The 60,948-nt window shown below is 36.5% G+C and overlaps 6 protein-coding genes and 2 long non-coding RNA genes across 8 annotated transcripts; 6 read left to right on the top strand and 2 right to left on the bottom strand.

Annotated features, from left to right (window-relative positions):
* Positions 1-7,870: 7,870 nt before the first annotated feature.
* On the top strand, positions 7,871-8,446 carry LOC106407919 (uncharacterized mitochondrial protein AtMg00810-like). The gene has a single exon (XM_013848765.2). The coding sequence runs from the start codon at positions 7,871-7,873 to the stop codon at positions 8,444-8,446; it is 576 nt and encodes a 191-aa protein (XP_013704219.2).
* A 1,316-nt stretch (positions 8,447-9,762) lies between these two features.
* On the top strand, positions 9,763-11,521 carry LOC106407918. The gene is made up of 3 exons (XM_013848764.2): positions 9,763-10,924; positions 11,007-11,082; positions 11,293-11,521. The coding sequence occupies exons 1-3, from the start codon at positions 9,763-9,765 to the stop codon at positions 11,519-11,521; spliced, it is 1,467 nt and encodes a 488-aa protein (XP_013704218.2).
* A 15,519-nt stretch (positions 11,522-27,040) lies between these two features.
* On the top strand, positions 27,041-29,636 carry LOC106409963 (polygalacturonase ADPG1-like). The gene is made up of 9 exons (NM_001316252.1): positions 27,041-27,384; positions 27,520-27,651; positions 27,753-27,926; positions 28,054-28,074; positions 28,185-28,392; positions 28,480-28,561; positions 28,700-28,808; positions 28,994-29,107; positions 29,222-29,636. The coding sequence occupies exons 1-9, from the start codon at positions 27,127-27,129 to the stop codon at positions 29,423-29,425; spliced, it is 1,302 nt and encodes a 433-aa protein (NP_001303181.1). The 5' UTR covers positions 27,041-27,126; the 3' UTR covers positions 29,426-29,636.
* LOC106410166 lies at positions 29,401-30,605 on the bottom strand. Its single transcript, XM_013850654.3, has one exon. The coding sequence runs from the start codon at positions 30,348-30,350 to the stop codon at positions 29,970-29,972; it is 381 nt and encodes a 126-aa protein (XP_013706108.1). The 5' UTR covers positions 30,351-30,605; the 3' UTR covers positions 29,401-29,969.
* A 4,064-nt stretch (positions 30,606-34,669) lies between these two features.
* Positions 34,670-35,921, top strand: LOC106410878 (zinc finger AN1 and C2H2 domain-containing stress-associated protein 13). The gene is made up of 2 exons (XM_013851507.3): positions 34,670-34,963; positions 35,148-35,921. The coding sequence occupies exons 1-2, from the start codon at positions 34,865-34,867 to the stop codon at positions 35,775-35,777; spliced, it is 729 nt and encodes a 242-aa protein (XP_013706961.1). The 5' UTR covers positions 34,670-34,864; the 3' UTR covers positions 35,778-35,921.
* Positions 35,922-38,356: 2,435 nt separating this feature from the next.
* Positions 38,357-44,505, top strand: LOC106410876 (insulin-degrading enzyme-like 2). The gene is made up of 26 exons (XM_013851506.3): positions 38,357-38,674; positions 38,756-38,831; positions 38,992-39,059; positions 39,140-39,231; positions 39,305-39,378; positions 39,461-39,504; positions 39,682-39,733; positions 39,855-39,977; positions 40,073-40,185; positions 40,302-40,464; positions 40,678-40,767; positions 40,873-40,958; positions 41,087-41,173; positions 41,263-41,366; positions 41,630-41,732; positions 41,871-41,966; positions 42,052-42,241; positions 42,364-42,425; positions 42,490-42,594; positions 42,665-42,866; positions 42,947-43,155; positions 43,297-43,421; positions 43,506-43,557; positions 43,649-43,735; positions 43,817-43,939; positions 44,030-44,505. The coding sequence occupies exons 1-26, from the start codon at positions 38,459-38,461 to the stop codon at positions 44,255-44,257; spliced, it is 2,970 nt and encodes a 989-aa protein (XP_013706960.1). The 5' UTR covers positions 38,357-38,458; the 3' UTR covers positions 44,258-44,505.
* A 6,056-nt stretch (positions 44,506-50,561) lies between these two features.
* LOC125588927 lies at positions 50,562-53,400 on the top strand. Its single transcript, XR_007325115.1, has 2 exons — positions 50,562-52,602; positions 53,093-53,400. It is a non-coding gene; the product is annotated as an uncharacterized LOC125588927 (long non-coding RNA).
* A 1,031-nt stretch (positions 53,401-54,431) lies between these two features.
* Positions 54,432-55,926, bottom strand: LOC106449842. The gene is made up of 2 exons (XR_001289297.3): positions 54,818-55,926; positions 54,432-54,753 (listed from the first exon to the last, which is right to left on the bottom strand). It is a non-coding gene; the product is annotated as an uncharacterized LOC106449842 (long non-coding RNA).
* Between the last annotated feature and the right edge of the window lie 5,022 nt (positions 55,927-60,948).

Below are 60,948 nucleotides of genomic sequence, written 5' to 3'. Positions count from 1 at the left end.
TGGCAAGGTCTCTAGCAAATCATTGAAGCTCTTGTCAGACCATCCATTCTGAGTCTTCAATCTGAACAACGAAACAATTGCAGATAACTTGCTATGGCTTGAACAGCTCGAATACAATGGTGTTTCAGCGTCAGCTAGCTTTGCCAAGAACTCATCTTCTTTCTTGCCCTCTCCCTCTGCCATATCAAATAGATTCCCCATACCAGCTAACTCTTTATCAAAACACTCAGCAGCTCTGAACAACCCATAGATCTCATCGTTCCACTCACTTCCTTTGCTTTCATCAGCAACCTCTGCGTTCAACTCTCCATGTAGATACCAATCACCCCACATCTTATAACCCTCCTCCATACCCCTAGTAACAAGATGATCAAGTACCACACTTGCTGAATGTTGAACTATGTTACGACAGTCAATACACGGACATACAATAACATCAACCCCTCCCATTGCTGAAGCCACATCCCGGACAAACTTTGAAGCCCCTCTCTCATATCCAGGATCAACTCTGCCATTAACAATCAAAAGAAAAACAAAATTAAACAAGTTAAGTCAGTAATCACCAAATGAAACATGAGATACACGCTTAAGCTCATTACATGTTTAGATGTACCCAAGCTTTGTCCATAATGCTGTGTTCGAATCTAAGTTGAAACCTTTTGTAACAAAACGAACTTATAACATAACACATAAGAGTGAGAGGATGTAATGATATAGCAAAAATATTCACAGCATGAAACGATACCAACCAAATAAAAAGATAACTGGAATAAAACAGGAAATCAAAGCAACCAACATATCAAAGCAACCAAGAAATTAAAGCAAAAAAATAAAACTTCGATTTCAGCTTAACACTGACAGAGATATCGAAATTGTGACTTCCTATACCTAAGAGATGTAGAACAGGAGTTGAATCGGAGCTGGGAGAAGCGGCGATGAAGGAGAGTGATGGAGAATCTAGGGGGAGATGGAGAATCGAGGAGGAGATGGAGAATCAGAGATGGAGAATCGAGGCGGAGATGGAGAACCGGAGATGGAGAATCGAGACAGAGATGGAAATAGAGAGAGAACGATAGAGAAGGAGATGGAGAATCCAGATTGATTTCTCTTAGAGTTTTGTCGAGAAAGGGGGAAAATGAGAGAGAAGAGAGGGAACCCCGATTAGAGAGAGGGAAAACAGAAAATATTAGGTAATTTTTACTAAGTGTTTCGTGGAAAAGCTAATTTTAGCTTCCCGCTTAGCAAAACTCTATCATAGCATTTATATAATGCTAACCTATACTAGAAAAAAAATTCACTCATCAACGACAGCAGTTCAGTGAAACGTGCTATAACAATGTGCTATGAATAGCAACTTTTTTTGTAGTGTCCTCCGAGAATCTCTCAGTGTTAGAAGTTGTGGTCTTTTTGGAGCTTAGAGCACACGCAGTGGTGCAAAAATATGTGAGTATCCTGACAAAATAATATAAGATAAAGAAAAGTAGGAGAGATATGACACAAAAGAAGATCGATTCGTTGGGAAGAATCGTTTTCAAGACCAATTCGTCACTTGTCTTTTTCTTATTAGTCCAATTGGTTTTTTGACATAAAAACTAAAACAAATAATAAAGTTATTTTGATATATCAATATAGTAATCAGTGGCGGAGCCGGACCAACTATTTGACGGAGACACATAATTAAAAATAATACTAAATTAATCTAATTATAAAAAAGAAATTTATTAATAACTATTATAAACTGTTAATAACAACAGATAAACAACTATAAACATTAAAACAACAATAACACTAATTTTATTCAATTCATAATACATTTATATTATTATACTTTTTTTACAAATGTTATTAATTACACATAAAATATATAGAAAAGGGTCTTCAAATTATATATATATAGAGGTGATTGGTTGGGCTGTAGCTGTAAAAAATTTACTTTAGAATTTAGTCCGTAGAATTTTTGGATTTAGCTTTAAGAGATGTAGCTTTAAAATTTCCTACAGCTAAAAAGATGTGGTTTTAGAAAATAAGATTTTTACAACCATTTTTGTGTGTTTTTGCTGTAACTTTAGTTTTTTGGTTGTAGCTTTAAAAACCATGATAAAGTATGAATGATAGTATTTAAGGCCGTAGATGAAAATTAAAGTTAAAGTCACTTCGTACTGTCCAACCATTCACCCCCAATATGTCAGTGTCATACAGAACTTCCCCCAATATGTCAGCGTCATTACCAACCGCTCTACCGAAACTATCAGTTCACACGCTGGTGTTGACCAGGGGCACCTACCTGACACCGTAGATCCGCCCCTGATAGTAATGATTAAAAACATTTTTTTATAGGTACCTCCGCTAATGATGCTCTTGCTCATCTAAGCATCCGCTAAGATTTGCTTGTTGATGGCATGTTATTCTTTTACCATGTGGTAGATAAAATTTTACTAGGAATTTACGAGGAAATATAGTTCGTTAGCCCAAACAAAACTCGTGTCTAAAACTAAAAAGTTTGTGCACTCGAGATTTCGACGCTAAATAGACGTAAAATATTTCGTCGTAAAGTCTTCGTTATATTTACGTCTACTTTACGACAAATCTTTATTTTGACGTAAAAACCACGTTAAGTTGCGTCGATTTTACGATGAAACATTATTGTCGCTAATTTACGACGGTATTATGTTGATCATCAACTTTGTGACACATTTCCATGCTTTTGCACCAACTAATTTAACAGAAATATTATTTTTAACATAAAAAATTTCATGCATTGCATCATCATCATCTCATAAGAATCCATTTTTCATCTATGTTAGATAAACTTAACTATTCACAATAAATGATATGCACATGTGTACATATTATACACAGTAAATCAGTCCACCAAACTTGGAGCAATAAAAAAGAAACCTTACCCAACTTTATTCATATAAAATCATCATAGACAAATTCAATTAGTATGCCGTAACTTATTAAAAAGCTCATTTATCGAAAGACGTATAAACGTTAAAAAGGAGTTTTTTTTTAAAAAGAGTTTCGTGATGGTGTCATCTATAGTGAGAAATGTGTATAAACTTTTATATCATGAGATGATTATTATTTGAGAAAAATAATAGCTCAAGAAAAGCAGCTTGTCGGATTGAGAAACAGAGGATGTGTTATGCACAATATAGGAAGTGTGATTTGCTGTTACAAGTCGGTTTTGAGATGATGACGTGTCAATATCTCATTGGTTCCAAGATGTTACTTTGGCGTGAAGCAAAGAAGATTTGGAAGATTTGGGCTTATCACAATATTTAGGCAACTAGGGTATTGTGTTAAGGGTATATAACCTGATTACTTTGTGGATATCGTGGTTAGCCGTTTATTGATTGAAAAGCTAGAGCAAGAGGTTTGTTCTTGAGAGCTTAAGAAAGTACTTGAAGGTGTAGCTCGTGCTTTCTGTTTTGATAGATTAGGAATTGGTCCGTCTCTAGTCGTGTGTGACTGAGAGTAATTCGGATTAAACAGATCTAGGAAAATTGTTTAACAGATTTCTAATATACAAGAAAGCGTTCTTGGTATCTTGTGTTTTAGTTCTTATATCTGGTAGTCCCTGAACTTTCATTTGGTATCAGAGCGGGAAACCTCTGTGGTATCATACACTACTAACAGGTTGAGATCCTGCGGATTTCATGGACACCATGAAGGAACTATTCGGAATTCATAAACCCATTATGCTGGACAGCTGCAACTTTGGTCATTGGAAGGCAAGGATGCGACAATTGATCAGAGGAATTGACGAGGATGCGTGGACTGCAGTAGAAGAAGGGTGGTCTGTGCCTACGATGATGACTGATGACAAAACTCTTGCTCCAAAACCAAAGAATCAGTGGACTGATCCTGAAAAGGCAGCATCCAAATTCAACTCCAAAGCTCTTACTGCAATCTTCTCTTCAGTAGATCTGGATGAGTTCAAAATAATCCAGGGATGTGAGTCTGCTAAGGAAGCTTGGGATATTTTGACCAACCACTTTGAAGGAAATACTAGCGTGCGAAGAACAAGGATCGATCACTTAGCTTCAAAGTTTGAAAATCTCCGCATGACTGATGATGAACCAATTGATGGATTCATATCCAAGATCAGTGAACTTGCCAGTGAAGCGTCGGTTCTTGGAAAGAAATATGATGAGAAGGATTTGGTGAAAAAACTGTTAAGATGTCTGCCTCCACGGTTTGAAGCTTACAAGGAAGTACTGGATATAGCTGTCAATACAAATGAAATGAAATTTGATCAATTATCTGGTATCTTGAAGGTTCATGACCTGGAGAAATCCAACCGAACTTCAAATTCTCAAAAGAGCATCGCCTTTGTATCTGACTCAAACGAACAGGACCGAGTCACAAAGATAGAAGAAAACTTGGGACTTATGGCTCGAAACTTCAACAAATTCATTAAGCGAATGGATAAAGGAGGGAACAGATCAAACTCACGATTTCAGAGGAACGACTCAGATCGAAGCAACTCTCAAAACACCAGGCAAGACTCGAAGAACTCTAAGAAGAAGGAGTTACAATGTCATGAGTGTGAAGGGTATGGATACTTTCGCAATGAGTGTCCACTAGCTAAACGCAAAGAGCTCAAGTGTATTGACTGCAAGGGATTTGGACACACTCGAAGTGAATGTCCCAATAATCTGAAAAAGGACAAGTCACTTATGTGTTTCAGTGATACAGAGTCGGAGAGTGACAGCGACAGAGATGAGCTTCATCTAAACTTTATGGCACTTGTCAGCAAAGAAGAAGAACCAAAACTAGATTCAGGCGTGGAAGAGGATGAAGATGATCTCAACAACGATCTTGAATCAGAATACAAGTCTCTGTTCGACAAGTTTGCTGAACTCAGTCATGAGAATCTACAACTATTCAAAGATAAGGCAATGCTGAAAGCTCAGGTGAATATTCTGGAATTGGAGAAACCTTCTGAACAAGCTACTGAGTTGTCTATCCTCAAGAACTCAGACCAAGAACTGCTATCGTTGAAACGAGCGATGACTGAACAAGAGAGGGTTCAAAAGCAGATTGAGCTGAAGATGAATTGTCTGAATGAGCTACTAACCAAGGAGATGGACAAGAGCAAATTACTTGAGAATCAACTCGCTGACAATCTCAAGAAAGTAAGAATGCTCACGACTGGTACAACAACTCTAGATCAACTTCTCACCATTGGTCAGTGTCCTAGCAGTAACTGGGGATTAGGTTTTCAAGGAGGCACTTCCAAATCTGCGGAAGAAACAGTGTTCGTGAAAGGGAGTTCGAATGAAAAAGAAATTCAAACCACGACGAAGGTGCAGATTAATAATCAGAAAGGAGAGAACCTAAAGAAGACTGCTACTACACGACGAGGAAACGGATGCCACTTCTGTGGAAAGCGTGGTCATAATGTCAGATTTTGTTTCTTTCAAAAAAGTCAGTATCAACGTGCATGGAGGATGAATCTTTGTTTTATGGAACCATCACTGTATGGTCATGTGTGGATAGCTAAGAAGGATCTTTAGCCAAACTACAAGCAGAGAGCCTTGACTGTTGCACACAGTGAGAAGTCAGAAACACGCACCGATGCAAGGCAACCCATCATCTGCAACTTCGCAACACTATCCACTGAAACTAAGCTGGTAAGCAACGTTGCTTACACAAGTTCTGACTCTAACTCACAGTTTGATACCCCCTGGTACTTCGACAGTGGCTGCTCAAAACATATGACTGGAAATCAGGATTTCTTTGAGAAACTTGAGTTTATCAAAGGAGGCAAAGTGACCTTTGGTGATGGAGGACAAGGAAAGATACGAGGAGTTGGGGAACTGGACAGGTCTGTCTTACCTAAGCTTGTTAATGTCTTCTATGTGGATGGTCTTAAAGCAAATCTCATCAGCGTCAGTCAATTGTGTGATGAGGGGTTAGAAGTAATCTTCAACAGCAAAGAATGTCGAGCTGTTGATGCTAAAGGGAACGTTATTCTATGTGGAGTAAGGTCAGGAAACAACTATTACATGTGGAAGCCGTCACATTTATGCTACTCAGCTAAGGAGTCTAAATTGGATCTGTGGCACAGGAAGCTCGGACATATGAATACTAATGGACTGACCCGACTAATTAACGCTGAAGTTGTTAGGGGAATTCCAGAACTTGAAAAACAAACCGATACAGTGTGTGGAGGGTGCAGTCAAGGTAAACAAGTGAAGGTCCAGCACAAACAAATTTCAGAGATTAGATCCAAGGAAATACTCGAGCTAGTACACATGGATCTTATGGGACCTATTACTCCATACAGCATTGCAGGGAAAAAATACATCTTTGTCCTAGTAGATGATTTTTTCAGATATACATGGGTGGACTTCCTGAGAAATAAGTCTGACGCGTTGGAGAGCTTCCGTATCTTGGCCTTGCAACTTAAACAAGAAAAGGGTGGCATCGTGCAGATCAAGAGTGATCACGGAGGTGAATTTCAGAATGAGGAGTTTGATAAATTCTGTCACAGTCAAGGAATCAAGCATCTATATGCAGCTCCTAGAACCCCACAGCAAAATGGAGTAGTTGAAAGGAAGAACATAACTCTACAGGAGATGGCAAGAGCTATGCTATGTGGAAACAGTGTGCCATCCGGGTTTTGGGCAGAAGCTATAGCCACTGCATGCTATGTCATAAACCGAGTGTATGTCAAACCTAACACAAAGACTACTCCGTATGAAGTTTTCAGAGGGAAGACTCCGAACCTTAGTCATATGCATGTTTTCGGTTGCATGGTCTACATACTCAATGATAAAGACCATCTTGGTAAGTTTGATGCAAAAAGTGATGTAGGTATGTTCCTCGGATATTCAACTAACAGCTCAGCATATAGAGTGTTCAATCAGCGTACCAAATTCATTGGAGACAAAGTAAATGTCATGTTCGACGACAGTATTGGTTTCTATCAAGCTCGAGTCACTCATAAGATTGAGAGAGTTACACCACCAGCTGAAGCTTCCTCTGACGTAAGGGTCAAAGAAGAATCAGAAGAAGAGGATGAACAGTCTAAGGATCAGAAAGTGGATCTGAATCAAACTAAAGTGCATAAGAATCATTCTTCAGCTGATGTGATTGGTGAAGTGTTTGGTGAAAGAGTCACACGCAAGAAACAAATTGATTTTCAGCAAATGGTCAAGCTTGCGTGTTTCACAGCTGAGATGAACGAACTGGAGTGTTTTGTCTCATTGATTGAACCAAAGACGCTTAAAGAAGCTCTGAACGATGAGTTTTGGACAGAATCTATGCACTTGGAGCTTGAACAGTTTGATCGATTACAAGTCTGGGAACTGGTACCACGACCTGATGGTGTGAATATCATTGGCACTAAGTGGATTCACAAGAATAAGACCGATGAGAAAGGAAACGTGATCAGAAACAAATCCAGACTTGTGGGACAAGGTTACACACAAATCGAAGGTGTGGATTTTGACGAGACTTTCGCGCCAGTTGCTCGACTTGAGTCAATCAGACTGGTGTTTGGAATGGCTTGCAATCTGAAGATCAAACTTTATCAGATGGATGTGAAAAGTGCATTTCTGAATGGTGTACTACAAGAAGAAGTCTACGTCACACAGCCTAAAGGTTTCGAGGATCCTCACTTTCCAGATCATGTTTACAAACTCAAGAAGGCATTGTATGGACTGAAACAGCCCCTCGAGCATGGTATGATCGTCTGACAGTGTTCCTTACTCAGGCTGGATTTCAAAGAGGAGGAGTTGATAAAACCCTGTTCATTGGAGAGAATGGGAGATATATCCTCATCATTCAAGTATATGTCGATGATATAATATTTGGAGGAACATCTCAGTGAATGGTTGATGAGTTCGTTAAGACGATGACTTCTGAATTCGAAATGAGCATGGTGGGAGAACTGAGTTACTTTCTTGGACTACAAGTCAAGCAGTTAGACGATGGAATCACAGTCTCACAAAGCACATATGCAAAGAATCTCATCAAAAGATTCGGTATGCAGACGAGCAAGACAACCAATACTCCGATGAGCACAACTACAAAGCTGTCGCGAGATGAGGATGGGAAACCTGTTGATGAGAAACTGTATAGAGCCATGATAGGGAGCTTGCTGTATCTTACCGCGAGTCGACCTGACTTGTGTCTAAGTGTCGGCATTTGTGCTCGATACCAGGCTAATCCAAAAGAGTCACATATGAATGCAGTAAAACGGGTTATCAAATATGTGAAAGGTACATTGGATTTTGGTCTTCATTACACCTTTGAAACTAACGTGAATCTTGCAGGATTTTGTGATGCTGACTGGGCAGGTTGTCTGGATGATCGTCATAGTACTGCTGGCGGATGTTTTTTTCTTGGGAACAACTTGGTGGCATGGCACAGCAAGAAACAAACTGCTGTGTCTCTCTCTCAACTGCTGAAGCTGAGTATATTGCTCTAGGAAGCTGTTGCACTCAATTACTTTGGATGCGCCAAATGCTCGTTGATTATGGTATCATCTCTAACCCTATGCTTGTTCACTGTGATAATATGAGTGCCATAAACTTGTCTAAAAATCCGGTTCAACATTCACGCACCAAAATGTCGACATTCGACATCACTTTGTGAGAGAGTTAGTTGAGATGAAAATCGTGATTTTGGAGCATGTATCTACTGAAAGACAACTGGCTGATCTATTCACCAAACCTCTGGACTACAACATGTTCCTCGGCCTTCGAAAGGCTTTGGGAATTGTGAATCTCTGAATAAGTCATGTCAGAAGAGGAGAGCATGACAGTTGTGTATATGTGTTACTGCTTGTCGATATGCCACCACAATCACAAAACTCTGAGTCAACAAGTTCGATTGTGCAGCTTATTTCACCTGTCTCCTTTACAGTAAAGTCATTTGATTCACTGGTGAAAGACACTCATCTTGGATCAAGATGCTACAACATTTTTGATCTGAGCATTGATCACTGTCTGGATTGAATGAGGAAACACAGCAGAGACTGAGTGAAATTTGGGTAAGAAGAGTGCCCTGGATTACTAAATAGAAAAGAAAAACAAAAGGCCCTGAATGATGGACACTCGTAATGGAGCTGGAGGACACAACTTTCAGACTCTAATTTCGATCACTGTCTGGATGGGGCAGGGTTGATGTCAACTCTGATTGGTAAAATAAAAAAAAAAATGTTTTCTGTGACAGCTACTCGGCTGAGAAATAGCTACAGATCAAGGTTACAATAACTGTCGAGTTGGAGAGACAGACACACAAGAGGTCTACACTGTGTTTCCAGACCATACAAATGGCTATGCTGCAGAAGTTCAGGTGTGAGTGAGCTGCATGATAGGATCATGTCTGTGACAGCTACTCGGCTGAGAAACAGCTACAGATGTGGGTTGGTCTCACTGATTCTTTATCAAAAACCTCTTGGTGGCTGAGTACGAGTGGGAAGCAATCTGTGTCTCTCTCCTCTGGACGCTAAAAGACATTCTGGAGTATGTCTTCTGGCGAGGTGCTTTAGTTGCTGTTTCTTTTGTGTGCTGCATTGCGTGCAAGGACATGATTATCAATCTCACAAATTCTCTTTCTCACAAACTGAGGTGCTGTTGATATTGGGTCTAATGTCTTGGGCCTAGTGCTATTGTTTCTAACGGGCTTGGTGAGTGTGATTAGGGTTATTTTTGAGGATTGTATGATGCAGCTGTCTTCAAGTGTCACATCTCTCTCTATCTATCTCTCTCGCCGGCGCACTCGATCTCTCTCACTAGCAACATGCAACCAATAAGGAGAAGCTCGCGGCTCATGAAACTGAAGAATGTCGAGACTACTCCGATGAACCCACTTGACCTCTCTTCTGGGTCATCCTCGCGCAAGCGGAGCCGCCGTCGTGTCTCAGCTGGTGACACTGCGCCTCTACCCAAGAACGTTGAGCTTGAAGTCGAGTCTCTCTCAGATGGGGAATCCTCAGACGACCACTCCGACGAAGCTCCGATGGCATCAAACACTCCTCCGAATCGCTCCAAAGAACAGATATTTGAGGAGAGTCGGAATGTGTATCAAACTAAAGCTCAGTTCTATCCAGAGCTTATGCGACCTAAAAGGATGCCAATGACTGAATGGTTCTTCTCAATCAAGGCGACTAAGCGCTTCAGAGAGCTCCGAGGGTGGAATTTCATTCCTCAGCAGCCTATCTCCCTCACGGACGAGAATCTCTCTGATGTCAGAAGAATTGTGATCGGGGCAGGCCTGATTCATACCCTCACTGATCTCGACCCTTATCAGCCCAATGTAATCCGCGAATTCCTTGCCAATCTTCCGGAAGCTGAGGAACGAGACGATGGTGGTGTAGCGGTGTATGTTAGAGGATCGCTTGTTGATTTCTCTCCGAGTCTGATTAATTCGATGTATTGCATTCCGGGGTTTGAAGAAGATCCTAACTGGATGGATGAATGTCTTGATGAAGTTTTTGGTTTTCTCACCGATGGACGAATAAGACGAGGTGAGAACATGAGTTCGAAGTATCTCACAGCTACGAATCAGGTTCTGTACAAGCTCGTCTGCTCGAATTGGATTCCCACCAGGAACTACACCTCAATGAACCAAAGGCGACTCAGGTTCATCTACATGCTTCATCATCATGTTGGATTTGACTTCGGGAAACTCGTCTATGATCAGATAATTGCAATGGCAGCGAACACTCAGACAGAGAAGACTCGGTGTATCATGTTCCCTAACTTGATTCAGCAGGTCATCCATTTTCAGCGAACTATAACTCCTGACTTGCTTCATGATGAGTTCACTGGAACACCGAAGCTTGTTGTCAAGGATGTTAAGGCTGGTCGTGGGTCTGGAGCAGACTCAAGTGCTGCCAGCCTTGAGGACGACATCAATCGCGCCATTGCGGGACTCAAAACCATTCGAGTTCGCCTGAGGAGTAAGGGAGATGCACAGTGTTTTGTCTTATTTTCTACTCTATGTCTAACGAATGATTTTTCTCTAAATGTGCACCTATGCAGGGGGAGACTATGAGCAACATGTTGCTCATCCAGGGGTTGAAGAAAACAATGAGCAGGATGAAGATGAGGAAGACGCGTACGCGTAGGATGATCATGTCTTATTTCTTAATGATACTTTAAGTTTTAATCCAGCTTGTACTATTTAAGACTCAGACTATGTGTTTCGACTATGCTTTTATCAATTCCGTGTGCAACTTATTTAAAAAATATGTTCTCAGTTGATGATCACTGGTTGAGTAGTTTCTTTGTCTTGGATATGTGTGCTGCGTGGATGTTTACATTGCAGGTTGCATAGGTTGTCACATTCAGATAAAAAGGGGGAGAATGTAAGCTCAAGAAAAGCAGCTTGTCGGATTGAGAAACAGAGGATGTGTTATGCACAATATAGGAAGTGTGACTTGCTGTTACAAGTCGGTTATGAGATGATGACGTGTCAATATCTCATTGGTTCCAAGATGTTACTTTGGCGTGAAGCAAAGAAGATTTGGAAGATTTGGGCTTACCACAATATTTAGGCAACTAGGGTATTGTGTTAAGGGTATATAACCTGATTACTTTGTGGATATCGTGGTTAGCCGTTTATTGATTGAAAAGCTAGAGCAAGAGGTTTGTTCTTGAGAGCTTAAGAAAGACGAGTACTTGAAGGTGTAGCTCGTGCTTTCTGTTTTGATAGATTAGGAATTGGTCCGTCTCTAGTCGTGTGTGACTGAGAGTAATTCGGATTAAACAGATCTAGGAAGATTGTTTAACAGACTTCTAATATACAAGAAAGCGTTCTTGGTATCTTGTGTTTTAGTTCTTATATCTGGTAGTCCCTGAACTTTCAAGTGTCATCTATAGTGAGAAATGTGTATAAACTTTTATATCATGAGATGATTATTATTTGAGAAAAATAATGAAATGAACTAGTAGAGCACCAACACACATCTTTTTACGATATAAAGTCTCAATCAACTACCTCCTCGGGATTTTACGATATAGGAGTTTTACACACATGTTAAAAAATAATAAATACAATATTTTAGTTGTTACTTTTTGATTATATCAATAAAGTTTCACCACTCATAATTTTACTATGTTTAAATTTTAAAAATAAATGCATTAATTATATCTCAAAACATCATACATTTGTATACAAGATAAAAATATTGAACATCTTACATTTGTATCCAGAAAGAGTATTATTTTAGTTAGCTCTCTCTCTCCTCAATCCTCTCATCTCTCTCCTCTCCCCGTAACTAAAGCGAAGTGTATTTCTCTCCGGCGTCCGGCCACGTGTGCGCGCGCATACCGGCGCCGGAGGAGCCTCTCTCCCTTCCTCTCGTTTGACCTTTGCTGTTCCTCCTCCTCTCACTCCCCCTTCGATATGCTGGCGGTCCTGGGCTGGTTTGTTTCTCCGGTGAGTGCTCCGTGCGCAAGGGGCGTCTCTCTCTGGCGGGTTCAAGCTTCGTCTGGTGCTGTGGCGAGAAGGTCTGGTGGTGAAGCAGTCGGCTTTTAGGGTTTTGGCGGGATCAATTTTCTGGATCGGATCTGTTTTTTAGATCTCGCCGGATTATGCGTCGTTGAAGGACTTTGAAGGTTTGCTCCACCCTTTAGGCTGCGGCGGTGTCGTTGTCGACCGGTGGTGCCAAGCGGTAACGGTGGTGGGTATTTTTGGTTCTTTCCGGTGTCGGTGAGACTCATCCCTCACTTCTTGTTACCAAGAGAGTCTCGGTGGGTTCTTTTGCTGGTGCGCGTCTGTAGTCATGATACGCAGACGGAGATGGTATCCGACTTCGTTCCGGCGTGTGCGGTTGCGGCAAGTAGCTATGGCTTCTAGATGGTTACTTGTTGCTCTGCCTCTCTTCTGATTCTTCCTTCACGGCTCCCTGTCTGGCTCTCCGGTTTGGAAGTGGCCGCTTTCATATCAGAGATGTCTTACTGCTTCTCATCGACAACCGCTTCGCTGACTCCGAAGTTGGTTTTCACGGTCTCGTAAACGGTATGTCAGTTCTTGATAGCCAGAATTGTATAGGCGATTCTCAGGAGTCATTGATCGTCTCGGGTCAACAATTCGTCTACGCTCGCTTCCCGGTGTCGCAATGGTTCATTTGTGCTTTGCGATAGTGTGGCTTGACTTTACTTGCAGGTGGGTTGAGGCTACTCGACGGGGTGTGGCGTTGACATCAACCCGTTTTCTTGCACGTTCCGTGACAGCTTTGGAAGTGGAGTCCTCTTGGTAAGAGTTTCTTTCATCTCTAGGCTCGTCTAGCGCTTCATCGACAGTGACGATTATAAGTTTTAAGGAGTTCATCGGGAACCAACTACTCCGGAAACGACATGGGAGTTTCCGGCATCCGAGGCAACGAGGAGAACCTCACGGTCCCGTGGTCATCGTTAATGGTTGAGAACGGTTACCGATTCCTTAGGATTTTAAAAACGACTTAGCGGAATGTGTCGAGTCTAGTGGGTGGGCGAAGCTAGGTTGAAATACTCTGACTTGGGAAATTTAGTTCAAATGGAACTTGTAACCGAAACTGAATTCCCGTTTTCGGGTTGAAAAAATATTTATTTCTTAAAAAAAAATAATAAAAAAATAATAATATTATTTTAGTTTCGTTGTTAGCTTCCCGGCCACTTTCTTTGGACTAGATTACTGTACCTGAAATACAATAACAAGGTCTTGATGTTAATTTTTGGTAAAAAAAAAAAGTTTTTGTTTATAGTTTCAGATTTGTTCAATTAATAGTATAATTTTTTTTTCTAAAATAGAGCTTATCGGGAGAAAAAAAAAACACAGCTTATTTCTAATGACGATTTATGGACTTACCGTATGCTAATCAAGATCATCACTAGCCCACAACTTTCTTTTTGCGTGTCGAACAAATGATCCATAGTTTTTTAAGAAAATGTTAACAAATTACCCATACTTGGTGTTAATTGACATAATTTCCAAACCATCTATACCTTAATTTATGTTCAAATGAAATCTTCTTCACGTGTTAAAATGTAGTGTTTTAAGGATATTTTAATCAATCAAAAACCCTAGAGGGTTCATATTTTGAAAATATAAGTTGTTTATTTTTTTGATAAGTTCTATATTAATCAGTTGAAGTTTCTATTACTTGCGTTTGATATTTTCTTATATAAGAAAATACATGTTGTACCTTAGATCTTTAAAGCTTGGTGATGATAATGCATATATCAACTAACAGTTTCATTACATACATCAAACTGATAGAGCGCACCAAGTCCCAAAGAATTCATTTTCAAACGTACATCTCTATTCTATTATTTTCAGTTTCTGAGTATTTCTTTCATTGTGTTGTTAAAGATTTTTCTTTCATTGTTCTTTTACCGACACCAAGTAATTGAAATGAAAAAAACGAAAATTTGGCATCCACGAAAACGTTGAGCAAGTTGAATCCTAACCGTTATTTTTTTTTTTTAAACACAAGAAAACAAATTCGAAGAAGAAAGCAATAACTAAGGCGAAGTTGTAACAGCGACAAGATAAATTTCCACAGAACTTTTTTAAAAAAAATTCCAAAGAACTTTCGACCATGCCTTTAGGTTTCGCACGCAAATTTCACGCCATACGTATAACATGTATCTTTTTTGATTAACCTGGGGGTATCCCAGGCCGAGGCCCAGACTAATCCCCAAGGGGAGGTGCAGCCCACGGATGGACCCTCTCTCCGTGGTATCTGTATCTGTATTAATCAATTGGTAATCTTATCACAAAACGTGATTATTTATATGTAACGATAATTACGTGATCTTTTGTGGTTATAAATCGGTAAGAATATATGTATGGGGCAATGGGCTAGTTCTTATCGTTTTCTTTTATGTTCTTTTACCGACATAATTATCACGATAGGATTTGTTATGTGACTTGAAGCCGTATATAGTTGATAAATTTACAGTTAAGGATTTTGTTTAAATGACTACGGTAAAACTAAAGTATTAAACTATATAATCCTCGTATTTAGCTAACTAAAATATTGATACACATTGACGAGATACTTATCGTTCTAGTTAAGTATCCACATTTATGCGATCCAGTAAGCATTTTAAACAATAACGTATTCGGAATATATTACAAGATTCACAACGTGTTAAAATGCATATGTGTTGATTACTGACAACGCCTCTAGTTAGTAAGAATCCACAACTATATGATTTGCACTTAATGTACTAAACTCTAACCTCACTTGTGCTGCCTAACAATTCAGTCCGGTTTAATAGCAGGTCACCTTTGTATTTGCACCTATATATCAAAAGGAAGTAAAATGAAAAAGAACTATACACGATGTTTTTTTTTTTTGTGAACAAAATGATGTTTTTTTTTTGTTTTCTTATATATTTTGTTATATGATTTCTATATGTACGTAATTTAGATATTCATCTTCAAATGGTTGCATATATAATCATGATGTATATATATATATATATGTATATTTTAAACAGAATAGAGAAACCTTAAACTTCTAATGCTAGCAATAAAACTATGAGTTATACAAGCCAAAACAAATATTCGTTTCTAAGCTGAGGCTTTCTCTTGTTTGATTGAAAGTCGTACATATGCAAAGCAGCGAAATATGAAAGTTAACAACATTGCAACAACTATGTGATTAAATACGCCAAACAAAGAAAGATGATGATGCTTGTTTCTACTGGAACTTTTCCTAAAAGATACTACCTCTATTACTAAGTGTAAGATGTTTCAAAGAATTTTTATGTTCCAATATATAAGATGTTTTTATTTTTCTAGGCAATTTTTTACTTTATTAAAAACTGTGCAACCAATTATATTTGATAATCTATTTTGTAATTAGTTGAATAACATTAATTTATAGTTTTAATGATACTTTCTAGACAAAACAATGATTTTCTTAATATGCGTGTTTTTACCTAAACATCTTATATTTAGAAACAGAGGGAGTATATATTACAACGGTAAGAGCATCTCCAATGGTGATACCACATTGGAGTCCTTAGAAAAAATGTTTTTTGATTTTTTTAATTATTCACTACAAGAAAACAACAAGGATACTGAGGGAAAAAATCTTCGGAATTTCGTCGGAATAACGTTATTCCGACGACATACCGACGAAACAAGTCCTCGGAAATAATTCCTCGGAATTTCTTCTTTCCTCGGAAATCCCTCGGAATTTTCCGACGGAATTCCGAGGACACAAATTTCCGAGAAAATTCCGAGGATCACTAGTTTGTCGGAAATCTCCTCGGAATATACCGAGGGAGAACTTCGTCGGGATATTTCCTCGGAAGCTCATCGATCGATGCTTTTTTGGACACATATTCATCGATCGATCGGAATATACCGAGGGAAATCTTCCTCGGAATATTCCGAGGAACATGTCCCTCGGTATATTCCGAGGAAGATGTCCCTCGGTATATTCCGAACGTTTTTTTTATAAACAGATCGATCGATGGATTTATGTTCAATAACGCATCGATCGATCGAGTAAAAAATATAATTAATTTCCTCGGAATGTAAAAAATATTAATTTTTTTAAAAAAATAAAATTTTTGAAATTTAAATTCGAAACTATAAAATTAAAATTAAAATTGAAATCATATTAATTAATATTCAAAGTTTCACAAATAAAAATAAAATATTCCGAGTTTTTGGAAAAAAAAAACTACGGGTCTGGCACGTCCGGGAACACCTCGTTCGGGTACATCCTCTGCATCATCTCCATCATTTGCTGGTTCAGCCTCCTCTGTGCCTCATAGCCCGCCTGTTGAGCCGCCATCTGGATCTCCAACAAAGATATGCGATCATCCTTGTCCTTCAACTGAGCCGTAAGTACTTCTGGATCAACAAAGGGCGGTGGTGCAGAAGAAGGAGGAACCGACCGGGTGCGACGACCCAAACCGACCAAACGCCCCTTCTTCTTTGGAACCGACTGAATAGAAAATAGCCAAATTTACAAATTTAAACCAAGAAATAGGGCGAGATCATCAACCGGCTCGCCATCATTTTCTTCCGCCTTGAAAAAAAACATAAATTAAAAAAATATTAGAAATTAAAAGAAATGCACAGTAAATTAAAATTCTGAAACTCAAATAATTGAAGAAAAAGCGGTTGAACTTACCATGCGATCTCCCAGAGTGGCAATAGATTGAGCACCCAAGTTATGCTTGTAGATGCCCTTCCCTTTACGGTCGCTCCTGCGGTTGGTGGAGTTGGTGGAAGAAGTTTCTTTCGTCTCTTCCTTATCCCAATGCGCACACAACTCCTTCCAGACCGTGTCGTTCATCGACTTTGGGACCTTTTAATAAAAAAAGAAAAGAAATAGTTTAATAAATTAAAAAATAGTTTAATAAATTAAAAATTGTTTAATAAATCGAAATTGAACTTCTTCCACTCGTGATTGTTCCCATAATAAATTGGTCGAGCGACTCTTCTTCCATCGGAACTTTTGATCTGCTGACGAAGTAGGTCCGTTTCGGACGAAGTTAGAATACTGAAACTGACAAAACCACAGAAAATTTATATTAAATTTAGGGATAAAAAAAATTAGATGTACTTAGAGCAAACTGACGAAACCACAGAACCTGCTTGTCGGTAGGGAAGTGAGTGAAAGTCGGATGTCCCCTGTCGAGGGCCGAGTACATCATACGGTTGATCCATGCGCTGATCCCGTTCCCGGATCGGTTGAACCTAATAAAAAGAACAAACGGTTAATAATGAATCCAAATTGAAAGAAAAAAAATGTTTAATTACCATGTTTGACCCCGTCCATGTGGATACGCAGTGAGATACGGAAGATGGTCACGACCGGGCTGTTGAACCAACTCCGTAACACTCATCACTCTCGGAGGACTCGGAGGAGCAGGAGCGGATGCAGCAGCGGGAGCGAGAGGAGCAGGAGCGGGTGCAGCAGAGGGAGATGTATGGTTGGAGCTGTGGGGCGAAGGGGAATCCTGAAAATGGGTGGAATCCCGAGACTGGCTCCCCATACCACCACGACCACGACGCTGTCGAGGCCGGGTCTGATCATCATGAGACCTGTAAATTAAAAAAATATAAAAAATATATTTAATAAATACAGAAATATATAAATTAATTTTTTTTTAAAAAAAATACCAAATAATTTAATCACAAAAAAGATTTATAGATATTAAAAATATTTAATAAATATATAAAAATAGTTCTAATAAACAAAAAATAGTTTTAATAAATAAAAAATAGTTTAATAATTACAAAAAATAGTTTTAATATATATATATATATATATATTATTAAAAATATTTTTAAATCCCAAATAATAGTTTTTAATCACAAAAAAAATTTTATAGATATTAAAAATGTTTTGTAAATTCCAAAATATCGAATTTATATACAAAAAAGATTTTATAAAATCCAAAAAATCGAATTTATATAGAAAAATCATTTTGTAAAATACAAAAATCGATTTTATATACAAAAATCGATTTTATATATACAAAAGAAATAAAAAAATTATAAAAAAAATCTAAATCAATTCAACAAAACAAATTATTCAACCAAATTACAATTCTAAACCTATTATACAACCAAATCACAATCCTAACCAAAATCACCCTAACAAAAATCTATCAAAACTACACAAAAACCTAACAAATAGAACCTAAGAGAGTTGGATAGGGTACTTACATGATTTGTGTAAGAGAAGGGGGAGATCGCCGGAGATATCGCCGGATTTGAGTGGGAAATCGCCGGAGGAGTCGCGCAGAGGAAGAAGAGAGAAATGGGGAAGAAGAAGCGGCTCGTGGTTATAAAACCTAGGGTCCGACGGATACTATCCGTCGGAATTCCGTCAGAATTCTAATTTTAATTTTCGCGAAATATTTGCCCGGTAAAATGAAAATATTCTGAGGAAATTCCGACGGAAAGTAAAATATCCGTCGGACTTTCCTCGGAATATTCCGAGGAAATACCGAGGAACTAGTGTTTGGGGTTTCAAAACATCAATTTTTTTTGCCGTATTTCATTTCTTATACAATTGTAATGCATACCATTGAGGATTCTTTGTATAGATGAGCATAAACCATGAAATAACAAATTTCAAAACTAATTGAAAGTATTCCCTTTACCGTTCATTAAAATGTATAAGTGTTTCTCTTATGTTGTGGGATTTCGTTCATACAATCGGAAAAGTGTTAATTATACGGTAAGGAGCAAATTTTTGACTTCATAATGAACGTAAGACACTTAATAAGGGTTATATAGGTGTTATTCAAACCGCAAAACGTTGTTTTCGGTTTAAAAAAACCTATTTTCTCGGAATTTCCTCGGATTATTCCGAGGGAATTCCGAGGAAACCCTCTTCTTCCTCGGAATTTCGTCGGAATATTCCGAGGAAATTCCGAGGAACTAGTGTTTGGGGTTTCAATACGTCAATTTTTTTTTATAAACGGATCGATCGATGTATATATATCTAAAAACACATCGATCGATCACTAAGATGGACCAAAGAGTAACAATGTGATCGATCGATTAGATTATCCCATCGATCGATCAAGAATCTCAAGCGTTCCTCGGAATGTCCTCGGAAAATCTCGTACGTTTTTTTATAAACGGATCGAACGATGTATATATATCCAAAAACGCATCGATCGATCACTAAGATGGACCAAAGCGTAACAATGTGATCGATCGATTTGACTATCCCATCGATCGATCGAGAATCTCAAACTTTCCTCGGAATGTCTTCGGAAAATCTCGTACGTTTTTTTATAAACGGATCGATCGATGTATATATATCCAAAAACGCATCGATCGATCACTAAGATGGACCAAAGCGTAACAATGTGATCGATCGATTTGACTATCCCATCGATCGATCGAGAATCTCAAACTTTCCTCGGAAAAGCTCGTACGTTTTGTTTATAAACGGATCGATTGATGTATATATATCCAAAAACGCATCGATTGATCACTAAGATGGACCAAAGCGTAACAATGTGATCGATCGATCCGTGTTTGTACAAAAACACATCGATCGATGCGTGTGCGGGAAACAGAATTATAAGGCAAAACCCGAACTTTTTGGATCAAAACCTCAGAACTCTTATCCCCTCCGATTTCCCTATAATTCGACCCCCCCCCCCTTTTCTCTCTCTATAATCATCCGATTTGAACAATTTTGGGCTCTATTCCCCTTGATTTTTCGAGCTCTACCTGATTCCTACACTCATTTTCACCCTAAGACAGGTATACTCCGCGAATCTCCACATTCTGAAATCGTGTTCTTGAGCAATTTTTTTGGATTTTGTGAATTTCTTATTTCCGTGTTGATTCCTTGATCAAATATGCATGAAAAAGATGTTTAAACATGGAATAGAACACAATTGTCTGTGATCAACGAGTTTGGAACAGGATTTGGGATGATTTAGGGATTGAGAATTTTTTTCAATTTGGTTTTTTTTATCACAACTCGATTTCGCCTTTCATTTTCATGTTGATTTGAGTTCTTAATTGATTATAACCATGTTGAGAGCAATGATTCTATTTTGTAGAGAATGAAGCGCACGAAAACATCAACAAAGAAGAACACACAAGAAGAGGGTTCGTCTCAGCGAGAGAAGCAAATGCCAAAGAAGTGGGATAAGTCTGATACCACCCACTACAACAACATGAAGAAGGTAGACGTTCCGGCTACACAACTAGCATGTCCTGAGACGATGACAATATTGGGAATCAAATCAGACATTGAAGGGCTGTTCCAGAACATGGGTCAAGGCAAACTATGCAACCTCAACGAACCCACTTATCCGGAGTTGGTACGCCAGTTCATAGCATCCGCATACGTCAGCCATCCTGATGATAGCCATCAGGAAGGTTTTCTAGCATTCGTAGTGCAGAAAGTATACTTTGAGGTATCTTTCACAGACCTCTGCGGACTATTTGGATTGAGTGCAGGGGAGAGGACATCTGGTCTTTATTGGACTTCAGAGCTGTTGAACTTCTGGGAAACGATTGGCACAGGGGTTTATAGATCTTCTCAGACAAAGGAGTCACTTATCCGGAGCCCAGTACTGAGATATGCCACACGCCTCAATGGCTCATTGCTATACGGGACAACCACCGCCGCATCAGTCACGCAATGGGAGTTGTGCCTCCTGTACCAAGGTGTGAGGCATTTGCTACCGGCATTTGGAAACTCTACATTCCCACCTGCTACTGCCTTCAACATGGGAGCGGTGCTGGCCGCAAACTTAGCAGGATACAAGGGGAAAGTAACCAAATCCAAGAGCAGTGCCTGTGGATTTGGTGCAGTGATTACTCGGATCCTTACACATGTGGGTGTAGACTGCGATAACCATCAGGTAGCACTGGACAGATCGAACAACATTGCTTGGAACTACCTGGATGTCATTTCTCTAGTAAGTAAGGAGTTCATAGCTGGTCCCCACTCGAGGATCGATCGGGATGGTCCTTACGTCTACGTATTCCAGGACCGAGCGAAGAAAACACTCTCTACTGCCACCTGCCTCAGATCGGCCTGACTGCTCTACTTTCAGAGGCTGCAGTTGAGTTCCTACCCCCTGCTACCGCACTAGTAGACAAGCCATCCTTCTTCACGCCAAAATATCAGACCAAAGGCAAGGCCGTGGTTGATGAAGAAGGAGAAGATGAGGCTGCACAAGCCATTCCAGATGATTCACAACCCCATCAGCTACTCCCATCAGACTCCAGCCAGTACAAGCTGCAAGAGCTTCCACCGAACGCCACTTCGCGCCAGCAACAACATTTGAGAGATCAGAGCATAAAGACAAACAACGACATGCTACACAAGATCTGGGCTGCCTTTTCACGTATCAGGCCGTGTCGTTGCCAAAAGGATGATGTAGTTCATCGGGACAACTCTCCATCCAGCTCTGGTTCGGGTTCGAGTGGTACACACAGGGTAAGAAAGAGGTCCAAGAGACCCAAAGATGCAGGAACATCTGGAGCAGGAGACGAGGAGTAGGAGCTATCACCGGCCAGTATTGCCATTTGATTTCCGACCGTGCTATTTTATTTTCTTTTCTATTCTAACGTTTTATGGTCTTATTTTCTGTTAATTTTGAACTTAGTTTTTTTTTTGTTTTTTTTTATTTTTTTTCTTAATTATGAGTTCGTATTTCTTTTACATGGTTTCTTCGTTTTATTTGGTTGTGTTTTGAGTAGTTTTTAATTCGTATTCAGCTTTGCCTTGCTAGATAAACCAAATAACTAATATCCGAGGAAAGATGTTATATCAAGTGTTCCTCGGAATTTCCTCGGTATTTCTTAAAAAAAAAAAAAAAAATCAATGGTAGTCTGTTTCTGAGTCATCATCACCAGATGAATCTGAATCTGGATCTTGGTGAAACTCTCCAATCACTGGTTCATCCTCTACGTGAACGACGGCTTCCTCTCCGAAGTCTGTTAAATCGACTACAAGGCCAACTCCAGCTAAATCTTCTGCTGCACTTAAGTTGCCGGATGTGCTTGGTTGTAGTGGGTCTTCCAGCTCAGAACTTCCCTGAACTCGGCCTCTCGGGTTGAGTCTTGTAACAGTAACCCATGGATCATCTCTGTTCCTTACCCGGGGTACTTGATATAACAAACCTGTAACATTTAGAAAAATTATAAATTAATACACATGATGATGAATCATTCTGAAAAATTAACATTTAATTACCTGATCGGCCTGAGAAGCAAGAATGAAAGGATCATAATATTGCAGCTTTCGCCTCGAATTTACTGATGTAACACCAAATGCATCTGTTCTCACACCTCGATCTGGAGTGTTGTCGTGCCAATCACAATAGAAAACATTATAACGCAATCCAACCATGTCCAAATACTTGATTTCCAAAATCTCATGTATGTGTCCGTAGTATACATCTCTCCTGATGCAGAACAAACGCCAGCATCATAAGTCGTACTCGAACGTCTCCTCTTCTGAGTTGTGAATGCATATCCTCGAGTACAAAATCTCTGATATGACTTCACAACAAAGTTTGGTCCAACGACCATCTCACGTATCCAATCGTCAAATGTTTCACCTCTGGCCAAACCAGCAGACACCTATTAATAGCACATATATATATATTATATCAATAAATGTGAATTAGTATAAATATGTGATAAAATATATTTTAATTTGTTTAAAGCACTCACATAAGTAAACATCCATCCAGTAAATTCTCTCTGCTTCATTTCTTCTAGTTCGTCCTCTGTGGCGTATCTATACTCGAACCGCTTTTCTGCCATGAAAATTCTGTATATGATGACAATAATGTAATTAATTAAGATTTAAATTTCAACTTGTTAAAATAAAAATTTGTAAGCTCATTTATTTACCTCTCATATTGAAGAACGTCTTCGCAGTTGGTGAGCAAATATGTTTGCAAATGACTGCGCTCCTGCTCAGTAAGTCGACGGTCCTTTGGTTTTCCGCTAAGTCGTCCAACGTCTGTGAAAATGTCTGGAACCGTAACATGATATGTTGCCCGTTCGCCTCTATCATCATGCCGAGCAGGTCTTCTGTTTTTGGTCTGAACTTCTGCTGGAAAGTAGTACTCGGCAAAGTTTGAAGTTTCTTCATTGATCATCTGTGCGACTATAGAACCTTCCACCCTACTTAAATTTTTCACCATCTTCTTCAAATGGAACATATACCGCTCATACAGATACATCCATCTATACTGCACAGGACCACCAAGTTCCAATTCTCTTGCCAGGTGAATAACAAGATGCTCCATAACATCAAAAAATGAGGGAGGAAATATCTTCTCAAGGTTGCACTGAATCACGGCTATGTTAGTTTTCAAATTTTCAATACCTTCAAGAGTCACTGATCTCGTGCATAAATCGCGGAAGAAACCACTTATCCCTGCAATTGCTTCATGAACATTTCGTGCTAATAGTTCCTTGAAGGCGAACGGAAGGAGGCGCTGCATCATTACATGGCAATCGTGGCTTTTCAAGCCAGTAAACTTTCTTTCCTTTCTGTCGATACAGTTACGCAAATTTGATGCGTAACCGTCTGGAAATTCCACATCGTTTGAAATCCAATCAAAGAACGCATCTTTTCCCTCTGCATCAAGTCGGTATATGGGAAAAGGAGCCCTACCATTCTCATCAACATGAAGTTCTGAACGAGCACATATATCGACTAAATCCAGTCTTGACTTCAAATTATCCTTTGTTTTACCTTGAACATTAAGGATCGTGTTCATGAGATTGTCAAAAAAGTTCTTCTCAATATGCATGACATCTAAATTATGCCTTAGCAGATGATCCTCCCAGTATGGCAGATCCCAGAAAATACTTTTTTGTGCCAGTTATGTAGTTCTCCAACAGCATCTACCGGAAAACGCTCATGTCCACCGACGTCTGGCGTCCTTTCTGCACCAAAATCTCTTAGTTGTGTCTTCAAATCTTTCCCACAAATTTCCGGAGGTGGACTGTCAAACACCCTCTTGTTCTTCGTAAACAAATTCCTACTCCTACGATATGGATGATCAGGTGGTAGGAATCTCCTGTGACAGTCAAACCAACACGTTTTCCTTCCGTGTTTTAGTTGGAAAGCATCAGTGTTATCTTGACAATATGGACATGATAGCCTTCCATGCGTTGTCCATCCAGACAACATACCATATGCTGGAAAATCACTTATTGTCCACATTAGTACTGCCCGCATTTGAAAGTTTTCTTTACACGAAACATCGTATGTTTCAGCACCTTGAGCCCATAGTTGTTGCAACTCATATATTAGTGGCTGAAGAAACACATCAAGTGATCTCTTAGGATGCTCTGGTCCGGGAACGAGAATCGAGAGAAACAAAAACTCTCGTCGCAAGCACAAGTTTGGGGGTAGGTTGTATGGTGTAAGAATGACGGGCCATAGAGAATAATGTCTTCCACTCTTGCCAAACGGACTGAAACCATCAGTACATAATCCAAGGTAGACATTTCTTCTCTCATACGCAAAGTCGGGATACTTTGATTGGAAATGCTTCCACGCTTTTGCATCTGAAGGATGTCTGATCTCACCATCTGTTGAGTGCTCCGCATGCCATCTCATTGGTTGCGCTGTGCGTTCAGACAGATACAACCTCTGCAACCTTTCCGTCAAAGGTAAATACCACATCCTTTTATATGGCACTGGAACTCTTCCACTCGTATCTTTATAACGAGGCTTTCCACAAAATTTGCATGTAACCCGCTGTTCATCCGCCCTCCAATAAATCATGCAGTTGTCGCTGCATACATCTATTACCTGATACGCCAAGACCAGCTACGAGTTTCTGAACCTCGTAGTATGAACCAGGAGCTACATTATTCTCGGGTAGAATACCTTTTACAAAATCAGCAATCGCATCCACACAGTCTTCAGCCAAATTATAATCTTTTTCAATGCCCATCAATCTTGTAGCAGATGATAAAGCTGAATGACCATCTCTGCAACCTTCGTACAATGGTTGCTTTCCAGCATCCAACATATCATAAAATTTCCTAGCTTGTGCATTGGGTAAATCTTCCCCTCTAAAATGATCATTTACCATCTGCTCAGTACCTACACCATAATCTACATCCGTTCTAATTGGTTCTTCTAATCTAACCGCTGGCTGAGGTTCGCTAGTACTACCATGTTCATAATCAGTTTCCCCATGATGATACCAAATTTTGTAACTTCGTGTAAACCCACTCAAATATAGATGAGTCCAAACATCCCACTCTTTAATAACTTTTCTATTTTTACAATTAGAGCAAGAACATCTTAACATACATGTTTTTGCTTCCGGTTGTCGGTGAACTAACCCCATGAATTCGGTTATACCTCGTTGGTATTCTTCCGTAAGCAATCTCGTGTTCGGATCCAAATGAGGTCGATCGATCCAAGAACGAAAATAATTTGAAGAAGACATATTTTTTATGAATCAAATTCGTGTGTAAATAGAGTAAGAGGGAGGATGAAGATATGGAGTGAATGAAGAGGAAGAGGAGTGCTTGTATTTATAGTTTAAATCCTGCCGACAGACCGAGGAAATTCCGACGGAATTCCGACGGAAAAGGCTAGTTCGTCGGAATTTCCTCGGAATTTTGTAAAATCCCCCAGCGGCTCTCCAACGGCTATAATATTTCCTCGGAATTCATCGGTTTTTTCCGAGGAACACATTTTTCCTCGGAATTTCCTCGGAATATTCCAACGGATTGATATTTCCTCGGAATTCCGTCGGTATATTCCAAGGAAACCCAATTTTGTGTTTCCTCAGAATTTCCTCAGAAATTCCTCGGGATATTCCGAGGATTTCATTTTCCGTCGGAATGTCCATCAGAATACCGCTGTTTTCTTGTAGTGATTATTATTTTTTTTTTCAGATAAAAAAAAAAGAAATATCAACCAATCGCTGACTGTCACATATTGTGGGGGCCCACAAATAGTGCAAGGACTCACTAAGAAAAAGTTTTTATTTTAGAATTTTAGTAATTGAATTCTTAACTTTTGGTGGAGTTCACTGATTATTTAATTATTTTTTTTTAAGAACTCACCCTTAAGAATTGTTGTTGCGGATGTTCTAATATCAGCATCACACACCAAAATAAAAAGCACGAAAGAGTAAAAGGGACCCAACACTACTATCGAACTTTGAAAGACGGTTGACGCCGACGTTTATCACTTTTGCTTATATGTTTTCAACTTTTTATATCTAATGTAGGGATATATACATCACGTAATGTTAGCTCAGTAATTGCACATGATGGAATGTTACTGTGAATGGTATACGATGATGAATATAAACTCTTTTCTAGTAGAAAATAACTAACTAATTAAACTCTCTATCAATCAAGAAAGCAATAAAAATCAATAAAAAGATAAATTAAAATGGAGGGGAGAGGAGATAAAGGTTAGAAGCTAGGGTGTGATGTTTTCGTATCAATCTCAATCTCTCTCCATACCTCCAACGCCATTAATACTTGAATAAACATATAAAATTTCTCCATTGAATTGCCTATAAATACACATACATCCCACTTCTTCAATTTCATATTACAAAAGCCTCCCAAAAACTGCAAAGAGTCTCATATTAGTTCTTACTCTCAAGAATCAAACACACTCTTTCTAAAAAGATTAGCGTTTCAAACCCCGAAATGGCCCGTTGTTTTGGAAGTCTAGCTGTTTTCTTATGCGTTCTTTTGATGCTCGCTTGCTGCCAAGCTTTGAGTAGCAACGTAGATGATGGATATGGTCATGAAGATGGAAGCTTCGAATCCGATAGTTTAATCAAGCTCAACAACGACGACGACGTTCTTACCTTGAAAAGCTCTGATAGACCCACTACCGAATCATCAACTGTTAGTGTTTCGAACTTCGGAGCCAAAGGAGATGGAAAAACCGATGATACTCAGGTATATCATGTTTACGATTATGAATATATAATTATTTTATAAAAAAATAGTTACATGTGTAAATATATAAGATATTTTATTTGGTATATATTGATGATGCATGCATTCATGGGTGTAAAATATATGCTTAATTAGGCTTTCAAGAAAGCATGGAAGAAGGCATGTTCAACAAATGGAGTTACTACTTTCTTAATTCCTAAAGGAAAGACTTATCTCCTTAAGTCTATTAGATTCAGAGGCCCATGCAAATCTTTACGTAGCTTCCAGGTAATATGTGTTTTGTTTTATTTTTGTCACTTTTATCACTAGTATTTTCTTAATTCATAAATTTAATCAACTAGTTGAATTTTATTACCGATTAACCGCAGATCCTAGGCACTTTATCAGCTTCTACAAAACGATCGGATTACAGTAATGACAAGAACCACTGGCTTATTTTGGAAGACGTTAATAATCTATCAATCGATGGCGGCTCGGCGGGGATTGTTGATGGCAACGGAAATATCTGGTGGCAAAACTCATGCAAAATCGACAAATCTAAGGTATATAGTATAGTCCACCAATCACTATGTGTCACACACAAATATATATATACTTATTTATGATATTCGGACTCCTATTTAAATGTCACCATGCTAATATTAATTCGTCTCCTTCTTTTTTATGCAGCCATGCACAAAAGCGCCAACGGTACGTAAATACAAAAGCTCCATATATATGCATGATTAAAAAACAAATCACACTCGAATGATTAAGAACGTTTGATTACAAAAATTGGCATGTATTTTATATTTATGCAGGCTCTTACTCTCTACAACCTAAAGAATTTGAATGTGAAGAATCTGAGAGTGAGAAATGCACAGCAGATTCAGATTTCGATTGAGAAATGCAACAATGTTGGCGTTAAGAATGTTAAGATCACTGCTCCTGGCGATAGTCCCAACACGGATGGTATTCATATCGTTGCTACTAAAAACATTCGAATCTCCAATTCAGACATTGGGACAGGTAATGATCCCCATACATATTATTCAATTTTAGAAATCTAGAAATCTGTATATTTTAGTTATGACATTCATGGTTGCTTTTCTATAGGTGATGATTGTATATCCATTGAGGATGGATCGCAAAATGTTCAAATCAATGATTTAACTTGCGGCCCCGGTCATGGGATCAGGTAAAACAATACCTTTATCATTTCCGAATATTAATCAAAGTGTAGTAAAATTATGTATCTTACCCTAATAGTTTCACATAGTTTAGAGTACATATTTAACATATAGACCTTTGTTTATTTTATTTTTGTATTGAGAAGCATTGGAAGCTTGGGGGATGACAATTCCAAAGCTTATGTATCGGGAATTGATGTGGATGGTGCTACGCTCTCTGAGACTGACAATGGAGTAAGAATCAAGACTTACCAGGTGATTGATGTTGTTTTTCCCCTACAAACACCCCCTCTTTTAGAACTCCCTCGGATGGAGTAGTTTGATTTGACGTTCATAGCAACTAGGAAATTACGACCTTACGTCTAGTTCCATCTGATCGTACCAGTACTGGTAACATTAAAGCAGTGCTCCCTCAATAACAACCCAATTATCGATTTCAGGGAGGGTCAGGAACTGCTAAGAACATTAAATTCCAAAACATTCGTATGGATAATGTCAAGAATCCGATCATAATCGACCAGAACTACTGCGACAAGGACAAATGCGAACAGCAAGTAATTGTTTGATAGATTAATTTGATTTGCCCAATTTTTTATATATTTTTGTTTGTTTGTATTGTTTAATAAAAGTACCCTCACTAGGCTTGAAATGTGAAATATGTTGACTAGGAATCTGCGGTTCAAGTGAACAATGTCGTGTATCAGAACATAAAAGGTACGAGCGCAACAGATGTGGCGATAATGTTTAATTGCAGTGTGAAATATCCATGCCAAGGTATTGTGCTTGAGAATGTGAACATCAAAGGAGGAAAAGCTTCTTGCGAAAATGTCAATGTTAAGGATAAAGGCACTGTTTCTCCTAAATGCCCTTAATTACTAAGCTGATTATGTAATATACATAAATACGTAGTATATGTAATTATAGATGCATGTATATCGTTATCTACGTATTGATTCTTGATATATATAGAAAACTAAAGATATATGGGAATATACATACAATAGTTGAGATAATTGTTGTCTTGTATATGATTCACTGAAGTTGATTGCTTGTCCATGAATAAATGAATAATATCATTTCTCTAATATTTTGTTTTACTATTAAACATGGTGAATATATATACAACTTTAGTGTGGTTTGATTGTTTTGATGTCTTTTTATATATAATTCCATTGGTCTAATTGTCGACAGATATGAAGATAAAAGTTGACAAGAATTTTTGCTTTCTATGTTTTCTTTTTCAAAAATAAATAATCATAAAACATCTGTAAAACGATGTCCGTAGAATAAGTAAAACGATGTCTTCAAAATTACTGAGAATACATAATGTTTTCATTTTTTCGACGATTACATGATAAGGTTAATTAAGAGCTGAACCGAAGAATTTAGGTTCACCCCTTTTTTACTTCACTTTTTTCACTTCTTGCTTTGATCTCCAGCGGCTGTTGGCTTGCTTTGCTCTTCCACTATTTCTGTGGTCGCTGGAGGCGGTGGAAGAGGAGCGGCAGCGACGGTGGGGACTCCAGCATCGATGCAGCTACGGCACGTCCTCTCCACCCAACCTTCGATGTCGTGGTCTCGGCTGTCAGATAAATGGCGTCCACCGCAAAGCCGAGCGAAGATGCCGGCTAAGACGGATAAAATGGTGATGACAGCTAAGATAACGACTAGTGTTTCTATTGAACGGTGGTCTGAGTTGTGGCACGGCTGGTCTAGGGAAGGTGGGTCCATGTATATGGTGCTTGGTGTGGTTGTGGTGCCGAGTTGGTCATCAAGTCTTGCCGTAACTCCGAACATGAGAAAGAGCTTAGAGAGTGAGAGTCTTTCAGGTGTGCTTGTGGGAGCCAAGGTTACACGGAATAAGTGCAATGTGTGGTTAAACTAACAATTATATCGACTTATAATAAGAAAACATATAATAAATTTTTAAAATAAAACCATGACTTTCTAAGACCAACGGTTGAATTGTAATTACGAGAGCATTTAAAAAGGGTTAATTTGCTGAATGACTATATTGGGAGAAATATTAGTTTTGTAGTAAGAGTGTAATAAAAAGAGATAGGAAGAAAAATGAAAAAAAAGAGAGTGAAATGGTTAGTTGGTAAAATATAGTTTTTTTTTTTATAGATCCAAATTTCCCTATGTTTTTTTTCTCTATATATTATTTCTTCTCACTTGGGTTGTAGGCAAATATTCATTGGATTTGAAGGATATTTACATCACTGACTCACTTAAAATTTGAAATATATATATTTTATTTTTTGGTCTACATATATGTATATAGTAATCAATTACTAATTATTTATATTATCAGTTCACTAAAAACTAATAACAAAATCATAGATAAAATTAAATTTAACAATCAGATTGTGTAAATACAAAATCACATTCATATGGGTAAACCAAGAGGGGTTTGTTTTGTTGTCCCCATGACACTTCTCGTCTGCTTGTTGTCTTTCCATCGAGCCCCTTTGACTCAGTTCAAACATTATTATTCTTACAAAATAAAATGTGACCATCATGAACACATATAAATATATCTATAGGTTGATAAAAAAAATATAGAGATATATCTCTAGATTCATTTTATCTTTGTTTTTTTGGTTCAAAAGATTCATTTTATCTATGAAGTCGCTAGTAGCTGATCTAGATTTATGTGGCCTAGCTTGGCTTTTTCACTTATTACTGTAAAGTTTTGGCAGGTGATATCAGTGGTGGGGTTTGTTCATCTTGTCGTATCTCTGCATCTTCTTATTTTGTTATATATCAATGTGTCAGCTCAATAATGTTATTCAGTAAAGAAAAATGTCACTACCCTATATCTATTGATGATCATAAGAAAACCAAGAATTTTCACAGAAGCGAATGTGAACTTTTTTTTTAATATATTTCTAAAGGCGCGTATCAAGAACGCGCCCCCAAATCGGCGAAAACAAAGGCGAAACTCAACATTCACGCTCTAGATTTGTCGACGACCAAGCCTACCGGAGTCGTCGCCGGCGCCGTTTCGTATCCTACTAGACGGACCTCTCTCCCTCTCCTGTGGCCTGCGTCACCCTTTCCTTTTCCATGGATGCTAATAGAGATGAATCGCGTACTGAAGCTGCGCAAAAGTCCTCTGATGTATCTGACCTGCAACATGCTCCTTCTCCGGATCCTCGCTGGCCGTATCTTGGAAGATGGTCAGCCAATCCAAAACCCGTGTCTCCAACGTTACCGATTTCGTCGGTGAAAGAATAAGTAACCGATGTTCCCTCTGCAACCATCGCTCCTCCTCCTGCAATCACAGTTCCACCTCTTGCATCTACAACCAACGACTCTCTTCATGTCTCTGAAATCACAGACCCTCCTACTTCTGTAACCATCGAACTTCCGACTGAATCTCCGCCTCAAACTGATGAACCCATTAATGTTGATGAGGAAGCACCACCAATGGTATCTACTGGTGACGATGACGTTTCTGAAAATGGTGACCTTGATGAGGAGCCCACAAAAGAAACCGTCTTTGTCCATTCCATGGGAGCGTGGTCGAAACCACTCCACTTCACACCTTCACCTACCCCTCCTGTACCTGCTACTCCAAAGCTCGGTGTCTCAGACGCGGTAAAATGCCAAATAGCCTCCTTTTTGCCGTCACTTAATGATTCTATCATCGGTCACAAGCATAAGAAGGAGCAATTGTCGTATCCTCCAATGGATAAAATGCCTCATCCGGCTCTCAAGGATGATGGTAGTCTTCGGTTTTCATGGTCTGCTCGCATGAACCAGTCCTCGAGAAATCTTTTTCGAGCTGCTGAACCTAAATATCGACTTGATGGAACTCCTCAGGTGACAATTCGTTCTAAGGTTCTTAGACTAGGACCTGAGAATAAGGAAGAATACGTTGTTGGACAATTCCACAGGTGTTCTAACCCACCCGGAGGCGTTATTCATGTTGTCTTGAATAGACTATGGGGACGGGAATGTAAGATATCTTGTCGGAAATTAGGAGAATCATCGTTTTTGTTCCATATTCCTCATGAAAATACTCGCAAATGGGTCATCCAACGGGGAGTGTGGCATGTGGATGATTGTCTCCTATTTGTGGCTCCTTGGAGTCCCGTAAACTCTTTCAAAATCCCGGAGATTTCTACATTACCGGCCTGGGTAACCCTCAAGAATATTCCGGATTCATGCTTCTCTAGATTGGGTATCAGCCACATAGCATCAGGTTTGGGAGAGCCAATGCTTACGCATAGGCCTCGTTTAGATCCAACAAATATGAGGGAAGCGGAAATTTTAGTTGAGGTTGAGCTAGACAAACCGTTTCCAAAGCTAATTGCTCTTGATGACAAACAAGGCAATATTTACTTGGTAGGTGTAGAGTATTCTTGGATTCCTAGCGCGTGTGAAAGATATGGAGCACTTGGCCATAGAGAGAAGAGGTGTTTACTTCCTCCAAAGCCACTTGGATCTGCTGTTATTATAAAAGAAACTCCTAGTCCCAATGAAGAGATCCCAATGGTGGATATAGGATTGTTGCAAAACACCCCTAGCTCACATGTCAACCACTTGGAATCAAACTTGCAATCACCTTCTGGCCACCAAGCACATGAGACTCCAAAAAACTTGTCTGTCATTACTCCTTATGAGGATGTAACTTCTGGTCCGATCACACACTCACATGAGGTGCACTCTATCTCTTGTTTAAAGATTGATTGTACTTTACCTATGTTAGCAGCCACAATCGCTGCGCCCTCTCAGACACAAATTATGGAAGAAATTCCATCACAAGTTAACATTTTCGAAGCCGCTCATGCTTCTGAAAATGAGCAACCAGTTGGTCCTCTCTCGCCTCTCACTCCCAACCATCATCATTTCCACATGGAGCCGGAGACTCCTCTTGCTTATGGGAAAGAAACTGGTTTAGACGTGGTTGGAGAAACCTCTAGTTATAACTTAACTAGAGGAGGAAGACCAATAAAACCAACACAAAAAGTTCAAAAAATGGAATGGACAAATGTTAGAGGAAGGGGTAAAAAAAGTCGACGTAGCCGAGGAAACCATTTCCACTAGTTTGGTCTTTCTTTTCTTTCCTATTAGGTTTCATTTGTAAACCCTTCACTCGGGTTGTGCTAAAACCCTCCTCTTATTGCAAACTTTCTCAAACTTATGAGTGAAAACTCATACTTGTATCATTTATGCATTTTAATATGAAAGCCTTTTACAAAAAAAAAAGTGTGAATTTTTTTTAACAATTAACCACTTGTAAAAGTTATTGATTCTGGCTACACTATAAAAGTCTTAAACAATGAAAATAATTAATATTAAAAATGATTATTCATAATGAGAGTTTTCATAATTATCTAGATATGAGAATATTTTAAAAAATAAAAAGGAAAAGAAAGAAGAAGAAAGAGATGAAAAACGATTTTCGAATAACTCACAATTTGTTTTTAAAATATTATTTAAAAGATTATTACTTTATAATTAGTTCCGTTTTTTAATCTAAAATTTAATATTTTAACTAAATGAAATTAATAATAATAATATTTATTGATTAGATACTTCACTATTTCCGATACCCAGAGGCTGAGAGTCCAATAATGAAAATGATATGAAACCACAATATATTTTGATCATAAGAAAATCAACAAACGACGTCAAAAAAAAAAAAAAAAAATCAAGAAACTCAGCAGAAGGGAATGTGACCTAATAAACAAATATAAAAGTCTTACGCCCACAACTTTAAAAACTCTAGTGATTCCTGGCTACACCAGAAATTGCTTAAACAATAAATATTAAAAAGAATTTCCCACAACTTATAAAAATCTAGAGTATCCACAACGTGAATCTCTCGTTAAGTATTTATGCATTAAATATTTAAAATAAAATAGAAAGAGCAGAAAAAATATGAGAAATTATTTTCATTCAAGAGACTTTCTGAAGTACGCTGATTTGCATATTCTAAATGCTTCAGTTCTTTTTTATTTTTAAATTTAATAATTTAAACCAAAACTTTAATATTTATTGATTAAATTCCGTATGGGTATCTCACACCCTGAAGCTGAGAGCCCAGTAATGAAAATGTTTATGAAGCCTTTAAAGCCCAGTTTACGTTTTAATTTTGGTACGGAAAGGAAGACAAGAGAATGATTGACTCTGAAGAGATGAAGAAGATGGGAATCACGTTGACTTTAATTTCCAACTCTTTCTTCCCCGGTTCTGCGTGTTTTCTATTAAATCTAAATCCTCGGAATCTCTGAGGTTTTCTTGATGATTCCATTATTTTGTATTCTGTAACATAATTGTCCAACACATCCTCTGACTCAATGGGGACCCCGGAGTTTCCAGATCTGGGGAAACACTGCTCCGTTGATTATTGCAAGCAGATCGATTTCTTGCCATTCACATGCGATCGCTGCATCCAGGTTCCTTTTGATTCCTCCTTACATACAATAATCTCTCGCTCGATGCTACGATCTACGATTTTAATTTGATTTTTTTTTTCTTTCAAATTCGACCATTCGCATTTTCATGAATTTGATGCTAAAACGATTTTTAAATAATGTCTGAATCGTAAAAATCTTTAAAAAAAAAAAAATTGTATTGCAGGTGTTTTGTTTGGATCATCGTAGCTACATGAAACACTCTTGTCCGAAAGGAAACAGAGGAGATGTTACGGTCGTTATCTGTCCGTTATGTGCTAAAGGAGTTCGGTTAAACCCTGACGAAGATCCAAACATCACTTGGGAGAAACACGTGAACACAGATTGTGATCCATCAAACTACGAGAAAACTGTCAAGAAGAAGAAATGTCCTGTCCCAAGGTGCAGAGAATTGCTAACCTTCTCCAACACTATAAAATGCCGAGATTGCGGCATCGAACACTGTTTGAAACATCGGTTTGGGCCTGACCATAGTTGCTCTGGATCTAAGAAGCTTGATTCTAGTTTCTCATTCATGGGTTTCTTGAGTACAACAAACACAAAAGAAGCTCCCGCTTCATCTTCAAGATGGTCTAGTCTTTTAGCTTCGGCTGAAGCTAGTATCAGAGAACTCGGTAACGATATTAGCCAGAAGTTACAGTTTTCGAGTGGCGGCGATGGCAGTCTAGGGAAAACGCAGGAGAGGAATGGTAAAGTTACGGTTGATGTTTGTCCGAAATGCAGCAAAGGGTTTCGGGAACCGGGGGAACTATTGAAGCATATTGATAAGGATCATCGTGGTACTTCTATAGCTTAGAGAAGCATGGAAGTGATCTGATTAAATATTTGTGTGATTGAAACATTTTTGCTGTTGTGTTGTTGTAACATTCTTTGAGATCGGCTTTCGTTTGGTCGGTTTGGGTTTTATGGTTCATAAATTATAGAAATCCGGGTTATGAAAGCAGGAACATGTTAAGATTGGATACATACATCATTCTTTGATGAAACCATGAGCCTTAGTTCCACAAATATTTTATCAGAGTTGTATAAGAAAGCTGAAGTTGAAAGAGTAGTTGGCCATTTCTTGTAGCCCCCTTCTAACCACATAACTTCACAACATAAATATTGATATTGTGATCAAGATGATGAGTATACTGCTTTGATATTGCATATTTTCTTTGAGACGAGTTAAAAGATGTTACAGTGAAGAGTTGAAAAAGGGACAACTGTGAAGTTATAATAACCCTTCTTCTATGTTGTTTTTATATCATTAAGAACTGTTATATCATTACAAATTTATTCATTACTCTTATATGCATATTTATGTAAAATGCATAATTTATCTAGAATTTTTTAAGATAATAACATAGAAATATAACTTTTGCATAAAGTTATTTACATAATAGAATAAGAAATATAACTTATACATAAGTGTTTTTACATAATAAAATGAGAAATATAGCTTAGACATAAATGTAAACTTTCTTAATAACTACAAATAAATATATTCTAGGTGATCTATTCAAACTATATCTATATCTATACTATTACTTGAGAAGTAAATTCGCTGATTTGTCATGTTCTCCATAACCATAAGTTTAGGCTTACTCATATTTTATGCTTAATTGTTAATTTTAATAATAAATAATTTTAGTGATTTAGTTGATAACTTATCATTATCTTCAGAATAATTAAAACTTGTAACGAAAATATCATAGTTAAATTTATATTATACTTACTTTATTAATATTAAAATAATATATATATATGCTTATATAATATTTGGTTAGTAATATTAAACTGACTATATTTTAATATATATATCACATAAGATAGAATGAATCATATATCATTTAAGATAAATTTCTTAAGACAATCAAAATCACCCATTGTGATAATTTCTGAAAAATGTTGGCAAAGAATTAAAAATAATTAGAACGTTTAAAGTCTTTATTACCCTTAATAAATAATTAGATTAGATTTGTTATATATAATTACCCATAAATTTAAAAATAATTCATGAATTTGATAATTATCATTATCTAAAAAGATTCTATATTATTTTATTTAAAAAATATTTTACATCATAATCTTTTGAATATTTTAAAAATAAATATAAACCGATGTATATAGTTTATGTATATATGATTTTTTAAAAAATAATAAAAAATATTTTAATATATGGTATATAATTTTATTAATTTTTAGTTAATTATTGAATATTTCAAAAGCATGAAAATAATTCATTCTAATGGTTTTTGAATTGATAATATATCTATTTATAAGTTTTTTGTAAAATTATTAGATTTTGTGCTGGCAAAACACTTAGTTTAAGTCTATTATGTAAACTTTTGCAGCAAATCAACGGTGGGATTGTCATCTACCACGTGGGCTGACTTTAGCAATTGCGCTATCTTGGATATTTGTAGTTTCAAAAATACTCTTTATTCTGAAGTTTACATAATTTTATATTTAAAACTTAGTTTTAAAGTGTTATTCTTCGAAAGTAAACTTTTACCTTAACTTCAAAATTATTTATATTTTACCTTATGGTCCTTATAATAATTAATGTATATCCATAAAAAAAATTATGAATAACTAACACACATATAAATATATTACAACAATATATATTACATGAACTATGACGATAAAATGTTACGTTTATAAAATTATAAAGAGAAATGTATAATTAAATATTAAAATACAACCAAAATACCATATTATTCCATAAAATTATTTTCGTAATGCTCCATCTCCGGTTATAAAAAAAACAATTTGGACAATATTTTAGAAATTTTGGAGATTCCAGAGCAAATTTACCAGACTATTGGTGTTATTTTAATATTTAAATTTTTATAATAATTATATCTTTATGTATATTTTTAAAAGTTTTTTATTATTAAGTTTTGTTTGTAATATTTTTATTGCCTAATTCTAGTTTTAAAATATTATAAATTTTATTTTTATATTTTTATTTAATTTACGTGTAAAACTTGAATTTATAAAAAAATTTGAAATATTTATGAGATAGAAATTTTTTTAAAACTTAAAATAATAAACGAGAAAATACTTAGAATTATGAATGTAATGTTGAATTAATTGTAAAAGCCAAAATGCATATAAAAATTTCAAATTTCAAATTTGAAGTTTTGAGTCACTTTTCAAAACTCCAAATTTGAAGTTTTGAAATTTCTTTTTGGAGACTAAAAATCTTTATATCTGAAGTTATATAATTTATTTTAGATATGCTTTTAGAGAAGAAAAAAAACAAAATTCAGACTCTCTAACACTAGATTTTTTTTTTTTTTTTTGAACACACTCTCTAACACTAGATTAGATTAAATAAAAAGAAAAGAAAAAGACGTTGGACGTATAGAAGCGAAGACTTAATTATCACGAGTAATCGCCATTGGATCTCTAGGACGTGAGGAAATTCAGACCGTTGATATTAGTTGGTAGACTGCACTTTCTCCTCAGCGTCCTCTGTCTTAGAAAATGAAAAAAGAAAGACGTTGGACATACAAGAGCCAAGACTCAGGCGTAGAGTCAACCACTGCAAGTAATCAAACGGCCATGGCGGGTGGAATGGAGGCAGCGGCGGATAAAGGTGGTGAGATAGTGAAGGCACGTACGGACGAGAGAGAATATAGGAGGATTGTTCTTAAGAACTCTCTCGAGGTGTTGTTAATCAGTGATGCAGAGACTGACAAGGTAAAGATCGATTCATGTTCTAGTCTTACTGCTAAAATAAGAAATCTGAACTGATTCATCGTCTGTGTACGTTGATCTTAGTGTGCTGCTTCAATGAATGTTAACGTTGGATCATTCTCGGACCCAGAAGGATTGGATGGACTAGCTCATTTTCTTGGTACGTTTAATGTTTTTCTTCATAGCAAGACTCAAGCACTAAGCTGGGTCAAGTTCACTCTATATAAACAGTTATATCAAAGTGGAGTTTTTAATTAATGTTGGATTTGTTAGTCATGGAAAAATAATTTATGATTTTATTTTTGGGTGGCGATGTCAAGAGCATATGCTGTTTTATGCAAGTGAAAAATATCCAGAGGAAGATAGTTACTCCAAGTACATCACTGAAGTACGTAATATTGTTCTTCTCCAGCTCTTAAATACAATCTTGAGAGAAAATATGATGTGCTTATTGTAATTCTGTTTTAGCATGGAGGAAGCACAAATGCTTATACATCCAGTGAAGACACAAACTACCATTTTGATATCAACACAGACTCCTTTGATGAGGCTTTGGACAGGTAGAACTTACTAATGTTATCTGATTTCCCTTTATACAGTGTTGGTTTTTTATGTCATAATTTTCCTAACCAGATTCGCACAGTTCTTTATCAAACCACTGATGTCTGCTGATGCCACCATGAGGGAGATCAAGGCTGTTGACTCTGGTTAGCTTCTTGATTTTCTTGATAGCTTTCATGTCGCAGTTTGTTAAGTAACAAAATTCTTAACGAGTTCTCTCTCATGTAGAGAATCAGAAAAACATGTTATCTGATTCTTGGCGTCTGCGTCAGGTACTTTTCTCTGCTCTCAAGAACAAACATATAGGTTAATTGTATTCATTTAGTTACAATAAAACTGAAGAATGCATTTTATTGATTAATGGAAAAGAAAGTACAAAGGAATGAAAAATATTGGTGTATATCTAGCATCTAACTTGAGTGTTATGTCTTCCTTTGTTGTTCACACAGTTACAGAAGCATCTAAGTAGAGACGACCATCCATATCATAAATTTAGCACAGGTTCATGTTCGACCTATGATCTGGATTGTTCTTGTAACCAGATCTGGTGTTGTGATACATAATAAAAGTCATGGTCCCTTTTTTTTTTCTCTCTTGCTAAGAAAGTGATATTTTTGCTTAGGTAACATGGATACTCTTCACGTACGACCCGAAGCAAAAGGAGTAGATACAAGGAGTGAGCTACTTAAATTCTATGATGAACACTATTCTGTCAACATCATGCATCTGGTTATTTATGGAAAGGGTGGGTTTAAGAAGTAACCCAAAACTCATTTTTTCATACTTATGGAAAACAGAAGTATTAAAACATTTAGAATGTATAACTCTGAATGTCTTCAGAAAACCTTGATAAACTTCAAGGCCTAGTGGAAGAGTTGTTCCAAGAAATTCGAAACACCAACAAGACCATCCTTAGATTACCTGGTCAGCCGTGTACTCCAGACCATTTACAGGTTTTTTTCACTTACTTCATCTTTAAATTTTATACCAGATCAAGATAAGTTCATGCTATAATGTTTCTATGGTGGTATCTTTTGTTGGTGATGTTTTTTTTGTTCGTTGGTTATAGGTTCTTGTGAAGGTTGTTCCCATAAGGCAGTATCATGAGCTTACTGTTTCATGGCCTATAACTCCTACTATCCATCAGTATGAAGAAGCACCATCAAGGTACCTTAGTCATCTAATTGGTCATGAAGGCGAAGGAAGTTTGTTTCACGCCTTAAAAATCTTGGGTAGGTTTTCTTTTGGGCCAAACTAATTATAATTTTATAGCTTACTAAGTACTTATTTGAAGGGTGTTTCTTGATTTATCTTTAATTCCTCTAGACACTTTCTTAGGTTGTCTCGAATGCAGCTAGAAAGGTGCTTTAGATACTGTATCTATATTATTTTCAGTTGTAGTTGGTCGCTATAAATTTTTTGCCCTGATATGTGTTCTTCCACAGGATTTGCAACGGGGCTGTATGCTGGCGAAGCAGGGACTATGGAGTATTCTTTCTTTAATGTTTCCATTGATCTTACAGATGCTGGCCATGGTGGGTTTCTGTGTATTCTTTCTTTTTAGTATTTTTTAATGTTCTAAGTAAGATCTTTCTTATGTTAAGAGGATGATTTAGTTTTGTTTCTTGCTTGGTATACAGAGCATATGGAAGATATTATAGGGTTATTGTTCAGACACATGAAGATTCTACAACACTCTGGTGTTCCCCGGTGGATTTTTGATGAGGTATAGGCGTATAGCCAATACCGTATTGGTATTATGAAGTTGTACGATCATTTTTGTATGATTTTGCTAGTATTCCTATTGAGTCAGTGTCATTAAAGACTTTGATACATCTTTCATTTTCATTGAAGATCTCAGCTATCTCTGAGACAAGTTTTCATTATCAAGCCAAAACACACCCAATTTCTTATGCAACGGGTATTTCATCAAAAATGCGGGTACTACTATTTCCTTCTCTGTTTTTTAAACTTGTTATATATATTTATATCTGCTTGATACATATGTGGCCTTCGAAATTATGCTTTAGATATACCCAACCAAGCATTGGTTGGTTGGATCATCACTGCCTTCGAAATTTAATCCAGCTATTGTGAAAAAGGTTCTAGATGAGATTTCTCCCAGTAATGTTAGGTAAGTATATATTCCGGATGACCTGATGTCCTTTTTTGCCTTACATTCTACTATGCTCTAATTTCTGAACAAAACTCTTCCCCTTTATTCTGAGAAAAATGAAGATATGATGCTAAATATTGTTATTGTTATTGGTCATATGATAATGCAACATCTCCATAAGATTTTGGGCGGTTATACTTAAAGCATCCCCCCCAGTCCCAGTGCGTTATCCTGACTGCTAGCAAGCTCGCCGCAGTATCTAATGCCATTTATATTTGTAGAATCTTTTGGGAATCAAATAAATTTGAAGGGAAAACTGACAAGATTGAGCCATGGTATAATACTCCATATTCTCTTGAGAAGATAACCAAAGAAACCATTCAGGTTGGCTTTTAATACATTTAGTTTTCTGAATCTTAGTTTTGTTTTATATTATGTTTGTTAGATAATAGTGTCCTATTATACTCTGGAAGAAAGTTCAACTATGGTTTGTGCTTAAGCTAAGCAGCTTAACAATTACAGGAATGGGAACAGTCTGCTCCTGATGTAAACCTGTTTCTACCAATACCTAATGTCTTCATTCCTACAGATTTGTTACTAAAAGATGTAAAAGATAAGGTTTAGTGTCATCACTCTAGTCACAATCTACAAATGCTTTTGAAGTTTAATTTGTGAAGCGGTTACTCACATTGCTCTGGAACAGGAAAACTTTCCTGTTATGTTGAGGAAGACATCATTCTCAAGACTGTGGTATAAGCCTGATACAAAGTTCTTCAGACCAAAGGCATATGTTAAGATGGAGTTCAACTGCCCCCTTGCAGTCAGTTCTCCTGACGCTGTAGTTCTTTCCAGTATGTTCGTTTGGTTGCTTGAGGACTGTTTGAATGAATATGGTAAATATTTAAACTGCTTCAATATTGATCATCAACGTGGTGATTCCGCTGCTTTATGTTGCATCTCTTATGTATATTGTATCACGAAAACCGTTTCATCAATATTTTGTTCTTTGTTTCAGCTTATTATGCTGAGGATGCTGGTCTTTACTATGGATTAAGTCTTTCAGACAATGGATTTGAGGTGGGTTTTGTGAAGCTTTCTTTCAGTTCATTTCATGTTTACCTAAAGTGTTTCTCATTTACAGCTCTATCTTGGTGGCTTTAATCACAAATTGATGATCTTGTTGGAAGCTGTTATTGAAAAGATAGCAAAGTTTGAAGTTAAACCTGATAGGTTTTCTGTTATCAAGGTAACCTTGTTACTCTAGACATGCTACAACTTCCTCCTTGTTACTAGATTGAATCCATGTTTGTTAATAGGAAATGGACACAAAGGCATACCAAAACAACAAATTCAGACAACCATATAGTCAAGCAACTAGCTACTGCTCACTGGTGTTACATGATCAGACCTGGCCTTGGACTGAGGAACTAGATGCTCTTTTACATATGGAAGCTGAAGACTTAGTAAAATTCGTTCCAATGATGTTATCTAGAGCATTTGTTGAGTGCTATGTAGCAGGTATCAACATTATCTCCATGTAGTCTCTGGTCTCTACCCATTTGCCTTTTCTTATAGACTTTGTAAATGTCTCATTTCAGGAAATGTTGACAAGGAGGAAGCTGAGTCAATGGTGAAGCATGTTGAAGATGTTCTTTTTAAAGACCCAAAACCTATTTGTCGTCAGTTGTTTCCGTCTCAGCTCCTGACTGATAGGGTTGCAGAGCTCGGAACAAGAACCAAATACTTTTACCATCAACAAGGCTCAAACCCCAAAGATGAAAATTCTGCTCTGGTGCATTATATCCAGGTATAGTAGATAAACTTGCAACTAAGTGGTCTTGTCAACCAGTTTTTGCTTCTTCCTTTTCTTGAATCTCTTGGTACTTAGTCACTGTGAATTTTCAGAAAGTTTCTTTTTACATGCATTGTTTTTCTTGCTCACGAACAGGTTCATCAAGATGAATTTTCAATGAACGTGAAACTTCAACTTTTCTGTCTCATAGCAAAGCAAGCCACATTTCACCAGCTCAGAACGGTCGAGCAACTTGGTTACATCACTTCACTTTCCCGGAGGTACAATGATAGTTTCTTATATGTTGTTAAGAACGCCCCCCGTGATTCCTCGTTGATACAAATGTTTACTTTCATGCGACATAGGAATCATTCTGGCGTCAATGGTGTACAGTTCATTATCCAGTCTTCAGATAAGGTACCAAACCAGCCTGTCGTCTCGTCGATGTTTTACTACCTTGAGACTTTGCATAACTTTTTTCTTATTGTTTTGGTTTTGTTGGTAACAGGGTCCTAGACATATTGATTCAAGGGTCGAGTCACTACTCAAGGACCTTGAGAGTAAATTTTACAATATGAGTGATGAAGAATTCAAGGTGAGATGATCCCAACCAAATATTATTACACGCATAATATTTTCATGAAAACATACTAACTGACATGGCTTCCTCCTCAAGAGTAATGTAACAGCTTTGACAGACATGAAGCTTGAGAAACACAAGAACTTGTCAGAAGAATCTCGGTTTTACTGGGGAGAGATTCGAAACGGGACACTCAAATTCAACCGCATAGAAGCAGAGGTGAAGAACCTCTAACAACCATAATGCAAATATTGTGGATAGTTCAACGCCATTAACACAGCTTCTTGGGGGGTGTTGTTTTGTGGTTAGGTGGCTGCACTGAGAGAGATAAAGAGGGAAGAGTTGATAGATTACTTTGACGAGTACATAAAGATTGACGCACCAAAAAAGAAATCGCTGAGCATATTCGTTTATGGAAGCCAGCATTTGAAGGAAATGGTGTCTGACAAAGCCAAGGTTGCATCACCATTCATAGAAATTGAAGACATTGTCAGATTCCGGAATTCTCTACCTCTTTACAGGTCGTTGAGAGGATGAAGCCATCTGATACTTTGAGGAGGTCCCAAACTCTTTGCAAGGAAGGGTATTACATACTCATTTGTATTCGTCTGACTGTTAAATCAGAGTTTGAACAAATAAAACAGAGTCTTGTTGTTATAACAGACTTATAGCATATATGATCATGGATGAATCGTGGAATCACCTTTCCACTTAAAATAAATCTAGGGAGAATTTGTAGGATGGCCATATTGAGAAAAATTATAAGCAAATGATCATGTAATAAAGTAAGATGACTGTTGTGACAATTTAACATGAAATCTGACCACTTTCTCTCTTTCCCCGAGTGAAAGTTTACCAAATACGCTTATAAATATAATATATTATATTTGTTAGACATGTATTATATAAGGGCATGATTAACCCCGGTATCTTAGCCGGAGTTTTTAACTTATGATTTGACATTTTTTTGTTTTGTTTTGTTTTTTTTACAATTTTCGGCTAAGAGACGGCTCTTATATCTCTTATTTAAGAGACGGTTCTTAGTTTTTCTTAGTTAAAAAACTAAGAAAATGTAAGAACCGTTTCTTATCTGAAGCTAAGAACTCCAGTTAAGAGAATGAGTTAATGATGGTCTAATAAATACGACGCATTGCTTTAGAAATTCCTTTTTCAATGACCACAACCAATTTGACTCGCCGCGTAAAAGACAAACATGAGTAATTGAGGAATGAACACCAAAAAAAGAGGAGGAGGAGGAGGACATGATTTATAGAAGAGTCAGTGGAATTGTTACCAAAATTGATGGAAGAGAACAAGGGGCAGCAGAACATAAAAGTCTATGCTACCGCGAGAGAGAGAGAGAGAGAGAGAGAGAGAGAGAGAGAGAGAGAGAGAGAGAGAGAGAGAGAGAGAGAGAGAGAGAGAGAGAGAGAGAGAGAGAGAGAGAGAGAGAGAGAGAATTGCGGTAAAATAGAATAATATACCTAAGTTTTAACAAAACATTGTTTGAATATACGTTAAATCAGATGTACTATTATATTTTAATATGATTCAAATATAGTATAGTACAATATTTTGTCCGACAGTTTTTGAAAATCCGTTTTAAAAATTTTCAAGTTATAAATGTGTAGAAAAATCTGTATGTTTTTGAAAACATAATTATTTGGTTGAATTATATATGATACACAAGATACATCTATCTATCTATAATAATAAAGTAGAAGAGAAACTCTCCACAATGCGCCACGTCATCCCTCCTACCCTCATTTTGCGACACATGTCGAGCAGAGAGTGAGCTTCTTCTTTTTCCTTTTGCTTCTAATTCGCGGAGTTTCTTTTATTTTTTCTGTGTTTCTAACTCGCAGAGGAGTAGCCAAGATTTCTATTTATTCATTGGGCTTTAATACTTTAATCTTTCTGGCCAGCATGGTGTTTAGGTTTAGTTGTACGCTCTTCTCCAGTTTGACGCCGTAACTAATCGTAAGCCATCTTCTCCGATGACATTGTCTGTAACGTTTCTCCCTTACATAAATTTTTGCTTTAATTCAATCATTAAACTTCACCCACCTCTCCTCCCACTCCGTCTCATTTATTCAGATTCACATCTGTAACAGATACAAGCTCGACCTATAAATAAATGTTTTGGATGTGATGAAGACCTATACCGTTCTAATCTCTTATAGCCTAAATCATCTTTAAAATAGGGCAAGAGCCAATCACTCAAAACTTTTCATGACTTGCTATCACATTCATATCACTTCTTTTTCTTCAACCGCCTGAATTAACTCCAACCATCCACTCCTCGACAATTAAATAGTTTTTTTCTTAATGACAGTATCAGTCACAACAGATTAGCAATTGACGAATTCTCACCCTTCAAGCTTCCATGTTTCCTCAACAATTTTTTACACTACTATATTTATGAACACGAACACAAGTCTCTGCTCATCTTTCATCTCGCAATCTTCTATTATAGCTAGAGAGGGCAGTGGAGATATAACAAATAAATCAATAGTTTTTCTCTCTAAAAATACATTATACAACTTGAATTTGGTGAAAAAAATTGATTAAAAATAAAAAATTTACTGAAATTGTAACATGATCTAACCCAAAATATAAAACAACAAAAAACTAAAAAATATTAATAAGAACGAAAAAAAGAAAATCCATTCCCTATATTCTTTTTTTACGTTTCATCAAAACCAATCAATGGAAATATATATATATATATATATATATATATATATATCATGGATAGTTTTTTTTCTTTTGCGGTTACCAAGCTCCAATTTAAAATATTCACATGATAAATAAAATAAAAACACAACAGTAATTATTACATAATCAAATCACAATTTTTGTAAAAGAGTAATAAATTCTAATAAATATATTTCTATTAGGAAAGTAGAATATTGTTTTTCTATGGAAAACATCATCAAGTAAAAAATCACAAATTGACACATCATCAAATAAAGAATCACAAATTGACACATCAACAAAAATCCAAATATTATAAAATTGACCATATTTAGAAATTTAACAGAAAACATGAATTTTATATTCTCCTTTAAGTTTATTATTGTACCTTTGAGTTTAACATTTCTTCAATTCTAAACTTTATCAGACTATTTACTATGTTACATGAAAGAAAATGTTTTGGATATGATGAAGACCTACACCGTTCTAATCTCTTATAGTCTAAACCATCTTTAAAATAGGGCAAGAGCCAATCACCCAAAACCTTTCATGACTTGCAATCATATTCGTATTACTTCTTTTTCTTCTATCGCCTGAATTAACACCAACCCTCCACTCCTCGGCAATTAAATAGTTTTTTTTTCTTAATGACAACATCAGTCATAGCAGATTAGCAATTGACGAATTCTTCATCCTTCCACCTTCCATGTTTCCTCACCAATTTTTTACACTATTATATTTATGAACACGAAGACAAGTCTCTCTGCTCATTTTTCATCTCGCAATCTTCTACTATAGCTAGAGAGGGCAGTGGAGATATAACAAATAAATCAATAGTTTTTTTTCTCTAAAATATACATTATAGAACTTGAATTTGGTAAAAAAAATTGTTTAAAAATAAAAATTGATTGAAATTTTAACATGATCTAACCTAAAATATAAAATAACAAAAAACTAAAAAATATTAATAAGAACGAGAAAAAGAAAGTCCATTCGCTATATTCTTTTTTGACGTTTCATCAAAACCAACCAATGGAAATAAAAAAAAATATATATATATATATATATATATATATATATATATATATCATGGATAGTGTTTTTCTTTTGTGGTTACCAAGCTCAAATTTAAAATATTCACATGATAACTGAAAAAAAAAACACAACAGTAATTATTACATAATCAAATCACAATTTTTTAAGAAAGTAATAAATTCTAATAAATATATTTCTATTAGGAAAGTAGAATATTGTTTTTCTTATGGAAACACATCATCAAGTAAAGAATCACAAATTGACACATCATAAAAAAATCTAAATATTATAAAATTTACCATATTTAGAAATTTAACAGAAAACCTGAATTTTATATTCTCCATTAAGTTCATTATTGTACCTTTGAGTTTAACATTTTTTCAATTCTAAACTTTATCAGACTATTTACTATGTTACATGAAAGAAAATATTCTGGATGTGATGAAGACCTACACCATTTTAATCTCTTGTAGTCTAAACCATATTTAAAATAGGGCAATAGCCAATCACCCAAAACCTTTCATGACTTGCTATCATATTCATATCACTTCTTTTTCTTCAACCGCCTGAATTAACTTCAACCCTCCACTCCTTGGAAATTAAATAGCTTTTTCTTAATGACAGCATCAGTAATAGCAGATTAGCAATTGACGAATTCCTCATCCTTCCAGCTTCCATGTTTCCTCACCAATTTTTTACATTACTATATTTATGAACACGAAGACAAGTTTCTGCTCATCTTTCATCTCGCAATCTTCTATTATAGTTAGAAAGGGCAGTGGAGATATAACAAATAAATCAATAGTTTTTTTACTAAAAAATAAATTATAGAACTTGAATTTGGTGAAAAAAAATTGATTAAAAATAAAAATTGATTGAAATTTTAACATGATCTAACCCAAAATATAAAACAACAAAATACTAAAAAATATTAATAAGAACGAGAAAAAGAAAATACATTCACTATAATTTTTTTTAACGTTTCATCAAAACCAACCAATGGAAACAAAAAAAAAAATATATATATATCATGGATAGTTTTTTTTTTCTTTTGTGGTTACCAAGGTAAAATTTAAAATATTCACATGATAACAGAAAGAAAAACACAACATTTTTTTAAGAAAGTAATAAATTCTAATAAATATATTTTTATTAGGAGAGTAGAATATTGTTTTTTCTCATGGAAACACATCATCAAGTAAAGAATCACAAATTGACACATCATCAAAAAATCTAAATATTATAAAATTTACCATGTTTAGAAATTTAACATGAAACCTGAATTTCATATTCTTCATTAAGTTCATTATTGTACCTTTGAGTTTAACATTTCTTCAATTCTAAACTTTATCAGACTATTTACTATGTTACATGAAAGAAAATGTTCTGGATATGATGAAGACCTACACCGTTCTAATCTCTTATAGTCTAAACCATCTTTAAAATAGGGCAAGAGCCAATCACCCAAAACCTTTCATGACTTGCTATCATATTCGTATTACTTCTTTTTCTTCTATCGCCTGAATTAACTCCAACCCTCCACTCCTCGGCAATTAAATAGTTTTTTTTTCTTAATGACAACATCAGTCATAGCAGATTAGCAATTGACGAATTCTTCATCCTTCCATCTTCCATGTTTCCTCACCAATTTTTTACACTATTATATTTATGAACATGAAGACAAGTCTCTCTGCTCATTTTTCATCTCACAATCTTCTACTATAGCTAGAGAGGGCAGTGGAGATAAAACAAATAAATCAACAGTTTTTTTCTTTAAAATATACATTATAGAACTTGAATTTGGTAAAAAAATTGTTTAAAAATAAAAATTGATTGAAATTTTAACGTGATCTAACCTAAAATATAAAATAACAAAAAACTAAAAAAATATTAATAAGAACGAGAAAAAGAAAGTCCATTCACTATATTCTTTTTTGACGTTTCATCAAAACCAACCAATGGAAATAATAAAAAAAAATATATATATATATATATATATATATATATATATATATATATATATATATCATGGATAGTGTTTTTTTTTGTGGTTACCAAGCTCAAATTTAAAATATTCACATGATAACTGAAAAAATACACAACAGTAATTATTACATAATTAAATCACAATTTTTTTAAGAAAGTAGTAAATTCTAATAAATATATTTCTATTAAGAAACTAGAATATTGTTTTTCTCATGTAAACACATCATCAAGTAAAGAATCACAAATTGACACATCATAAAAAAAATCTAAATATTATAAAATTTACCATATTTAGAAATTTAACAGAAAATCTGAATTTTATATTCTCCATTAAGTTCATTATTGTACCTTTGAGTTTAACATTTCTTCAATTCGAAACTTTATCAGACTATTTACTATGTTACATGAAAGAAAATATTCTGGATGTGATGAAGACCTACACCGTTCTAATCTCTTATAGTCTAAACCATATTTAAAATAGGGCAATAGCCAATCACCCAAAACCTTTCATGACTTGCTATCATATTCATATCACTTCTTTTTCTTCAACCGCCTGAATTAACTTCAACCCTCCACTCCTCGGAAATAAATAGCTTTTTCTTAATGACATCATCAGTAATAGCAGATTAGCAATTGACGAATTCCTCATCCTTCCAGCTTCCATGTTTCCTCACCAATTTTTTACATTACTATATTTATGAACACGAAGACAAGTTTCTGCTCATCTTTCATCTCGCAATCTTCTATTATAGCTAGAAAGGGCAGTGGAGATATAACAAATAAATCAATAGTTTTTTTCTCTAAAAAATACATTATAGAACTTGAATTTGGTGAAAAAAAATGATTAAAAATAAAAATTGATTGAAATTTTAACATGATCTAACCCAAAATATAAAACAACAAAATACTAAAAAATATTAATAAGAACGAGAAAAAGAAAATCCATTCACTATAATTTTTTTTAACGTTTCATCAAAACCAACCAATGGAAACAAAAAAAAAATATATATATCATGGATAGTTTTTTTTTTCTTTTGTGGTTACCAAGGTAAAATTTAAAATATTCACATGATAACAGAAAGAAAAACACAACAATTTTTTTAAGAAAGTAATAAATTCTAATAAATATATTTTTATTAGGAGAGTAGAATATTGTTTTTTCTCATGGAAACACATCATCAAGTAAAGAATCAAAAATTGACACATCATCAAAAAATCTAAATATTATAAAATTTACCATGTTTAGAAATTTAACATGAAACCTGAATTTCATATTCTTCATTAAGTTCATTATTGTACCTTTGAGTTTAACATTTCTTCAATTCTAAACTTTAGCAGACTATTTACTACTAGTGGTAGGCCCGCCCTACAGGCGGGTGAGATTACAATAAAATTATTTAATTTTATAAAACACTTAAAAATTAAATGTTTATTTTGAAGTTGTTTAATTGTTTTGTATTGACCATTGTGTGTGTTGTTGTTTCATTTTTTACCTTATACTGTAAATTATGGTGGAGCTTGGTTGTTTTGTCACGTATTGGAGGAATGCGTGCGTTTGTTTGTGTTTGTCGTGCGGTGATGATGTTTTCAGTTGATAGGTTTAATGTGGTGTGATGGGGAGGAATGTTTATATAACTTTGTATATGATTTGGTATTTATTGTTTAACATAGAACTTATCGATATAGGTTTGTGAAATTTGGCTATGTGAGAGTAATTGTGTATATTTAATGCGTAGTTATGGGTTCTGTTTGGGTAGTTACTGAGTTGCGTGAGAGTTTGTGGGATGTAGCCGGCTTGTTTAACCATGGATGTCTTCCATCAACACATGTGTTGTGATATTTGTTAGAGAGGAAAAAATTAGTTATGATCTAAGTTGCTTGCTTAGCAAGATAGCTCACCTTGGGATGGTTGGGGTTTGATGGTGAAAGATCCTTTCAAAGCTCGAGCGTTGAGTCCAGCATAAGGCACTGTTTTCCTGACATCACTTTGTCGAGGTTTCTTCTTTGCCATTTGGTAATGATCAGAGGAGTTCCTATGCAGCAAAGTAGAGAGCCAAGTATTTAAAAATATTAACATTTAGGAGTTTCAATCGTTTAGTTGTGAGAGAGTAGGTGTTGAAAATATCTTCAAGCCTCTGTTGTTATTTGAAACATTTTCTCTTATTTGAAACTTTTTTTGTATGGCGATTAATAGAGGGTGTATTTATGGAAAATAATGACAGACCGTTTTCTTTGTATATAGTACTTGAACAAAACACCTACAAACAATTGTTTTAATGTATGAATATATAATAGTGATGGAATAACTTTGTTAGAGGATTAAAGTATTTATTAACCGGCTCTATGTGGAAATTTTTTTGTACATAGCTATGAAGTGAGTGATATCATTAAAAAAAATATTAAAACAGTTTTTCGCGCTAACTAAGATGAAAGTTATTTAAAAGCTACTGGAATTTCTATTTAGCATATACAACTCTTCAGCGTTGTGGAAATATATTGTTTTGCACATAAATTTCTTCTGAGAACTACATAAAACCACTTCTGTAAAAGGTGATTTTGTTGTAGTGATATCACTCAATGTAAAAGTGTTAGTTATCTACTACCGTGTCATATTCTGAACTTATAAATTCAGTTAAAATTGTTTTCACATTGGGTCTTTTGATTTTAGTATAACAGATTAATCATTTAGCATATAAACGGCCATGCCAAATTGTGAAAACAAAATTGTGAACAATAATATAGAAATTTCATTCCATATAATTCGGTTTGGCAGAGTTTTACTCATAAATGAACTTATCCTTATGATTTTATCTATTAAGAAGCTTATCTCATTGAGTGGGCCAGAAAAGACAGAGATGTGGGATGTCCATAACTTTCAGTAGCCAAAATCTTTCTTATTTTCATCAACCTCAAACTCTCTTGTTTTGTTGCTACACGTTTAGTTTTGAAATTTGCATTTGAAACCATTCCAAGTGATTCCATGACAAAACCACATACATGGTTACCCTAAACTCTTAAGGTAACAAAACCAGAAACGAAAAAAACAGAGTTATTGCATCAGCAACAGCTAGAAAGGTCAAAGCATTTGCAGAGGAGACCAAACAGTGGACTAAATCCAGCTTTTAAAGTTGCAGCAAATCTCTATGTTCGATGGCAATTGAAAGGTTAGCCTCCTCGTCCTTTTTTAGCTGAGTCCTTTTGCAATAATACATTATAAATGAACAAAGCCAATTGTGACAAATTAGAAAAATAATATTAACAATGTCATATAGTTTGACGATAATTTCTTCCAAGAAAATAATATAATTTGCTTAACGTTACTTATTTATATATTTATCTATACTAAACTTTCCTAAGTACCCAACAACTTCAACTAATGTAAATAGAGAGAAACAATTGGAGATGGTTTTAGAGAGAGTGATGAGTTCTGTAAAAGTAACACCTTTATTTATAGTTGTAGATTTGATCTGTAACTTTGGAGGAGTGGGAGGGGAAGTACTGTAAAAGTAAGCCTTTTTAGTATACCTTTCTGAAGAAAGTCAAGAACTAACTAAGAATCAAAGGAAGAAAAATAACTGGAGTTATGAATATATATGCTTGGACTGCTACAACAATAGAGGTCATGATCTCTAAGAACTTGTTTTTCTGTTTCAGGGGAGGAAATTATAATTGTTAATTTCAGTAGCATTACATGACCATACTTCTTCAACAGTTTCCATAGAGACTGATGTGGTAATTCTCCTCGCTGGTCCTGATGATCAGTAAGCCATGAGGAGAAAGTGGACACCGGCAACCTACGGCGGTGATAAAGATAGAGAGAGGAAGAGAAGCTTTAGATGCCAAATCAAATTCATACTTGTAACACATTTCATTTTTGTAACTTCATAAGCGATGATGAAAGAACACTCTTGTCTTTTATGAGCAAACCTTATCACTGAAATGACATTTAGTTTACTGTTTCAGAGCAAACATATTTTATTTTCGTATCACAGAAATGATAAAGGTTTTAAGCTTCTTATGCTAAACTATAACAGCTCAAATTACAACAAACATAAACCGGTACACCCTAACCGAGCCATGGCTAAAATCACAATAACCAAAAGACCTCTCACTAAAAGCTTATAAAGCAGAGTGAGCTGTCCCACAAAGAGACATTAAATCCTAAAAGCATTTCAGATTCTTAATGAAATTTACAGTAATCTGCGGTCCAATCCTTCCTTCTAGTGGATTAAATGAGATTGTTAATTAGGCTGATTAAATAATAGCCTCATACGTTACAGGAGCGGCATTCAACGTTGATCGTTACGAAAGAACATTTGTTCAATTCATGTGAAGGCCAAGAAAATATTATATTATTCAAATTTAAAAAAACCTATAACGTAGGCACGTGAGATGTTGCATCTTTGAATCTCTTATGCTCGGCTGAATTAGTTTTGAACTTTTGGTATTTAAATATGTCAGGCACCTAAAGTTATATAACAACAGTGAAAGTTTCGTTGGGTTTTTTTCCATATGGTTCACTGTCCAAGTTCCAATTTAACTAACAGAGATAATGGGACTCATGTTAACAAATATCTCATCATGAAAGAACAGTCATTCTGATACCATAAGCACTTTGCAGTGTCGAACACAAGCATGACACCATAGGTATGGAGTACAATTTAAAAAAAAAACAAATGAAAATTGAGTTACAAACAGATCTTGTTAATATCAATACTTAGAACAATCATGGACATCCATGACAGAGCCAAGAATCAGAAAATGTTGAGCTGACAAAATAAAGGAACATAGAATCTTGAAAATATTTTGGCAGCTTAAAATTTGGTGAAGACACAAAACTTGTAAATGGTGATGCAAACTAAGGAGACTAAAGCAATGTAAAATAAAAATGGAGCTACAAAGAAGCAGTCAAAGGCTTCTCTACGGCAGATCTACTGTGTCTTGTAGACTTCATCATAGTTTCATGGAACTAAATAGTTCTAGAACATCTGGATATAGTTTGGGCACAGAGCGAGTGAATCCTATGTCTCACTGTGCCTTGTAGACTTCATCATCGTTTCAAATACACAGAGAAAGACAGAGATAAATGAAAAATAATTGGTGTTACAAAAAGAAGTTTTACAAAAAAAAAAAAGAGAAATAATCACATTATTATTGGTTGAAGAGTCAACAATGCTTCTTAAACTATCGTCTCTAGCAAGTCGTCATCAGATTCCCCAATAAAATTTTGTACGTGCTATGATGAGGTTTCAACTGATTTTGCTTTCCTTGCGCACTCAAAATCTTGTATGCATCTTTATGCCCGATTGGAGACACTGTATATGGGTGTGAATTTGATCATGGGTAGTAATACCAGAACATGATCACTATATCAATTACCTTATCTTCCAGTAGCAGAGAATCACCTTCTTTCTTCACATTACGCTCCTATGAGAAACGAAGAAGTGGGATGACAACAGCCTGGCTAAAATAGAATACAAGATATGAATTAGCAGATATATGTCTTTTATTAGCAGTTTATAGGAGACGGTCGTGGTAATTAGCAGAGACTGTTCTTCTTGATTTGGTTGATTCTGTGCTGTTCATCGCTGGAGATTGGAGATTTATATTCCGAGCTTCCGTCGGTTACTATGGGAGATGATGAGGTTGATTGAATGCTTGAGAGATGAAATAATGGGGCAATCGTGTTAAAGATCAGATTAAAATATGTTTTAATGCTATCAGGAGACGTTACGGTGATTTGTTCAGCGAGCAGAGCTATGAATGTCGAAGATAGGAAGACGACACAACCCTACTTGCTGGGCCTGAACATAACCTTTAGAAAAAACCCAATCTCCAAAAATCTACAATTTTTTTAGAAATGACCAAAGAAAAGCCCAGCACACCAAAGGAAGAAATCAAACAAAAACACATGATTATTCACTTGCCACGTGTCTAAAAATGCCCCTCCTTCCTTGCTAAGGTGGATGCATGAGGAGAGAGGCAATCCAACTTTATATATATAGATAGATGTTACATGAAAGAAAATGTTCTAGATGCGATGAAGACCTACATCGTTCTAATCTCTTATAGCCTAAACCATCTTTAAAATAGAGCAAGAGCCAATCACCCAAAACTTTTCATGTCTTGCTATCATATTCGTATCACTTCTTTTTCTTCTACCGCCTGAATTAACTCCAACCCTCCACTCCTCCGCAATTAAATAGTTTTTTTTCTTAAAGACAGCATTAGTCATAGCAGATTAGCAATTGACGAATTCCTCTTCCTTCTAGCTTCCATGTCTCCTCACCAATTTTTTACACTACTATATTTATGAACACGAAGACAAGTCTCTGCTTATCTTTCATCTCACAATCTTCTATTATAGCTAGAGAGGGCAGTGGAGATATAACAAATAAATCCTTAGCTTTTTTTCTCTAAAAAATATATTATAGAACTTGAATTTGGTGAAAATTTTTATTAAAACTAAAACTTTATTGAAATTTTAACATGATCTAACCCAAAAATATAAAACAACAAAAAACTAAAATATTAAAAAGAACGAGAAAAAGAAAATCCATTCACTATATTATTTTTTGATGTTTCATTAAAACCAACAAATGGAAATAATAAAAAAAAAATATATATATATATATATCATGGATAGTTTTTTTTTCTTTTTTGGTTACGAGGCTCAAATTTAAAATATTCACATGATAACTGAAAGAAAAGGACAATAGTAATTATTACATAATCAAATCACAATTTTTTTTAAGAAAATAATAAATTCTAATAAATATATTTCTATTAGGAAAGTAGAATATTTTTTTTTTCTCATGGAAACACATCATCAAGTAAAGAAACACAAATTGACACATCATCAAAAAATCTAAATATTATAAAATTTACCATATTTAGAAATTTAAGAGAAAACATGAATTTTATATTCTCCATTAAGTTTATTATTGTACCTTTGAGTTTAACAGACTATTTACTATGTTACATGAAAGAAAACACTTTCTCTCTTCGTTTGGTATGTGATGCTATAAAACTCTTTTATCTTAAATGATTATAAAGTTATCTCATGCCATTCACAAAATTGTAGTATGAAAGTTAAAACATGTTTTTATCACATCATAAACATTATGTTGAATTTAATTAAACCAACAATAAAGCTAATAATGGTTCTTAAGAAATCTGTTTGTTTTATAAAATTGAAAAATCAAAACTGACTTTTTCATAAATAATGCAATGGCATTCCAAAAATATAAGTGGACCAAATAATTTACTAAATTTTACGCACAATCAACGTGTTTACATCTATCACATGAACAAGTCACCATTACATACATATGTCAAAAACATTAATAAGTTCTACTAAACTAGCCAGAAAAACTCACCACAATTTTAGAGCCAGATAATCAAAATTGAAAGTGACAATATTGTTGGGGTCAAAAACGGTTACGACAAAATTACCACCCGAAAATCCTCGGAGATCGTATTTTCGAAAGAGATAGTAAAAAGGAAGATGTAACTTTCGTATAATATAACCAAAACACGAAGTTTTTACGAAGAAGTATCCTTGAAGATTCAAACCAAACTAACCAAGCTCGACCGTTGCGTAATTACCACGCATACACGCTGTCCGGTCGCTGCATAGCAACCAAGTCCGAGCCAAAGCTCGGTCGCTACGAAGCGACCGAGCTCGAGTCAAAGCTCGGTCGCTACATAGCGACAGAGCTTGAGCCAAAGCTCGGTCGCTACGTAGCGACCGAGCACTCGTCCCGCTCGGTCGCTACGTAGCGACCGAGCTCGAGCCAAAGCTCGGTCGCTACGTAGCGACCGGGCTCGAGCTGAAGTTCAGTCGTTGTGTAGCGATTGAACCTTTCCGAACATCGATACGACATCAATCCATGCATTCTCGTCAAACCATCGAATGCTATCTCCCGAAGACCGTAGCAAGCTCAGTCCATGTTTTCCGCTATTCAAATTCATCGATCAAACTTCGCGGATTAGAAACCGCGGAAAGTTCGTTCTTTATCAAAAAGAATTTGTAGTAAACGTGTCGAGTCGGAAGACGGCCCAAAGGGATCTAAAACACGACTCGAGGCCCATCCTACAATTTCTTAACCAAAAGCCCGTAAACCGCAGCACGGTTTACGCTTGGTCCACAAGGAAGGATAAATGTCAAGTTTCCGCGGATAAATACGGAAGTTTTGAAGATAATTGGAAGATCGGGAAAAATGGAATATCTCCATTTTTATGCTATGACGGCTTAAGGGCAGAAGAGTAAAAGCGTAAACCGACCTTGGAGCTAGTATATAAGGAGTCCTAGGCAAGGAGCATGGCAGAGGATTTTTGAGAGCAAACTTAGCACTTAGAGAAATTTAGGCAATTTTCCGTTTTTGTTATTTCGAGCTGCGAATCAATTAGGTTTAGCCGTCTTAGGGTTGTTAGAACTATGAATCTCGCTGACAGCTCTCGAGCCCAGGCTTATACCTTGTTGTAAACGCTCATACGCAGATTCGGAATAAGATCTACTTTGCTCTCTTTTTCGATTTCTTATTCTTATCGTTGTTATTCTCGTGTTCTGATTGCTTGACGTGTGGTAATTAGCAGATATCCGGGTCCTCTGGGAAATTAGGGTTTTCCTAGTTTCTTTATTTAAACGGAAATCGACAGTGCGAATTTCGGTTCCCACAGTTTGGCGCTAGAAGGAGGGGGATACGGAACAATCTAACCCGCAAAAGCCACATCACTCTCGATCAGACATGTCAACTAACAACGCGGATAACGTGCAAACTCCTCTTAACGGAGGCAGCGGCACCGATCTCCACACTCCAGTAGTGGACGTATCCGCGGCCAACGCACAAGCCAACGCCGCGATGCTCGAGGAGTTTAAAAAGATGTTCGCCACCTATGAGAAAAGGTCGGAAGAACAGGATAAGCTCGTGAATACCTTGACCCAACAGGTTGAAACCTTAACGGCAAGGACCCAAGCAATCCGCCCCCGCGAAACCACCAAAATCCACGGGAAAAGGCTCGACTTCGCTACCCCACTCGCCAGATCAGGAGTCGCGCGGGAACGACCTTCCTGTCAAAACCCTAGCGAGAAATCTCCCATCGAAAAGGGGAACCCTGAAAGTCTTCCGCCCCCTGCAAAGGACTCGGAGGATAACGAAGCCGAACACATTGACCTGGATCCTAGCGATGTTTCCAACGACACCGACGAAGACGTCGACAGACATCCGAGAAGGACCAAAAGCCGATCTGCTCGGGAAGGCTCCCCGTTCAAAAAACCAATGACGGAAGAGGAAGAAATCGCCTATTGGAACGAACAGGAGGAGCTGGCTGAAAGACAAACCGAGCTCATTCGCAGTAAACACCGACAGGCTCGGAAATCTACTGACGAGACATCGGATATCCGCGATCTTCGTGACTACATCACCAAGACTGCGGCAGAAGTGAGGGCCGTAAAGTCTCAAATCCATCATGCTACTAGTGCTGCCCCCGAAATCGATCGACTGTTGGAAGGAGCTCGGAAGACCCCTTTTACCAATCGCATTTCGGACATGAGGGTGTCCGATCCGGGAAAAATCAAAGTACCGAAGTACGATGGTACGGCCGATCCAAAAGCGCACCTTCAGGCTTTCCACATCGCGATGGGAAGAGCTAGACTGAAGGACGGCGAAAAGGATGTCGGCTACTGCCGCCTGTTCGTTGAAAACCAGGAAGGAGAAGCACTTGAATGGTTCGCACGCCTTCGTCCTAACACCATCGGGAGTTTCCGACAGCTCGCATCGGAATTTCTCAAGCAATACTCTGTATTCATAGATAGAGAAACTTCCGATGTTGACCTCTGGAGTCTCTCCCTGATCGTCCCGCTCGGCCGCTACGTAGCGACCGAGCTCGAGCCAAAGCTCGGTCGCTACGTAGCGACCGAGTGATCGTCCCGCTCGGTCGCTACGTAGCGACCAAGCACTCGTCCCGCTCGGTCGCTACGTAGCGACCGAGCGATCGTCCCGCTCGGTCGCTACGTAGCGACCAAGCGTTCGTCTCGCTCGGTCGCTACATAGCAACCGGGCTCGAGCCGAAGTTCAGTCGCTGTGTAGTGATTGAACCTTTCCGAACATCGATACGACATCAATCTATGCATTCTCGTCAAACCTTCGAATGCTATCTCCCGAAGACCGTAGCAAGCTCAGTCCATGTTTTCCGCTATTCAAATTCTTCTATCAAACTTCGCGGATTAGAAACCGCGGAAAGTTCGTTCTTTATCAAAAAGAATTCGTAGTAAACGTGTCGAGTCGGAAGACGGCCCAAAGGGATCTAAAACACGACTCGAGGCCCATCCTACGATTTCTTAACCAAAGGCCCGTAAACCGCAGCACGGTTTACGCTTGGTCCACAAGGAAGGATAAATGTCAAGTTTCCGTGGATAAATACGGAAGTTTTGAAGATAATTGGAAGATCGGAAAAAATTGAATATCTCCATTTTTATGCTATGACGGCTTAAGGGCAGAAGAGTAAAAGCGTAAACCGACCTTGGAGCTAGTATATAAGGAGTCCTAGGCGAGGAGCATGGCAGAGGATTTTTGAGAGCAAACTTAGCACTTAGAGCAATTTAGGCAATTTTCCGTTTTTGTTATTTCGAGCTGCGACTCAATTAGGTTTAGCCGTCTTAGGGTTGCTAGAACTAGGAATCTCGCCGACAGCTCTCGAGCCCAGGCTTATACCTTGTTGTAAACGCTCATACGCAGATTCGTGATAAGATCTACTTTGCTCTCTTTTTCGATTTCTTATTCTTATCGTTGTTATTCTCGTGTTCTGATTGCTTGACGTGTGGTAATTAGCAGATATTCGGGTCCTCTGGGAAATTAGGGTTTTCCTAGTTTCCTTATTTAAACGAAAATCGACAGTGCGAATTTCGGTTCCCACAAATATCAACACAAACAATTCCAAACACATACAACTCACTTGACTGCACAATAACAACTATCCCGCGCGTAGCACGGACATACCACTAGTATCAAATAAAATTGGGAGGGGAGATGAAGAAAAAATAAAGGATAGAAAAAGAGAGGAGAAATGTATGTATGATCAAACGGTTATGGTTGAACAAGGGTAGGTAATGTAATATTATACAAAATACATAGAATACTCAAGCCTATAGATTGTTATGTGTACAAACTTAATTTATGTATTTGTAATTTATATATTTGTAATTTATATATGCTCTAATTTTCCATAAATCTAAAACATATACTATATTGTAAATAAATATGATAGTTGAAACAAGAAACCAAAAAGCACTTTTTACTAGATTGTTTGATCATACAACAACAGAATTTTAGCATAAAAACGAGTTTCAAGATATATCTGATTATGGATGAATTGTGGAATCTCAAGAAAAAGAAAAATAACAGGAAAAAGAAAAATAAGACTTTGTAAACTGTTTTTAATTCATAATTAAATGAAAAATGATTAATATTTTTTAAAATTTGACTTGCCTAATATAGTAATATAGATGC

This window comes from Brassica napus, chromosome C6, assembly GCF_020379485.1.
Source record: "Brassica napus cultivar Da-Ae chromosome C6, Da-Ae, whole genome shotgun sequence".
In the NCBI taxonomy this organism is placed as follows: Eukaryota; Viridiplantae; Streptophyta; class Magnoliopsida; order Brassicales; family Brassicaceae; genus Brassica; species Brassica napus.
This window is presented reverse-complemented; position numbering and strand designations above follow the sequence as displayed.

Excerpts from the sequence above, each read along its gene's own strand:
- LOC106409963 (NM_001316252.1), top strand. The coding sequence starts at position 27,127 with ATGGCCCGTTGTTTTGGAAGTCTAGCTGTTTTCTTATGCGTTCTTTTG. Across the intron at positions 28,393-28,479 it reads CAATTCAGACATTGGGACAG|GTGATGATTGTATATCCATT; the intron begins GTAATGATCCCC and ends GCTTTTCTATAG. Across the intron at positions 28,562-28,699 it reads GGCCCCGGTCATGGGATCAG|CATTGGAAGCTTGGGGGATG; the intron begins GTAAAACAATAC and ends TGTATTGAGAAG.
- LOC106407919 (XM_013848765.2), top strand. The coding sequence starts at position 7,871 with ATGACTTCTGAATTCGAAATGAGCATGGTGGGAGAACTGAGTTACTTT.
- LOC106410878 (XM_013851507.3), top strand. The coding sequence starts at position 34,865 with ATGGGGACCCCGGAGTTTCCAGATCTGGGGAAACACTGCTCCGTTGAT. Across the intron at positions 34,964-35,147 it reads CATGCGATCGCTGCATCCAG|GTGTTTTGTTTGGATCATCG; the intron begins GTTCCTTTTGAT and ends ATTGTATTGCAG.
- LOC106410166 (XM_013850654.3), bottom strand. The coding sequence starts at position 30,350 with ATGTTCGGAGTTACGGCAAGACTTGATGACCAACTCGGCACCACAACC.
- LOC106410876 (XM_013851506.3), top strand. The coding sequence starts at position 38,459 with ATGAAAAAAGAAAGACGTTGGACATACAAGAGCCAAGACTCAGGCGTA. Across the intron at positions 41,967-42,051 it reads TAAAAGATGTAAAAGATAAG|GAAAACTTTCCTGTTATGTT; the intron begins GTTTAGTGTCAT and ends GCTCTGGAACAG. Across the intron at positions 42,595-42,664 it reads ATAGGTTTTCTGTTATCAAG|GAAATGGACACAAAGGCATA; the intron begins GTAACCTTGTTA and ends GTTTGTTAATAG.
- LOC106407918 (XM_013848764.2), top strand. The coding sequence starts at position 9,763 with ATGCAACCAATAAGGAGAAGCTCGCGGCTCATGAAACTGAAGAATGTC. Across the intron at positions 10,925-11,006 it reads CATTCGAGTTCGCCTGAGGA|GGGGAGACTATGAGCAACAT; the intron begins GTAAGGGAGATG and ends GCACCTATGCAG. Across the intron at positions 11,083-11,292 it reads GATGAAGATGAGGAAGACGC|GTTGCATAGGTTGTCACATT; the intron begins GTACGCGTAGGA and ends TTTACATTGCAG.